Below are 72,089 nucleotides of genomic sequence, written 5' to 3'. Positions count from 1 at the left end.
GTCCAATTAATGTTGGTAACTCCGTGTGAACCTAACAGTATCTCTGTTACAATCATTGAAATCATGGGAAGCCGTGTGAATATGCATAAATCTCAAACTTCCTGAGAGGAGCAAGTGTGGAAATCCCAGACTTCCTGAGAGGTACTTGCTGGGAATTTCCTGACCACGGTCTCATGTTGGATACCTAAAAAAAATACAGAGGTTAGATTTGGCACAGGTTCATCATTCATTTCAATAGAGGGAAACAGCTGAGATCTCATTATAGGTAACCTTGTCAAGAGACAAGTAAAAAATAACAAAAAGTGCCCATCACCAAATGTCAACATCATGTGAATGAATTATTGAAAAAAACAATTCATAATAGGAGCTGAACTCATGATTTTCAGTCTTGTACCAATAAATATTAAACTATTATGTAAGTATATCTTAGTTGTTAAAAAATAAATCATGACCACAGATTTACTGAGCAACTAAACACCAGAGCTCTCCCGAGTAGAGAATGTAGAAGTTTTATTTCATTTTTTCCCCAAGCAATACAGCATGGAAACAAGCCCTTCGGCCCACCAAGTCTGTGCCGTCCAACAATCACCCGTACTTCTTTGCATCCCCATTCCTAACGGCTGATTCAAGATACCACAGCAATCAACAACTCTCCATCACACCAGTTAAATTTATGTCGTTGTATTTATGTTGTTTATGTTGTTTCATTGAGATCTTTATCTTGTTTCATTGAGATCTCCTCTCCTGAGCTCTGGAGAGTAGCATCCTAGCCTGCTTATCCTGTCCTCACCCAACAAACCTGACATCCCAGGAATTAATTCAAGCTATTGCAGCATTCCCTTTATTAAAATAATATACTTTCCTTGCCAGAGAAGCCACCACAGCTGTAACGATATTCGAGGTGCAGACTTACTAAGGCCTTACATAATTGGAGCAAGGCATCTCCACTATTGTACTCAAATCTTCTTACAATAAAGGCCCACGTTTGTCTGAACACAAACATCTTTCAGTCTCTCATCATTTAAAAGAATTCAAACCTTTTACTTTACCGTCCAAAATGACCTGACAATCTTCCATATTATATCCCAGCTGGCATGTGCTTATCCATTAATCTAGCTTTTCTATAATCTACTGATACTTCCCTTCATCCACAGTGCCACCTTGCTTTGTATCATCTGCAAACTTTGATATATTATAAAAGAACACAAAATGCTGCAGTATCTCTGTGGGTCAGGTAGTATCTCTGAAGAACATGAATAGGTGACATTTGGGTCGGGATTCTTCTTCAAACTGATGGTGGGGGGGAGGGGGGGAGGAAGGCAGGAGATAGGAGAGGCAAGACTAAGCGTGGCAGGTAATAGGTGGAAACAGGCGACGGGGTTTGTTGATGCAGATGATTGGAACAAAGGCCAGAGATAACAGGAGAACGTATGAGGCAGTGTTTAAGAAGGAACTGCAGATGCTGGAGAATCGAAGGTACACAAAAAAGCTGGAGAAACTCAGCGGGTGCAGCAGCATCTATGGAGCGAAGGAAATAGGCAACGTTTCGGGCCGAAACCCTTCTTCAGACTGATCGGGGGCGGGGGTGGGCGGGGACAAGAAAGGAAAAAGGAGGAGGAGCCCGAAGGCTGGGGGATGGGAGGAGACAGCAGGGGGACTCAGGAAGGGGAGGAGACAGCAAGGACTAACAAAATTGGGAGAATTCGATGTTCATGCCCCCAGGATGCAGACTCCCCAAACGGAATATGAGGTGCTGTTCCTCCAATTTCCGGTGCTGCTCACTGTGGCCATGGAGGAGACCCAGGACAGAGAGGTTGGAGACGGAGTGGGAGGGGGAGTTGAAGTGCTGAGCCACCGGGAGGTCAGCTTGGTTATTGCGGACCGAGCGGAGGTGTTCGGCGAAACGATCGCCCAACCTCCGCTTGGTCTCACCGATATAGATCTGCTGACACCTAGAGCAGCGGATGCAATAGATGAGTTTGGAAGAGATGCAGGTAAACCTCTGTCGCACCTGGAACGATTGCTTGGGTCCTTGAACGGAGTCGAGGGGGGAGGTAAAGGGACAAGTGTTGCATCTCTTGCGGTTGCAAGGGAAAGTGCCCGGGGAGGGGGTGGTACGAGAGGGAAGGGAAGAATTGACAAGGGAGTTATGGAGGGAGCGGTCTTTGTGGAAGGCAGATATGGGGGGAGATGGGAAGATGTGGCGAGTGGTGGGGTCACGTTGGAGGTGGCGAAACTGACGGAGGATTACTTTTTGTATGTGACGGCTGGTGGGGTGAAAGGTGAGGACTAGGGGGGACTCGGCCCTTGTTGCGAGTGGGGGGATGGGGAGAGAGAGCAGTGTGGCGGGGTATGGAAGAGACCCTGGTGCGAGCCTCATTTATGGTGGAGGAGGGGAACCCCCGTTCCCTGAATAATGAGGACATTTCAGATGTCCTGGTGTGGAACGCCTCATCCGTGGAGCAGATGTGGCGTAGATGGAGGAATTGGGAGTAGGGGATGGAGTCCTTACAGGAAGCAGGGTGGGAAGAAGTGTAGTCCAGATAGCAACGTATGAGGCAAACTGATTGAAGAGTTACAAATTGTGAAGCCAGGAGGAGGAATGATGGGGGAGGGGAGATATAGGTAGAAGTCTAGATGGGGTACAGAGGAGGTGGGAGAGAAAAGGGGGATGTGGGGGAGACACTTGGTCCCCTCATCTAAGTCACTGACATAGATTGTAACGGCTTTTGTAACAGATTGATCAGATTTCCAGCATTCACAGAGTTTAAAAAATATATTTTTTTTATCATATCCTCTAATTTTGTTTAACAATCTCTTATGTGACACTTTATTGAATGCCCTCTGAAAGACCAGGTATACCATTATCAATTGTTTTTCCCACCCATTCTGCTAGCTATGATCTCAAAGAATTTTAATAAATACTGAACCAAGTGGGACCTGTTGGGCCTGGTCCCCCAAGGCAATATTGCACCACTGCCCCTTAGCCCCCAACTGTGCAGGCGCGACTGACAGGTTCCCGTTGGGGGAACCAGAGATCCTCGTTGTGACGCGAGTAACAGCAACCCTCCCCCAACTGCGCAGGTGCGGCTGGCAAGTGGGGACGCGACTGCTGGGTAGATGGGACCGTCATTACAGCAGGGAGCGTGCGGGGAAGAGGGGTGAGTGAGGGAGAAAGAAACGGGACCAGGGCCTCCACTAAAACCCCCCCCCCCCCCCTGCGGCCTCTCCCCTTTCCCCCCGGCAGCCGCTGCCAGTGGTGGGGGAGATGGTAGGCAAGTAGTACTGTGAGGAGGGGAGAGAGGAGGTTGTGAGTGAGGCATGAAAGGCCGCGGTGCAGGAAGGGGCGTCGCCGTCCCGGCCATGGCGTTGATTGCACTGGGGGAATGTGTTGCGTTGGGGGAACGGTTGAGTGGTGGAATATTGCGTTGGGGGAGCAGACCCAACGGGTTTGCACTTAATCTAGTTTTTTTTTAATGCAACTCTAAATGAAAATTCTGTTTTTTCTTTAAAATAAGCTAAACACAATGTTAGTAGTTAATGAATCAAATGAATCCATTTGATTAAAATTGATATTTTTTAATAATAAAATCAATCGCAATGAAAATTGTGTTTTTTTAAATGAAATAAATCTTATCTTTAATGATTTGGCAGTTTATCCCCTCAATCAATCCGCAGCAGCGGCAGCTCGACGGGAAGGACTGGGGGACAACAAGCGCGCTTTAATCTGGAACAGCGACCAATCAGGCGTCGAGCTGTGCTCGCTCCATGTGGGACCCGGACCAATCGGGCGTCGAGCGTGAGGTCGGAACCAATCAATTGACCCCATATTGGGGGATGGCGTCGGGCGGGAGGTTGAAGCCAATGAAACGACCCCACGTGGGGGGAGGAGGTAGATCAAATCATATCAACCCCACGTTGGGAGGTGGCGTCGGCGCTCCCCCCGCTTGGAAACTGGACCAATCGGGTGTTGAGCGAGATGTCGGAGCCAGTCAATAAGCCCCATTTTGGGGGGGGGGGGGTGCAGCGTCAGCACTCAACTCTCCCGTATCCCCCCCCCCCCCCCACCTATGATGAAAATAGTTCTATTGTGTACTGCTTTGGCGTATTTTCGGGATCGCACTCATTACGCACACAGACAAACAAACAAACAAGATGAGAGTTTTAGTAATATACCAGACCAAGTGGGACCTGTTGGAACTCACTGCAACTAGCCCATCCCCCCGACACACTGGTCTGTGAGATGCCATTGTGACGTCATCCCTGCAACTGTCAGAAACCTCTCATAGCACAGTAACTTAGGCGATTTTTCAGTGGATTGCCGGCCACTGTCAAGTTGCCGGCAGTCGCCTGAAAAACCGGGAACTGGAACGGCGACTGTCAGAGTTGAACACACACACACACACACACGGGGGAGGAAGGAGCACGGCTCCGGGCCCTGTCTGTTTCCGTGTCTGTGTCCAGCGTGCTTTAATCGGGGACAGCAAGTTTTTCTATGTAAATGAGACACCATTGTGACTTGTCGGCGCTCACCTCCCCGACATCCCACCCCAACCCCCCCCCCCCCACCCCACCTACCCCCCTCCCCCCAATGAAAATCTCGATTTTTTTAAATAAATGAATGGGCAGTTTATGTAAATGATATGCCATTGCAATGCCAATGGCAAGTGGGGGAGCTGTTTTTTTTAAATAAATTATAAGTTTAAAACTACAATAACTTGTAAAATATAACATCACTCAAAGAAACGATACAAACCACCACATGACAATTAAGAGTAAGGTGGTCCAACAATTGTAGCTCTATCATGTACCGTTTTGCCGCAATTTTAGGCCATCACCGAATCAGAGATCACAAACACGCAGACAGGCACATACACATAGAAACAAACAAGGTGAGAGTCTTAATAATATACTAGACCAAGCACTGACCCATTGGCTCCGCCTCCCTCAACGCAATATTCCACCACAAAAATGGCGATCCCGGCCTGGCAACCCTCCCCCAACTGCGCAGGCGCGGCTGACGGCTGCATAATAACTGCCTGTATCTGCCAGCAACCTCAACAGCATATTGTTCTCAAAGTTTGGCTTTGTAAAGTTTTAAATGTCAATAACTTGTGAAATATAACATCAATTTGAACAGTGAGTAAGGCGGTGCAAAAACTTTAGCACTATCATGTACCGTTTTGGCATAGTTCCGGGGTCACTCGAACAGACACGCATGCACGCTCACACACACACACAAATAGAAACAAACAAGATTAGTGTTTTAGAGATAGATAGATAGATAGATAGATAGATAGATAGATAGATAGATAGATAGATAGATAGATAGATATCAAACAGGATTTCCTTTTTATAAATTCCCACTGAAACCTCCCCATTTTATTAATTTCTGATTGTTTGTTTCAAGCAGACTCATTTTTAGTTCATTGTTTTTTCTCTCCGTTTATTGGATACTGGTGTTGAATTTGTTACCTTCCAATTTGATGTGATTGCCTTTCAGTCCCACTAATTGTAGCAATTTTTTTTTATTGGTGCTAATTTCTCTGAGCGCTTCTAGACCTGTAGTTCTCCGTTTTTTTGGAAGGTTTATTATGTCCACAAAGAAACAAAATGTTTGCTTAGTTCCTTTGCAATTCCCTTATTTTGCGATGTATTGTCTCCCATCATAGCCAATCTTGCCAACATTTTAATCCTACTTTACCATTCTTTTTCAATACCTTGTTCTCCCTTTACTGAATTCTGATTTTTTTTCACATTTTTTAAACTCTTGCTTTTTTCTTTATCATTTATAATTTATCTTAATAGTCAAGTCTGACACATTTGTTCTCTTTGTTGTTTTGTGTGCATGGAACAGGATACATATTACTTATGGGCTACACATTGATCCTTTACACATTGCCCCAAGGCAGAAAATGGAGATGCAGGCAAGCAACAAGAAAACACACGTGGCTGTGGTAGCAATTCAAATTTGCTTTTCAAAGATCTGAAATTAATATTCTTATGGTTCCTTCCAATGAACTCTAACTGCTGGCAATTTACCAAATAACTTATGTGACTAATGTCCCTTTGTAAACTAAAATCAAAACCAAAAAAATGGAAGTGCAGGAAGTTTTCATCAGAGAAGACTGTATATGTGGAGGCAGAAATAGAGCTAATGTTTTAGGTCAATGATCTTTCCAGCTTTTCTTTAGTGTTACCTTTGTAATATCCAGCCCATCTATTCAAATGACTGAGTTTCCTAAATATATCATATGGACACTTAACAGAAATCCAATGATAACACAAATGTGACTGTACTTCATGAATATTGCATAACGGTCATTTTTCTTGTAATATCATTAGGTCATTGTTGCCTGACCTGATTTCAATAGCTGTAAAGCATTTTGGCTCATGACAAGTGGTATTTAAGTGTAATACCTTTCTTGCTCTTTAGGTTAGTTAAATTATTTAATAAATACATAATAAAGGAGAGGGAGGGGAGGGGGGGGGGGGGGGGGGGGGGGGGGGGGGGAGAGAGGATTGTTGTTTAATGCTATTTAAACGCAGAGGAAGAGGAGGGGAGTAGGGAAAGGAGAGGAGGGGAGCAGGGAGGGAGTGACTGAGGGTAGGGGAAAGGAGAGGTGAGGGAGGGATTGGGGGAGGATAGAAGGAGAGAGAAAAGAAGAGGGAGGAGGTGAGGAGGGAGAGGGAATAGAGGGAGAGGAGGGGGAATAGAAGGGGGGAGTAGAGGAGGTATGGGGAATAGAGGGAGAGGAGGGCAGTGGGGGAGGTGAGATGGGATAGTGGGGGGGATAGGGGAGGTGAGGAGTGGGGGATAGAGGGATAGGGGGGATAGGGAGGGGAGAGGAGTTATGGAGGGAGGGAGTGGCTGAGGGTAGGGGAAAGGAGAGGGAGAGAGAGGCGAGGGAGGGATTAGAGAGGAGAGGGGGAAAGAAGAGGGAGGGTGAAGAGGAGGGGGAGAGAGTGCAAGGGATGCCTGTGCAGTTGGAGGTTATGGGTGAGGGTGGAATATTGCACTGGGGGACCAAGCCTCCTGAGTGACAGGGACCCAATGGGTCCCACCTTGTCTAGTTTTTTTATATAGTTATGTGAAGCAGTGCTGGTGACTTAATAACTAGTTAATTAAGCACAAGGCATTGGCTGCATAACATATGGCACAGGAATGGATGAAGGCGGCATTCAAGTATAACAGTACAATCAGTATGAGGCCATTACAGTAAACATTAGCAATGAGAAAAGGAAGCACTTCTAAACACCAGCTGCAAAAGCTAACACCACCATTAACTTGAAATGGAAGGTGGCAAACATGGAATAATTGAAAAGTAAAAAAATTGCAGATGCTGAAAGCTGAAAGAAAAATATAAAGTGCTGGATACTCATGCAACATCCATGAGAGAAAAATATAGATAACATTTCAATTCAATGTTCTTTCATCAAATCTGGCTTTTGCGATCTACGATGTATTTTAGAACATAAACCTTTTGTTGAAACATCAAATGTGGTGGAGGGTAACGTGGAAATGCGAACCAGGAACACTTTGTGATGCAGTGAGCTGGTTTGTTTGGGCGGAGAGACCAAGAGCGTTGACAAATTGAATTAACCATGGATCTCAGGATGAACTCCGATTACACATGGATCCTGAATGCAGTGTTGAAAACTCAAGTGGTATCCACATGGAATAAATTGGACCTGTGTAGTGGCGCCTGCTGGTGCACATAGGTATTAAACCCGGCGTTCGGAAGCCGCGGTCACGTGACTCGGGAGGGGTAGCTAGTTTTTGCGCGGTTGTGGCCAGACGTGTTGTAAGAACCTGTGAGCTAAGAAGCTATTTTGAGAATAAAATAAGTTACAAAACTTAGTTGTCGTCCTTGCGACCGCCAAATTGGTGACCCCAACCTGTCTAGCCATCGTTAGACAAGCAAAAGATCATGCAGGAAGACTACGCTCCCGCAGAATCGGCCGGCACAAGGCAAGGCTCACCAGGCTTCAAACCTCCATCATTTCGGCCCGATCAACCTCAGGTGTGGTTCGTCCACGTTGAGTCACAGTTTCACCTGCACCGTATAATTGCGGATGACACCATGTATTTCCATATGGTTGGAGCTCTGCCACAGGACTGTGCCTCGAGGCAGTTACCTTGCATCAGGGACCCGCCAACGCTCGCCTAGTATGAAGGACTGAATGCCCTCCTGCTCCACACCTTTGGTCTCAGTCGCAGAAACAGGGCTGCAAAGATTCTACATATGGACAGAGTCGGCGGTCATCCACCATCATGGCAACGATGTTAGCCCTGATGGACGGGCACCGTTTTCGAACAGGCGTCCCTGGAGCAGATGCCCGACGAAGTTCGCCTGATGCTCGCCAGAGCTGATTTCAGCGTTCCCCAGCACCTCGCGGAGAGAGCTGACGAATTGTGGGCCCACAGACGGCGGGACGTTTGTGCCTTCACCCGCTCCCCTGTCACGACGCGGGTGCAACCGAGACGGCATCGGGAGGAAGAGGAAGTCCAGCCCAGCGCCGAAGAAGCATCGCCACTTCCAGTCGTCCACAGCCGACAACGTTCGTGCTACTACCATCAGCGCTACGGCACCGAAGCCCGAAGATGCTGAAGCCCCTGTTCATTTCAGGGAAATGCCTCGGCCGATCGTCCATAGAGGAGAACGTGATCGGCCCAAACGAACGCCTCTACGTCCATGATCGCCACTCTGGCCACCGTTTCCTGGTGGACTCCGGTGCCATAGCCAGCATCCTGCCGCTGAACGCCCAAGATACCCGCGTCGATAAGGTAGGACCCGTCCTCTCGGCCGTCAACGGGAGCGACATTCGCACTTACGGTACACGGACCCTGGACTTAAATTTCAACTCCCGCCCGTATAGGTGGGTTCACCGTTGCTGACATCGCCCAACCGATATTGGGGGCCGATTTCTTGCGCGCATTCTCCCTGTTAGTCGATGTGCGAGGTGGACGCATGGTTCCAGTGTCGGACCTGTGCCCCTGCCAAGCCGCGTAATCCATCCACGCCCCTACAGCAACTCGATGAGGTAGCTGAGATCCAGCAACCATTCGCAGCTCTGCTCGCCGAATTCCCCGGTTCGACAGGGCCGCGCCCCTTCATGGCGTGGTCCATCACATTCCCACCAGGGGCCCAAAGGCTCCCGCCCGCGCGCGGCGCCTCCCACCCGATAAACTGCGCATCGCACGAGACGAGTTACAGCTTATAGAGGACATGGCGATTGTCCGGCGGTCGGTTAGCCCTTGGGCTTCCCCGCTGCACATGGTATCCAAAGCGTCCGGGGGTTGGAGACCTTGCGGTGATTACAGGCGTCTTAACGCCGTAACCACGGCAGATCGGTACCCAGTTCCGAACATGCAGGATTTCTCGGCTCATCTGGAGGGCGCAACCTTTTTCTCGAAGGTCGACCTTATCTGCGGGTATAATCAAATTCAGGTCCATCCCGCCGACATCCCTAAGACGGCCACCATTACCCCTTTTGGCCTTTTCGAATGGCTAAGAATGCCTTTTGGCCTGAAGAACGCCGCTCAGGCGTTTCAAAGGCTAACGGATTAGGTCGGTTGGGGTTTGCTGTTCATATTCATCTACCTCGATGATATCCTGGTGGTCAGCAGCTCGCAGGCAGAGCACGTTAGGCACCTCCACCTGCTCTTCGAATGGCTACGCAAACACGGGTTGGTGATGAACCCTGCGAAGTGCCAGTTCGGATTGCGTTCCATTTCCATTTTGGGTCACAGCATTACCTGCCACGGCACACAGCCGCTGCCCGAGAAGGTCGACGCTATCCGTCACTTCCCGGGGCCTCTATCTGTCAAGGGCCTGCAAGAATTTATTTAAATAGTCCATTTCTACCAACGATTCGTCCCGTCAGCAGCCGCCATCATGCGGCCGTTGTTCCAGTGTCCAAGGAGTATGAGATGACTTTCGAGGGGGCTAAGACAGCGTTGGCCAACGCCACTATGCTGGTACACCCTAGGGCGTCGACCCTATCGGCCCTCACCGTGGACGGGTCTGACGTCGCGGTAAGTGCTGTCCTCGAACAACGAAGAGGTAGCCGCTGGGTGCTGCTGGAATTTTTCAGCAGGCAGCTGCGGGCCCCTGAGGTTACGTACAGCGCTGTCGATCGGGAGCTCCTCGCGCTTTACCTAGCGATCCGCCATTTCCGTTATTTCCTGGAGGGGCGCACGTTCACTGCATTCACGGACCATAAGCCACTCACCTTCACTTTAACCAAGGTGTCCGATCCCTGGTCCGCCAGGCAACAGAGACACCTCGCCTACTTATCCGAATTCACATCTGACATTCGACATGTGGCGGGGAAACTGAACGTTGTGGCTGACGCGCTGTCCCGTCCGGCAGCCCCCGAGGTTTCCGCTTTAAGCCTAGGTGTGGATTATGCGGAGCTGGCCACTGCCCAGCAGGCTGATGTCGGCATGGAGGTTTACCGCAATGCTGTCGGGCCTTAAATTGGCTGAGGTGCCCTGCGGCGCCGCCGGCGTGTGGGTCCTTTGCGATGTGTCGATGGGCAAAGCCCGCCCCATTGTCCCGATTACCTGGAGGCGTCGGATTTTCAACACCATCCACAGCCTAGCTCACCCGTCCATTCGCACCACCTCTGCCTTGGTCATGGCCAAGTTCGTCTGGCAAGGGTTACGGAAGCAGGTTGCAGCATGGGCCCGTTCTTGCATCCCGTCAGACTTCCAAGGTGCAGAGGCATGTGCGCCCGCCCGTGCAGGATTTCGCTGTTCCAGACGGCAAGTTCCTGCACATTCATGTCGACCTGGTAGGTCCCTTGCCGTGTTCGCGTAGAGCCACTCACTTACTCACTATCGTGGACAGGTTCACCAGGTGGGCGGAGGCAAAACCGTTAACTGATACCTCCGCTGAGGCTTTTGCGCGAGCTATTGTCTCACATTGGATCGCTCGTTTCGGGGTCCCTTCAGATATTACTACCGATCGAGGGGCCCAGTTGACGTCCTCCCTGTGGGGTGGTATGGCGCAGCTGTATGGTGCGAAGCTGCACCAGACCACCGCATATCATCCAGAGTCAAACGGTTTGGGTGAACGTTTCCACAGACACCTCAAGTCGGCATTGAAAGCTCAGCTCACCGGCCCTGATTGGGTTGACCAGTTGCCTTGGGTTCTCCTAGGCATCAGAACCACGCCTAAGGAAGACATAAACCCCTCCTCGGCCGAGCTGGTTTACGGCTTGGTTTTAGGGGTACCTGGGGATTTTTTGCCCCTCCCCCGGGATCAGGAGGTCCCGGCTTCGGTGGTGTTAGCTGACGTTCGCGAACGGGCGCGCGCTTTGGTCCCGGTTCCCACTTCCCGACACGGGTCGTCCGCGGTGCATGTGCCTACTATGTTACAGGATTGTGCTTATGTTTTCCTTCGCAGGGATGCTCACCGCTCGCCATTACAGCGGGTGTACGAAGGTCAGTCGTACAGGGTGCTGAGGACTGGTACCTCGACGTTTACGTTGGACATGGGTGGCAAGGAGTTTGTCTCTGTCAGCCGTCTTAAGCCAGCATACGTTGACGAGGATAGCCTGGTGGCAATGGGCACTCCGTGGCGTAGAGGACGTAAGCCGGCCGTTTTGCCACCCTCTGCACCTGTTACCCCATTATGTATCACCGGTCCCGTTACGCCCGTCCCTCATTCGCGTTTGTCGCCCCCCTCCGGTTGTTTTGCCGGCCCCTACTGTTATGCTCACCCCGCGTTTTCGTACCGCGGATTCTGGGGGGGGGGCATGTAGCGGCACTTGCTGGGGCACGCAGGTATCGAACCCGGCATTCGGAAGCCGCGGTCACGTGACTCCGGAGGGGCTGGTAGTTTTTGTGCGGTTTCGCTTTCACTCGGCAGTTGAGTGCTGACCACCGTTGTAGCCAGACGTGTTGTAAGAACCAGTGAGCTAAGAAGCTATTTTGAGAATAAAATAAGTTACAAGACTTAGTTGTCGTTCTTGCGACCGCCAAACCTGCACAAGTTATTCCACATGGTACAGCATGGAAACACCGACCTTTGATCACCAGTTCCATGTTATCCAACTTTCTCATCCATTGCCTATACATTAAGGGTTATTTTTTTTTATTTTTTTTAAACAGAAGCTAATTAACCTACAAACTGTACACTATATATCTTTGGGATGTGGGAGGAAACTGGAGCACCCGGCAGATCCCCACTTGGTCACAGGGAGAACGTGCAAACGCCACAAAGGCAGCGTCTCTGGCACAGTGAGGCAGCAGCTCCACCAGCTGCCCCAATGTTACATGTAAGAAAATTTGTTCAGGAATGTGAAGTGGTTTTGGCAGTGATCAACTGCTTGGCTAAAAAGGAAAAGCAACATATGTCATCTAATGTAAAATGCAAAAGGTGAGCAATGTAAAAGAGACAGAAACTCCATCGGAGAGAGAAGCAAAGCCTCATCAAAGTGGGTGCTCCTAAAAGAGTAATGTAGGTATGTTGCAAAGCCTACCTTCAGCGGCGCTGCAGATCTGTCGCTGCCCGTGTGCGCGATTTTCGCGCCTTTGAGAGGGGGGGCGGGTTTAAAACGCGATTTTCTCTTAGCTATTCAAATCGAGGTTGTTCAGCCTACTTAGTTGACGAAAAATTGCTGCGAGGTTCGTTCGCTGCAGCTATTTTTAAACTTAATTGCTTAATTTAATTGTTATAGTAGGTTAAAAATCATCCTCTAAACCCATGACCGCTGACAACGGTACGGATCTCATGCAGGGGACAATGGAAGGTAGGTTGTTTATTTTTACATCAAAAAGCGCTTCTTAAGATTCCTTTATACAAAATTTTATGTTACGAGTAGCTAATTTGGGGGCCCATTAAATCCCGCAGTATTTTTCTGGACATATGGGGTACAAATCCACCGCAATGGGAACGTTCCAAACCAGCGCGTTCCACAGAGTTCCACAGGATACCACTCGAAAGCCGATTTAAATGGCCATTAATTTACAGCAGTTGAACACTAAATTCCTTCCATTTGGCCCATAAATTAATGTAAATGAGATTTAAAAATCATGTTTTATTGTGAATTCCTTGTGAATGTTATTTGGACACTTAGGCTATTTAAAAATGTTAATCTTTTCTTAAGAAATGGATAGATGTTTAGATCTAGTAATTGAAGTTTGGAATTAGCTACAATTGGGTAACTAACTAATTATATGCTTTAATTTCAGGTCATCCAAGTAAGATTGTTTAATATTTGTTTCAGAATGCTTCAATCTATAATAACAAAATTTATTTTAGTTCTCTTAATTTTTAATAAAAATTATGGTCATTTCACTGTCCTCGATCACAGCGTTTGTGTTAAGTCAATGGAAAATCAATAGGGAACAAGATGCTAATTTCCGAGTATGAAAATGGCCATAACTTTTTTAATACTGAAGATATGAAGTAAATTAGGTGTCAAATTAAACTTATTTTTGTGGTTTATCTGATGGGATAAATTGCAGACTTGATTTTTTAAATCTCAAAATTTTGTAACATTGCTAAGAAATGGGAGAGCCAATTGAACCATAATTGCCAGATGCTAGAATGAAGCGATGAAAATACTAAGCGGGTCGCACAGGATCTGTGGAGAAGAAACCATTTCAAATCAAGGATCCTTCTTCTGAAAATGGAAATATCTACATCAATTAGCATACAGATTCTAAAAAAAAGTTACCTTCAGAACAGACTTAAAGTAGAAACAGCTATGACTTTCACCCAGACACGGCAAGACTTGCTGAACATTGAGGGGATGTTTAAAATAATTTAGCAGTGACGTTAAGCAGCATTTATGACATAACTAATCCCCCTCCCACTGATCACCTTGAGGTGAATAATAAAAACATGGCAATCTTCTCCAGAAAGGGGGTTCACAACTGCCTCGTTTCTAGTTTATTGTTGTCATAAGTTGTAGAAGTCACATTTACTCATACTGTGATTTTGTAATCCACATATACACAATCCTAATTGGGGAGCGGGGAGCGCAGAGACAGCCAGCCCGCCCTTCGCCGGCCTCGCCCAACGCCCGCCCCCACGGGGTCTCCCGCCTCACCATCGCTCCTGGAGTCTCGCCGGCCAACCTAACCTGCTAGCCCGCAGAGCCCGCCCCCTTCCCCCCTTCCCGTTGGCTTACCTTTGCGAGACCTCGGGTTGCCGCGGCCGCCGATTGACCGCCGCCGCTGTCAATCACCCGGCTTGCAGCCATCAAGTTAGCGTGTTAACCGCCGGCGCTGTGAATCGCCCGGCCTTTCGCCATTAAGTTAGCGTTAACCCTGCCGGCTCTCTTCGCGGCGCGGGGGGGGTCCTTTTTTTGTTGAAAATACATATCTTAAACGGTGAAATAAAACTCTTCCCACTCCCCCCCACCGGCGCTGACAGGGTGACGCAGCCCTCAGTGCTCGCTGGAACTATCGGAGCAGCCAGACCCCTCTGCCGGATTCCTGCGGTGAGTGAGTGCTGGAGACGCCGGGGGAGTGAGGGGAAGGCCGGGCATGGGCTGTAGGAAAGGCCGGGGATCCGAGTGGGCGGCCAGGCCCTTGCCGAAGGCCGGGGACGGGCCCGGGCTGCCATGTTAACCACAGGCCGGCCCCTCCGTCTGGCATTCGCCGCTGCTCCCTCAGGGGGGGAGGGGGTGCGCGGTTTTTTCGCGACATCCCGCCTCCAGTCGGTTTCTCCCTCTCCCTTCCTCGTCGTGTCTGCGAACTCGGGGTCTGGGTGGGTTGAGGGCAGGTTGTTCAGGCCTTTTGTTCCTGTCGGGGCATCGGGTTGGAACCGCTTGAGGAGCGGGTGGGGAGTTGAAAGTGAGAGGGTGGTCACCCCGGGTCTTTTTTCATCACTCCCACCCTCCACACTCCCCATCTCCGGGGTGGGGGTTGTGTCGGGCCCGGCGCTGGATCGATGTGAACAGCCAGAGCCGGCGATATCCCACGTTCTCCTCCCACCTCCCCGGGTCTCCATGTTTTGCGGCCTTGCTGCCGCTCCACGTGTTCGCCTCGGCCGCAGATGCTGTCTTTCGCCCGCCCAACTGATCCCTCGGCTGGAATCCACAACCCTCTGTTCCTCATGTGGCAGGGTGGATGGAGGGCGGGGGTGGGGAGGGCAGGCAACCACACCACAGATAAGCCTGTCCCACCTCGACCACTTTTCTGTGAATTAATTCCCGGTCAATGGTAAACATTTCAGCTCTTTTAGAGAAGGTACTTTTGGATTTGAACGTCCCTTTTAAAACGTAATTGGGAATGGATCCAGCACACCGTATCAGTTAAATTAGCAAGAGAGAACAATGCCTAGTCCTCTATATCATTTCGCAATTATGTACGAAATCGAAGGCCCCATTGTTTGACGTGCCGCCTTTGATAAAGTAGTCAAACAGTCCTTTTAATCTTCTCTTACTTCCGCCTCTTTGTAAATAAATTATTGGGTTGAAATGTTTTGGTTCTTGCAGTTCTATGTGTGACACGGTAAACAAAAAAAAATTGAAATGGGCTTTCGCAGTTTCTGCGCCGTTTGCTGAGTTACCCAGAATGAAACTCGAAAGACCTGCTCCAATCTGTCATGGTCATTTGGTGAGTGGGGAAACAAAAGGGAACCGGCATGCAATAGAACTGTTGGATTTGGCTAGTGAGCTTTAGATCTAAACATATTACTGCACAATTCCCGCTACTGAAAGACAACAGAAAAAGCACAACAGGTTTTTGATAATCTGGTTGAGTCGGTTTAATTGCTTCCATTTCACTTTCTTGTTTTTGAGTGATGGGTCTCGAAGGATGTTGTTCATATGTGATATGGATGGCTATTTTTTAAAAAGTATAAAGCATAAATAGTGCAAAGCATTTTTACTGAGCTATTCTAGTACAAGATTTTTAAACAAATAGACAGAATAACTTTACAAGAATGTCAGTGAAAACCAAAAGGTAACCTTAAACTAACTAATTTTAAGTACAGGTTTCATGAAAAGCATATTGTAGAGATAATTATATCACAAACAAAACAGGAATGGAAAAATTAGTGTGCCTTCAAATAAAAGCACTCTGGATATCTTATTGGCATTCCCTTTCCCAAAACTTGGAAAATTATGTGGGCACACAACTGAAAAAGGCCCCCCACCGAACACATCATGTGCCCATACCCTCCACAGATGCTGCCTGATCCACTCCGCTCTTCCAGTACTTTGTATTTTGCTCAAAATTATGTGGGCTGTAGCTCTGCTTTGTGCCCGAAAACTTCCAATCCTGTCTTCCACAGTTTGTCATGCTCAACACTGCATTAATCACTACATGGGTGTATTATGAGAATGTGATACCCATGGCAACTTTTGGAATTTGTAATATTGTCAAGCTTGTTGTTTTCAACTTCAACTTGCTTAAAAATTGATGCGGTGTTGGTAACTGGTGCATGTATGTGCCGAACGCAACTGATTTTACAGATCTTAATTCAAAAACAGTTGGGCAGATACATCTTTAACACAGACATGTCCTAGTAATGTACGTAAAACATACAAAGTGCTGGAGTAACTCAGTGGGTCACGCAGCATCTGTGAGGGACATGGATGGGCGACATTTTGTATCGAGACTCTTCAGAATTAAAATTTAACTGTTTATATAGAAATTGCAGTACAGAAACAGCAGTTTGAGCCACTGATTCAAGCAGTGTTTATGCTTGGGCTTCCATGGACCCTTTATGTGACCATAGAAGGAGCCATCCATTCTAGTATTTGCTTATCGAGCCTAGGACACCTGTGGTAATTGTGTCAGCTATTAAGTGTGATGCTCTCTGGATAACAAAGTTACTTCAGAATTCCCAGTTGGATTTATTTGTCTCTAACTTTTTGGTTTGGATTCACGAGCAAATGCTAAATAAATTAAACAGTAATGGGTACTACACGACTCAAGAGTGTTTAACTGGTAGACACAAAATGCTGGAGTAACTGAGTGGGTCAGGCAACATCTCTGTAGAGAAGGAATATGTGGCGTTTTGGGTTGAGACCTTCTTCAGCCTGAGAGTTGGGGGAGGGAAACTAGAGATATGGAAGAGTGCATTCTTGCAAGACTGGAATATGTACTGGGTCTGGAACAACAACAAATCTTTCTTGCTGCAGCTTTATAGTCCTGTGGGTGAAATTATTTTTTGCATGCATTTGATAATGTTTTGTTATAATTTTATATTAAAATCTTGTTTTTCCTGACATCACGATAAAATATGGAATTGGGTGTAGAGCTCCAATTAACTTCTCAGATGTTCCTTCACTGTTGAATCAATCTGTTTTTCATTCTTGGGTAAATATCACTCTAAGTTTCAAGTTATTGGTCAACATTGGTAGTGCCGAGGATAGACACAAAATGCTGAAGTAACTGCGGGACAGGCAACATCTCTGGAGAGAAGGAATGCGTGATGTTTTGGGTCGATACCCTTCTTCAGACTTCCTAAACATTGGTTAGTATTTGGCTTGAGATTTCCCTTGAGCTTTAATGCTCCCCCATCAGTATCCATGAACTCAAGTTGGAAGAAGTGAGCATGTAATGGTCACCAGCAAAATTGTGATTTTTTAAAAACTTGAAATGAGAGCTGCTCGAGCTGGAACATTTGGTGTGTTGGGCAGCACCAGTTTGGAATTTGCACACTTGCTCATGCATCTTTCTTGGAACTATGTTTTACATTTCCAATTTATTGGTGAAGTATGCTTTTGTCTCCAACCTCCAAATTTGGTTGGGCACTTTGGTATTTGTAATATATATTTTGTTATTATTTATTTTCTGGATTTTTGCAGAAACTTTCAGTTGACCAAAGAGATGGTGATGGAGAAGCCAAGTCCCCTGCTTGTCGGGCGGGAATTTGTGAGACAGTATTACACACTGCTGAACCAGGCCCCTGATTATTTACATAGGTAAGCTGGATTTCTTTGATTCAATCATGTGTTTTTAATGTGAATGAATTGAGTGTCTTTTCAATTGAGTTAAATGATGACAGAACTTTGACTCGGTCTAAATGAGAAACATTTCTTTAATCTGTTCTTGCAAGTTGCTTGTTATTTCTTGACACATCACCATGTGTCAGTTAGCTGGTTGATGGCTAATATTTAAAACATTCGTATGTTTATGTTTACCATGGCAACTGTATTCTGAAACTTAGACATGAACTGCAATATCTTTTTAGTGTCTGAACATTTAGTTAATACTGACGTTGCTCTTCATTTGCCACTTCTATTTTACTAGTTACTTGGGTTTTTGGTACAATAACTTAAAAGATTTAATGAGAATAATTACAGGTTTAAATTGCGATTAAGTTTATAAAGTTAAACATTTCAAAGGCCCTGGAATGTTTTACAATGTTTAATACATTTTGTTTGCCATTATGAATTGTATAATGTACTTTTTTTTTACAAGCGCCAGCGAAATGTCATGAGGTTTAACATCCTCCATGTTAAACCATTGCAGTATCTGTTCTTCCACTGCAGAAAAGTGAATCAAAATCTGTCTCTTGTAGCTAGTAGTTATTTCCTTGAAATGTTTTCGTGTTATTAATGCTGTTGCATGGAATATCTTTTAATTTTGTTGTAAAACACAAGACAAAATGTTAATTTAAAAGCAACACACATGCTTATAATTGTCAATTTCTCATTATTGTGCTATATATTAAATACTTCTGTGATATTTGCCAAACAGCATTCATCTGTTCACAATGACATGTATTTTCTCTTTTACCTACATTGGTGGCATATACTACTTAAAAATGTTTTGTGTTGTAGGTTTTATGGAAAGAATTCTTCATATGTTCACGGTGGTTTGACTTCAAATGGAGATCCAGCAGAAGCGGTGTATGGACAAGCGGTAATTAATCCTGGCTAGTGAATGTACAAATGTATAAAATTGCAAACAGAAGCATCTGTTTATTCCAAGCATATGAGATTTGCAGCTGTTTGCTGCAATTCTGGATTACAACCAGAATGCTTTCAGCATTGGTTGAAATTCAGAGGGCGACTGCAATTTAAGCTCTGGCACATGAAATAAGACTCTTGTTATTGTGACACTTAGGACTCAATGCTATAAAAACCCTTAGCAGACAGCAATCTCCCTACCCTATTACTGGGTAACTTAATGTCAATAGTTAATGCTTTCATATTCTGTTACCTAATAACCCAACTGCTAACATGAGCTAGTCTGAATTTTCTTAATCTTCCTTTAGTTAACAACTTTAACTATTCCTGTAATATAAATGCTGCTAGAGGTTTAAACAGTTACGTTTTCTTTCGTGAGGAGCCGCTGTAGTGGATTTTTATGTCCGTTTTTTATGTAGTTGTGTGTGATAGAATTGGAGGGGCAAGAGGTGGAGGTGTTGCATTGCTTGTCAGGTCTAAAAGAAGATATGAGGTTGCGTTGGCAAGTAAGGTGAAAGTAAATCCAAAGGGTTTCTACAGCTATATTAATAGCAAAAGGATAACGAGAGATTAAAATTGGTCCATTAGAGAGTCAGTGGACAGCTATCTGCAGAGCCAAAAGAGATGGGGGAGTTATTGAACAATTTTTTTTCTTCGGTATTCACCAAGGAGAAGGATATTGAATTATGTGAGGTAAGGGAAACAAGTAGAGTAGCTGTGGAAACTATGAGGATCACAGAAGAGGAAGTACTGACACTTTTGAAAAATATAAAAGTGGATAAGTCTCCAGGTCCTGACAGGATATTCCCAAGGAAATTGAGGGAAGTTAGTGTAGGAATAGCTGGGGCTATGACAGAAATATTTCAAATGTCATTAGAAATGGGAATGGTGCCGGAGGATTGGTGTACTGTGCATGTTGTTCCATTGTTTAAAAAGGATTCTAAGAGTAAACCTAACAATTATAGACCTGTTAGTTTGACGGCAGTGGTGGGCAAATTAATGGAAAGGATACTTTGAGAAAATATATATAATCATCTGGATAAACGGTCTGATTAGGAACAGTCAACATGGATTTGTGCCTGGAAGGTCATGTTTGACTAATCTTCTTGAATTTTTTGAAGAGGTTACTAGGGAAATTGATGAGGGTAAAATGGTAGATGTTGTCTATATGGACTTCAGTAAGGCCTTTGACAAGCTTTCACATGGAAGATTGGTTAAGAAGGTTCACTTGGGTATTAATAGTGGAGTAGCAAGATGGATTCAATGGGAGATACGAGAGATTAATGGTGGATAACTGTTTGTCAGGTTGGAGGCTGGTGACTAGTGGGGTGCCTCAGGGGTTTGTGTTGGGTCTGCTGTTGTTTGTCATATACATCAATGATCTGGATGATGGTGTGGTAAATTGGATTAGTAAGTATGCAGATGATACTAAGATAGGCGGTGTTGTGGATAATGAAGTAGATTGCCAAAGTCTACAGAGATTTAGGCCATTTGGAAGGGTTGGCCCAAAGATGGCAGATGGAGTTTAATGCTGATAAGTGTGAGGTGCTATATCTTGGCAGGACAAATCAAAACAGGACGTACATGGTAAATGGTAGCGAATTGAAGAATGCAGTTGAACGGAAGGATCTAGGAATAACTGCATAGTTCCCTGAAGGTGGAATCTCATGTAGAGAAGGGTGGTAAAGAAAGCTTTTGGTGTGCTGGCCTTTATAAATCAGAGCATTGAGTATAGAAGTTGGGATGTAATGTTAAAATTGTACAAGGCATTGGTGAGGCCAATTCTGGAGTAAGGTGTACAATTTTGGTCGCCAAATTATAGGAAAGATGTCAACAAAATAGAGAGAGTACAGAGGAGATTTACTAGAATGTTGCCTGGGTTACAGCACCTAAGTTACAGAGAAAGGTTGAACAAGTTAGGTCTTTATTCTTTGGAGCGCAGAAGGTTAAGGGGAGACTTGATAGAGGTCTTTAAAATTATGAGAAGGATAGACAGAGTTGACAAGGATAAGCTTTTTCCATTGAAAGTAGGGAAGATTCAAACAAGAGGACATGACTTGAGAATTAAGGGACAAAAGTTTAGGGGTAACACGAGGGGGAACTTCTTTACTCAGTGGTAGCTGTGTGGAATGAGCTTCCAGTGGAAGTGGTGCAGGCAGGTTCGATTTGATAATTTAAAAGTAAATTGGATAGGTATATGGACGGGGAAGGAATGGAGGGTTGTGGTCTGAGTGCAGGTAGAAGGGACTAGGTGAGAGTAAGTGTTTGGCACGGACTAGAAGGGCCGAGATGGCCTGTTTCTGTGTTGTAATTGTTATATGGTGTGTTGTTGCTTTTGACTATGGCAAACCAAATTCCTCATATGTTGCAAAACATACTTGGCTAATAAATTATGATTATGATTGTTTATTTAACCATTGGGTTAGATTACAAAATGACTAAGCCTACTCGTTTAGCTTCTTGAGAGACTGCTAAAGCCACAAATGGTTTCTAATTATTTTTCAGTAGTCTTGTGTTTAAATCTAGATTAAACTCATTTTAGTATAGCTGTAGCAACAGAGTTGGTATCACCTAGACTGACACAAAAGTTTAGTGACTACGCTTTATAAGTTTCATACTGACAGAAAGTGAGTCGAGCTGTGGGGACAAAATTGGATATTTTATGTTTGCCTCCATTGGAAAAATAACTTTTTGGTACTCGCTATTTCTGTTGCATGGTTCCTGGTGCACTCGCCAGGAAGATGCTACTGCTTCCTTCTATACCTTTTATGTCTTGTACACTAATGATGTAGATCTCTTTTGTTCCAAACAATTGAATATTCTGCCACGCAGGATTGCTTTTATAAGACTGGTTTGTCTATTAATTCAGTACCGAAGTACATTCACTGGATGGCTTCCTTCCTGAATTGTGCTTTCCTCATTACCATATGGTCATTCATCCATTTTTCCCCACTTCTCCTCTTATCTCCTCTCCTGGCTAGAGCACGAGCAGAGTTCGACCCCAGCTTCGATAACCAACTAATCTTTCTTTGTTATTTCTGCCACACAATCTCGCAACGAGACACATTCAAGTTTACTCCCTTTTCAGCATTTCGAAGAGATTTTTCTCTTTGTGACTTACTGGTTTGTTCTGTTCACACTGGATACTACTTGCCCTATGGCACTTTTACAGGCAACTATGGGAGAAATAACTTTATCCTTCCCATCGTCTAGAGACTCGAGCAGTCTTCCTGATGAAACAGCAATTTGTTTGCACTAAGAATGGTAGAAATTTGACATGTCAGGGTCTTGTTATTTGATAATTTAAGCTTGTTTATTTGTTTATTGTAGGAAATACACAAGAAAGTTATGTCTCTTCAGTTCCGAGATTGCCACACAAAAATTAAACATGTGGATGCTCATGCTACGCTAAATGATGGGGTGGTAGTACAGGTTATGGGTGAGCTGTCAAACAACAGACAGCCCATGAGGCGCTTCATGCAGACATTTGTCCTTGCACCTGAGGTAAGCAGAACAATTGTGTAATATTCTAGTACATTTTCTTTGCTTTCTTGCGGTTTATGAGACTTGTGATGCTGAAAGAGGCAGTATGGATTAAATAGGCCTTGTATGAATTGGATTTCTTTGTTTTCGTGTTACTTTTCTAATTTTAATTATATCTATATGTACGCATGATATTTTAAATAACTAAAACACATTGGGAGTTAAAGATGATGAACTTGGAGAATTTCATTGTATTTTTTCAGGCTGGCTGATTATTTTCCTGCAGTCGTATGTTCTAAATTGTTTGGCAGCATGTGATTCACTTAAAATATTTGCATCTTGTTTTCAGTTGCTATTGAAAGTGTACCTCGCGGTATAACGTGTTAGAAGCTTATGAGTCCAGTATGGACCTCTCTTAAAGTAGACTGTGGTTTGTAGTAATGTTTGCAAGTGAAAATTTGTCACTTGGGTGGAGTAATAGCAGTTTTAAACCTGGCGTCTCAAACTTTAAAATTACATAGAATTACATAGAATATTTACTGCTTAAATATGATTCCAACAAAGCTCACTGTATAACACTTCAGATTATGATCACCCTTGCATATACACCAGGGTGCACACGCCTATACAATGCCCTCCATAATGTTTGGGATGACCCATCATTTATTCATTTGCCGCTGTACTTCACAATTTGAGATTTGTAACAGAAAAATATCATATGTGGTTAAAGTGCACATTGTCAGATTTTAATAAAGGCAATTTGGTTTTACCGTGTAGAAATTACAGCAGTGTTTAACCATAGTCCCTCCATTTCAGGGAACCATAATGTTTGGAACACAGCAATGTCATGTAAATGAAAGTAGTTATGTTTAGTATTTTGTTGCATATCCTTTGCATGCAATGACTACTTGAAGTCTGCAATTCATGGACATTACCAGTTGCCGAGTGTCTTCTCTGGCAAGGCCTATATTGCAGCCATCTTTAGCTTATGCTTGTTTTGGGGGCTAGTCCCCTTCAGTTTTCTCTTCAACATACAAACAGCATGCTCAATTGGGTTCAGATCGGGTTGATTTGGCCACTCAAGAATTTACCATATTTTAGCTTTGGAAGAGCTCCTTTGTTTGTTTGGCAGTATGTTTGAAATCATTGATTTGCTGGAGAATGAACCGCCGGCCAGTTTTGAGGCATTTGTTTGAGCTTGAGCAGATAGGATGTGTCTATACACTTCCGAATTCATTATGCTACTACCATCAGCAGTTGTATCATCAATGAAGATAAGCAAGCCAGTACCTTCAGCAGCCATACATGCCCAAGCCATAACACCCCCATCACCGTGTTTCACAAATGAGGTGGTCTGCTTTGTATCTTGGGCAGTTCCTTCTCTCCTCCATACTTTGCTCTTGCCATCACTCTGATATAAGTTAATCGTCGTCTCATCTGTCCACAAGACCTTTTTCCAGAACTGTGGTTGCTCTTTTGAGCACTTCTTGGCAAACTGTAACCTGGCTATCCTATTTGCAGCTAACCAGTGGTTTTATCGTGTAGTGTAGACTCTATTTCTGTTATGAAATCTTCTGCGGACAGTGGTCATTGACACTGTCCACACCTGACTCCTGAAGAGGGTTTCTGATCTGTCGGACAGGTGTTTGGGGATTTTTTTTTAATTTAGCAATGTTACAAAATTTTGAGATTTTAAAAATCAAAGTCTTTAATTTATCCCATCAGATAAAGCATAAAAATAAGTTTAATTTGACACCTAATTCACTTTCATATCTTCAGTATTAAAGTTATGGCCATTTTCATACTCGGAAATCATGTTCCCTATTGCTTTTTCATTGACTTAACACAAAAGCTGTGATCGAGAACATTTAAAAGCCGATAACTTTCTTAAAATTTAAGAGGACTAAAATAAATTTTCAGTTATTATAGATTGAAGCATTCTGAAACAAATATGAAACAATCTTACTTAGATGACTTGAAATTAAAGCATATAATTAGTTAGTTACCTAATTGTAGCTAATTACAAAATTCAATTACTAGATCTAAACATCTATCCATTTTTTAAGAATGGATTAACATTTTTAAATACCTAAGTGTCCAAATAAGGTGCTTAGAAGACATGTCAATTGGTACAAAGTTATGCATTCTTGTACTCTTACATGGGTATGATCGCACTTTTTTTCAGCAAAATTGCACCGTGTAAAAATACTGATTTTATCAGCAAAATAATGATTTTCAGGTACTAGAATACTGAAATGCTCCGACAAAACTTGGCAGCTTTGCTCTAGCAGTTTTAGTCGTGTTTCACACTCATAATTGCTTCTTTGACTTTCATTGGCACAACTTTGGTCCTCATGTTGATAAACCAATAAAAGTTTCCAAAGGTGATGGAAAGACTGGAGGAAAGACTAGGTGCTGAGAGCTCTCTTATACCTGCATTAAGGAGGCATTTAAACACACCTGAGCAATTACAGGGCGGTGAAGAACGCAACGAGAAGGTACAGAGACAAGGTGGAGTTACAGATGGAGCAACAGGACACCAGAAGCCTATGGCTGGGGCTACGGATTGTAACCAACTACCGGAGCACCCCTCCCTCATCCGCAAGTGCCGGCACCTCCCTTTTACGCTCGTTTCGAGAAGGGCAACACCACTCCAAGTCTGCCGGCTATCGACAATACCACCAGCGGGCTGGCTACCGAAGCTGAAGGGAGGTATGTGCACACATCCTCGCTGTCCGAGCACAACGTGAGGAGGGCTCTGACACGGGTGAACACGAGAAAGCTGCAGAAAGATGGCATCTCGGGGCGAGTACTCAAGTCCTGTGCTACGCAGCAAGGTCCAGTGCTCACTACATTATTCAACCTCTCCCTGGACAAGTCCGTGGTCCCGGCCTGCTTCAAAAAATCCATCATTGTATCGGTACCAAAAAATGCCTCCCCAGCCTGTCTGAATGACTACCGTCCGGTAGTCAAATGCTTTGAGAGGCTGGTGAAGAAACACATCTGCGTCTTCCTCCCTCGGAACATGGGCCCGTTGCAGTTTGCATACCGTCCAAACAGATCCACTTGGTGAACAGGTCTCCCAGGTCTTGCACACCGCTCTCTCCCATCTGGACAGCCAGAAGGGGGGCTACATGAGGATGCTGTTCATAGACTACAGTTCAGTCCTCAACACGATAGTCCCCACCAGACTGGCCGGGAAGCTAATGGAATTGGGGCTCAACACCTCCCTGTGTGCCTGGGTCCTGGACTTTCTCACCGCCAGGCCCCAGGTAGTCAAGATGGGAGGGAATACATCGAAGTCCCTCACCCTGAGCACAGGATCGCCCCAGGGTTGCGTCCTCAGCCCCCTATTGTACTCCCTGTACACACATGACTGTGTGGCTAGGTTCAGCTCCAACTCAATAATTAAGTTTGTTGATGACACTGTGGTGGTGGGCCTGATCTCAGACAACGACGAGAAGGCCTACCGGGAGGAGGTGGCTGGTCTAGCACTCTGGTGCCACGATAACAGCCTCCTCTTGAACATCAAAAAAAACGAAGGAGCTGATCGTGGACTTTAGGAGGGCACATCATCCGAGGACGTACACTCCATTGAGGATAAATGGGGATCCTGTGGATAGGGTGAACTGTTTTAAATATCTGGGAGTCCACATCTCCGAGGATATAACATGGGCATCACACGCCTCAGCACTCGTGAGTAAGGCAAGGCAACGCCTTTACCACCTCAGGCAATTGAGGAAATTCAGAATGTCTCCGAGGATCCTCCAGTGCTTCTACTCAGCGGTGGTGGAAAGCATCTTGTCCGGGAACATTACCATCTGGTTTGGGAATTGCTCTGCCAAGGACAAGAAGGCTCTGCAAAGAGTAGTGCATTCGGCCGAACGCACTATGGTAACTTCACTTGCCCCCCTGCAGGAACTATACATGAGGAGGTGCAACTCCAGAGCCAACAATATCATGAGAGACCCCTTCCACCCCTGCAACGGACTGTTCCAGCTGCTACGGTCAGGCAAACTCCTCCGTTGCCATACGGTGAGAACGGAGAGGTTGAGAAGGAGTTTCTTCCCAGAGGCCATTCGGACTGTAAACGCCCATCTCACCAGCGACTAACTCTACTGAACGTTTTTCCTTTCATTATTATGTAAAAGAATATGTGTGTTATGATTGTGTTTATAGTTTGTTTGGTTGTTTGGCTTTTGCACAAAAGTCCGCGAGCATTGCCACTTTCATTTCACTGCACATCTCGTATGTGTATGTGACAAATAAACTTGACTTGACTTGACAAACACCTGTGAAGCTATGTCCCAAACATTATGGGGCCCTGAAATGGGGGGGACTATGTATAAACACAGCTGTAATTTCTAAATGGTGAAACCAAACTGTATAAAAAATACCCTTTAATAAAATCTGAAAATGTGCACATGTGATTTTATTTTTTCTATTACAGATCTCAAATTGTGTAGTACAGAGGCAAATAAATGATGGGTCTCTGTCCCAAACATTATGGAGGGCACTGCATATACAATAAGTACAATGATGACCTCACAAAGATGAGAAAATATTTTTTTACTGTTTCCTTTTTTGTCTTGACAGGGTTCAGTTGCAAACAAATTTTATGTTCACAATGATATTTTCCGCTATCAAGATGAAGTCTTTGGGGATTCGGATACTGAGCCTCCTGAAGGTGAGCAAACCTACTTTAATAATTTCTCTGGTCAGCGGTGACCAAATTCAGTCACACTTTCCTTGGCCAAGAAAATGAGTTTTGCCTTCACTGCACTTTTAATTTGTAGTTTGTTGGTCTACTGAAAGGCAGTTGAATATCTGTAAAATATCTGGATATTTGTACATTTACTTGTATTTTTGAATGTATTTACTGGAGTTGTGTCCAGTTAAAAATTGAGATCCTAATGTCGGAAAGCTTTGTGTTGCAGACTATGGTTAGTTTTAATAGGCCAGGTTTTGATTTTTTTAAATAATTTGGAATATTTTAATGTTGGATGATTGGTGGTTTTCCGTGCACTTCGACCAATGAAGTTTATCATTTGCATCCTCTCGTTTGGATCAGTTTGTTTAATGCTCTATGATGGTTCTGCAAAGCTGTCCGCACTGATCCATGTGATCAAGTTTTATATTTGGGCTTTTTCGTTCTTTCTGATCTCAAGCCTTTCTGTGACCACCTCCATCTCCCTTTAACCGTTTAATCCTCTTGATTTCCACTCCCTTCTGAATCACTTCCGTCGTCTGTCAAAGCTGCCACAGCCTGACATAAAAACAGTTTTTATCCACGAGTAGTTGCTCCACTCAACAGCCAAAAATCTGTAACCTCACTTTGATCTGGTATTTGGTTGGTTCACATGCTTGATCAATGGTGTTTTATCATTAATGTTTTATTATTATTAATGTTTAGTGTTTTCCGTGTCATTCGTAACTGTCACTATGTTATGTTGTTACTTGTGTGCGGAGCACCAAGGCAAATTCCTTGTATGAATACTTGGCCAATAAACTTACTTCTTTGCATTCAACAAATGTCTCGCCTTTCTGCGATGTGACATTAAAGATTTAATATTCAAGATTGTCCATAACCTGGCCTTGCTTTTTGTCCAAAAGGAAACCTTGCTGCTATCAAAACCATGTTTTACTGATAAACATTTCTAATATTCTGAAATTTAAAGGGTTTAAATAGATTTCAATGATTTGCATTCATTCATGTCAGAATTAAATTTGTTGAAGAAATAGCAAAACCCTGACCCTCTCCCCCCCCCCTCCCCCCATCCCCCCCCCCCCCCCCCCTGCCCTCGGGCTCCTCCTCCTCCCTTTTTCCCTTCCTTCTCCCCCCCCCCCCCCCCATCAGTCTGAAGAAGGGTTTCGGCCTGAAACGTCGCTTATTTCCTTCGCTCCATAGATGCTGCTGCACCCGCTGAGTTTCTCCAGCATTTTTGTGTACCTCCTGATAATCCACTGTTCATTTTGTTTGGATATCCCACTGCTTTGCATGTAAGTCACAAGATTTTCCCCGCAGTCCCTCTAAACGCACTAGGGTCCCGTCTCTCATACTGCCTTTAAATTCACTGGGACCATTGGAAAATGTATTATACTGTGGAAAAGCTTAAAGTGAATTTAAAGTATCCTAGTTATGTCCATGATAAGATCCAAACTTTTAGAAAGTCTACTAGTTTTGCATCACTAATGTCCTAAGGGCATCAGATTATGTTTTACTGTATACTCGGTTACTGCAAATAACTTCAATATAAAGAAATAAAAATATATGATAAACTTGGCTGTTGTTAATGAAGATTACCAAACCATTGAAAAGACTTAAATCGTAAGAATCAAATACAAGGTGCATCTGCTCCTTCAAATCTGTATGATGAGGAAAGAGCTGTGCGATGGGAAATCGCCCAATGACGAATCCAGTGGAGTGTTTTGATATGTCATCTGATCTCCAGCAAGTGGCTGATTAGAGCTTTGCAGTCCACATAAAAAAATAAGAACTAGAGGAGGTCATACAGTCCTTCAAATCTAGTTCACCATTCAATATGATTATGACTAAACCTCCCTCTCAAGACCATATTTCTGTGCTCTTCCCATAACGTTGTGTTTGGAAGTTTTTCTGTCGATCTCTTCAAATTTATTCAGCATCTTGGCCATCACAACTGTGGTAGGGAATTCCACATGTGCACCATCCCCTGACTGATGAAAGTTTTCCTCCTCAGCCCCAGATGTCATCCTCCATGTCCAGAGACTGATTGGTCCTTCATCCTAACATGTCCAGTCCCTGTCAGAATGTTGTATTTCTTTTATGATATTTCCTCATGTTAAAGATTACTGAATACAATAGTCAAATCAATTTTTGTTTATTAATATTTACGGAGGGTATGAGCTTCACAGACTGGCAATATTTGTTGCCCTTGAATGTTTTGGGCTGCTGCTGTTCTTGAGGTGGGGTGTATATCCATGATGCTCTCAGGGAGGGAGTTCCAGGATTTTGACCCAGTGTCTGAATGAACAGTGATATATTTCCACGGTGTGTGTGGCTTGGAGGGCAACGTTCAGCTGGTGGTGTTCCCCTGCTTTTGCAGCCTTTGTCTTTCTATCCGATAAAGATGTGGGTTAGGAAGTTCCTGTTTAGGTAGTCATGGTGAGTTGCTGCTGTGCATCCTGCAGGTACACAAACTGTTTCTACTGTGTGGAGTTATAGATGGGATGCTATGTCCTGTATGGTGTCGAGCTTCTTGAGTGAGGTAGCTGCATTCATCCAACTAAGTCCATTACAGTCTTAACTTGAGTTTTGTAAATTGTGCATATGCTAGAGGGAGTTAGGAGGCCTAAATGAACATTGCAATCCCTACTTCTAACCTTGCAATTAAAGGAAAGTAATTGATGAAACAATTGGTTCAAGGATGGTGTATGTCAAAGAGTACCCTGATGAGGTCCTGTGAAGATGGCTTGTGTCTGAGATGAGTGACCTTCATCCATCACAATCATCTTACTTTGGGCTAGGTATAATTCCAATCAGCGGAGGATTTTCCCAGGTTCCTATTGACTCAAGTTTAGCCAGAGCACCTTGATGCCATGCTCAATCAAATGCTGCTTTGATTTATCTTCGTACAGCAACCATTTGAGCCTTTACTACATTCCTTATGTGTAAAAATGTTGGCGTTCGATCAAAGGGACATTCAATAATCTTGGTATGTCCTCTACCAGACCTTGGTAATTGTAGCAAGATCCTTGTAACAAGATATCCTTGCTCCTCTATTCAAACCCCATTGCAATAAGATTAATATCACTTCAATATATAATTGATATATTCAATCGATATATCTCCTCAAGATATGTCACTTCATGCGCTTGCTTCATGTGCATGTTTTGCTTTCATTGATTGCTGTTTACATCAACATTTCCCATTCCATCACCATTTAAATAAGTCTGCCATTATTTCTGTACCAAAGTGGATAACTTCACATATATATCCCTGATGCTAAGCTTGTCAAATCACTTTTGCATCCTCATCAAAACATTCCCACCCAGTTTTTGTGTCATCAGCAATCTTGGACATAATTACTTTCAACCAATTAAGATATATTGTTAATAGCTGTGGCCCAAGCATCGGTCCCTGCAGAGCCCCACTAGTGATCAACTGCCTCGTTGTAAGTCCAATTTATTCTACACCTTGTATACTTTATCAACTATCAACCTATGCCATTATATTACCCACAATCTTGTGTGCTCTAATTTTGCACATAAACCTCTTAAGTGGGACTTTATCGAAGGCCTTCTAAAAATTCAAAAATACAATGTACTTTGACTGTCCTTTATGCAGCCAGTTATAACCTCAAAATAAAATTTCAAAAGCTTTGTCAAGCACATTCCCTTGTATAAAGCCCACATTGACTTTCTAACCCTGGTGATACTTTCAAAGTGTTTGCACCACATTTTTAAAATTCCTCCTTTAAAAATGTTGGGATTACGTTGGCCAATCAGGGGAGTTGTCCCAAGCCGATAATAGTTATTGTCTTAACTATGGTCCTAATACTACACTATATGGAAGATTTAGCCTGTATGAAGTATATGAACATCCTAAATTTCAACTAAATGCAGAGAAAGCTGCAAGCACTTGTCATATGTGTCAGTATCTATGGGTAAATAAAAGACAACTAATATAGAATATTAATAATTTATCAGGATTCCAGTTTAGTATATGTGTCATTTTCTCAGATATGCAGAGATGGGTATTTCGTCCTTGGGGGAGTTTCCTCTCCTCACAAGTAGCTATAGAAGCCAACAGGTGCAATTCCAACGTTCTAAACCTATTTGGACAGATGTATGGATAGGAAGGATTTAGAGGGAAATGGGCCAAATGTAGGTAAATGGGGCTACCCAAGAATGACGATTTAAACACAAGGAACCACAGCTGATGGAAGCTTGCATAGTGCTGGAGTAACTCAGCCGGCTAGGCAGCATCTCTGGAGGATATGGATGGGCAATGTTTCAGGTGAAGATCCTTCAGAAGAAGGCTGTCTGACCTGCTGAGTTAATCCAGCCTTTTATGTAGAATGTGAAACGCCACTTATCCATGTTTTCCAGAGGTGTTGCGTGACCCCCTCTGTTACTCCAGTGATTTTTTTGTTTGTTTTTGAATAGCCCTGTTCATTCTAGTTACCCCATTTCACTTAATATACTTAAAATCACTTTTGGATTCTCCTGAATCTTGATCTACCAGACTTATCTCATGTCCTCTTTTTACCTTCCTAATTTCTTCCTTCAGTTTGCTCCTCAATCCACCCTTAATCCTTCACGGATACATTCAATCCCATTTGCCTATACCTGACCCATGTCTCCTTTTTCTGACCAGAGCTTCAATTTCTATCATCTTCCAGGAGTCCTTACTTAAGTTCTAATTCCCTTGCACATCCCTCTAACAGATACATGCCCTCCACTCCTGCTGTCACACTTTTAAAAGCCTCCTACTTTCTGGGCTTATGTCTCCCTGCATGGAACATATGCAAACTTTTGCAATTTCCTGCCTATAATACCATCAAAGTTGGCCTTGCACCAGTTTAAAACTTGTGGAAAAATGGATGGATGAATTACAGAAGGAATGTGGAGGCTTTGGAGAAAGTACAAAGGAGGTTTATCAGGATTCTGCTGGATTAGAAGGTATTAGCTATAAGCAGAGGTTTGTTTTCTCAGGCTGAGGGAAGAACTGATAGAAATATATAAAATTATGAGAGGCATGTCGCCTTCTTGAGTATGGCGTGCACAGCCTAAAGTTGTAGATCAAGGGTAGACATCCAGGCCAGGACAGCATCAGATACTGAGTAGATGGCTTTGATGCCACCAGGGAAAAGCCTCAGTGAACGATGTGTGGAATGGCCTCGTCTGCAAGTCCGCAGTCGCAAGCAGGGCTGTCTGTCATCCCCCACTTATGCAGGTGATGGGCTGTTCTTGCATGGAGGGTGAGGATTCCGTTCTGGGTTAGCCATTACTTGCGATGGAGGTTAAATCCCAATGGTGTCACTGTGGGGACTGTGATGACCTTTCCTTTGTTGGTGTTGGCATCTTTCCAGGCTCTGCGCCACTCAGTCTTGGAGTCAAAGTCTTCCAGTGATTTGACTAAAGACCAGAAGGGTTTGTGGGACTACAGGTGCAAGTTGGGCAGATTGTTCAAGTCAGCATTGATGGGAAGGTCAGGGTTAGCCCCGATGGTGCTATGATAGACAGTCAGAACCATTTACCCAGGGTGGAACTTTCAAAGATGAAGGCCTAGCTTTAGGGTAAGAAGACCAAAGTTTAAAGGAGATGTGAGGGATAAGCTTAATTTTACACTGAGTGACATTTAAGAGGTTTTTGGATAGACACATGGATATGCAGGAAATAATGGGATATAGATCACCTGCAGGCAGATATTATTTTAACGGCATCATGTTTGGAGCGGACATCGTGTGCCAAAGGCCTTGTTCCTATGCTATGTTATAACTATTTTGAAGTTAATAGAATTGTGGTCACTTGTCCCAAAGTGCTTACCCACTGATACTTCAATCACTTGTCTTGCCAATTTCCTAAGAGTTGGTCAAGCTTTGTCCCCTCCCTCCCGTAGCCTGAGGAAACTGTCTTGAATAAATGACAAATTCCACTCCATCTTAGCCCTTGGCAATATGGCGGTCCCAGTCTATATTGGGGAAAGTTAAAATCTATAAGACATGGGGCAGAATTGGGACATTCGGCCTATCGAGTTTGCCTCACCATTTGCTCCTTTATTCCCCCTCAACCCCATTCTCCTGCCTTCTCCCTGTAACCTTTGTAATCATTATTAATCAAGAGCGTGTCAATCGCTGCTTTAAACATACCTTATGACTTGGCCTCCACTGTCGGTGGCAATGAATGACCCTAGTAGTCTTGTAGCAGTCTGCAGTCTCCCAGCATATCTATTCTTCTAATTCTCGTTTAGTGCAATCTTAACCAGGTGACCACCCACTTTTTATTTCTCAGCTGTATAGTTTCACTGGACAATCCTATAACGCCATCTGGAACTACTGCCATGATGTTCAGTAAATCAACTTGCCCCTCTTTTACCCCTTGCCTCTTTCTACTGTGGCACCTGCACCCTGAAACATTAAGCTGCTAGTCCTGTCCCTCCCTTAACCAGGTTTCTGTAGTGGATATAGCATCCCAGTTGCATGATCATACCTTCAGTTCGTCTGCTTTACCTGTCAGGCCTCTTTCATTGATATAATACAATTTAATCCAACTATTTTTCTTTGCTCCTAGCCATTCCCAATCAATCCTATCGACTGAAGTAGCTATCGTTGACTTCTATATCAACTTCTGTTTCCCACCTACCTCGATATTGCATTAGATTTGCAAAATGGCCGTCAGGATATTGGGGCCCCTCCAGTTCAGTCACAAACCCTCGTGTGCCAAAAGAGATCCTTGTCCAAAAATCTGAATGTCTGTCCCTTGTATGAACTCCTCAGCCACTCATTCATATGTCCTCTCTTCCCACCTCTACACTCATTTGCACATGGCATTAAGAGTAATCTGGAGATCACTACCTTTGCCCCTGCTTTTTAACCTTTCCCCCATCTCTAGTTTCATTCCATAGAACTCAATCACTTTTCCTCTGTCTTAGAAACATAGAAAATAGGTGCAGGAGTCGGCCATTCGGTCGTTCGAGCCTGCACCGCCATTCAATATGATCATGGCTGATCATCCAACTCCGTATCCTGTACCTGCCTTCTCTCCATACCCCCTGATCCCTTTAGCCACAAGGGCCACATCTAACTCCCTCTTAAATATAGCCAATGAACTGGCCTCAACTACTTTCTGTGGCAGAGAATTCCACAGATTCACCACTCTCTGAGTGAATTTTTTTTTTCTCATCTCAGTCCTAAAAGACTTCCCCCTTATCCATAAACTGTGACCCCTTGTTCTGGAGTACCCCAACATCGGGAACAATCTTCCTGCATCTAGCCTGTCCAACCCCTTAAGAATTTTGTAAGTTTCTATAAGGTCCCCCCTCAATCTTCTAAATTCTAGCGAGTACAAGCTGAGTCTATCCAGTCTTTCTTCGTATGAAAGTCCTGCCATCCCAGGAATCCGTCTGGTGAACCTTCTCTGTACTCCCTCTATGGCAAGAATGTCTTTCCTCAGATTAGTAGGAGACCAAAACTGTACACAATACTTCAGGTGTGGTCTCATCGTTGCATCTCCCCTTTTCCTAATCGGCCACCATTCAGATAATAGTCTACTTTCCTGTTCTTGCCACCGAAGTGGATAACCTAACATTTATCCACATTATACTGCATCTGCCATGCATTTGCCCATTCACCCAACCTATCCAAGTCACCTTGCAGCCTCCTAGCATCCTCCTCACAGCTGACACTGCTCCCCAGGTTCTTGTCATCCGCAAACTTGGAGATGTTGCATTCAATTCCCTCGTCCAAATCATTAATATATATTGTAAATAGCTGGGGTCCCAGCACTGAGCCTTGCGGTACTCCATTAGTCACTGCCTGCCATTCTGAAAAGGACCCGTTTCCTCCTACTCTTTACTTCCTGTCTGCCAGCCAGTTCTCTATCCACATCAATACTGAACCCCCAATACCGTGTGCTTTAAGTTTGCATACTAATCTCTTATGTGGGACCTTGTCGAAAGCCTTCTGAAAGTCCGGATATAACACATCCACTGGTTCTCCCTTATTCACTCTACTAGTTACATCCTCGAAAAATTCTGTAAGATTCGTCAGACATGATTTACCTTTCATAAATCCATGCTGACTTTGTCCAATGATTTCACCACTTTCCAAATGTGCTGCTATCCCATCTTTAATAGCTGACTAGCATTTTCCCCACTACTGATTTTAGACTAACTGGTCTGTAATTCCCTGTTTTCTCTCTCCCTCCCTTTTTAAAAAGCGGGGTTACATTAGCTACCCTCCAATCCTCAGGAACTACTCCGGAATCTAAAGGGTTTTGAAAAATTATCAGTAATGCATCCACTATTTCTGGGGCTACTTCCTGAAGCACTGGGATGCAGCCTATCTGGCCCTGGGGATTTATCGGTCTTTAATCCATTCAATTTACCTAACATCACTTCCCGACTAACCTGGATTTCACTCAGTTCCTCCATCTCATTTGACTCCCGGTCCCCTGCTATTTCTGGCAGATTATTTATGTCTTCCTATGTCTTCCACCTGTTTCTGACTGCAAAGGACCTACATTTGTTTTAACTAATCTTTTTCTCTTCATATATCTATAAAAGCTTTTGCAGTCAGTTTTCATGTTCCCTGCCAGTTTTCTTTCATACTCTATTTTCCCTTTCCTAATTAAGCCCTTTGTCCTCCTCTGCTGGACTGAATTTCTCCCAATCCTCTGGTAGGCTGCTTTTTCTGCCTAATTTGTATGTTTCATCTTTTGTTTTGATACTATCCCTTATTTCCCTTGTTATCCACGGATGCACTACCTTCCCTGATTTATTATTTTGCCAAACTGGGATGAATCATTGTTGTTGTTCATCCATACGGCCTTTAAATGCCTTCCATTGCATATCCACAGTCAACCCTGTAAGAATCAATTGCTAGTCTATCTTGGCCAATTCACATCTCATACCCTCAAAGTTACCTTTATTTAAGTTCAGAACCCTTGTTTCTGAATTAACAATGTCACTCTCCATCCTAATGAAGAACTCAACCATATTATGGTCACTTTTGCCCAAGGGGCCATGCACAACAAGACTGCTAACTAACCCTTCCTCATTACTCAATACCCAGTCTAGAATAGCCTGCTCTCTCGTTGGTTCCTCTACATCTTGGTTTCGAAAACTATCCAACATACATTCCAATAAATCCTCTTCCTCAGCACCCCTGCCAATTTGATTCAGCCAATCTATATGTAGATTGAAGTCACCCATTATAACTGTTTTACCTTTGTTGCACACATTTCTAATTTCCTGTTTGATGCCATCCCCAACTCCACTATTACTGTTAGATGGCCTGTACACAACTGCCACTAGCGTTTTCTGCCCCTTAGTTTTTCGCAGCTCTACCCATATCTATTCCACATCCTCCAAGCTAATGTCCTTCCTTTCTATTGCGTTAATCTCCTCTCTGACCAGCAACGGTACACCACCTCCTTTTCCCTTCTGTCTATCCCTCCTGAATATTGAATATCCCTGGATGTTCAGCTCCCAGCCTTGGTCACCCTGGAGCCATGTCTCCGTGATCCCAACTATATCATATTCATTAATAACTATCTGCACATTCAACTCATCCACCTTATTACGAATGCTCCTTGCATTTAGACACAAAGCCTTCAGGCTTGTTTTTACAACACTTGGCTTCACATTTTAATCATGGGTCTTGGTTTTGTTCCGATTTATTAAAAAGTTTCTCATTAATGTAATTTTTACCACCTAAGTTAGTGTTTTCATTGTGGCTCCATTTCAATTGTTGGTGTATATTGGTAGTCACTCATAGGAGACAACCCACTGCATGCACAAGAGCTCCCTGTGAACTGAAAATGAAATCATGGTGAAAATGTTCCAAAGATCAATGGTCCATGCATTACCATATTCCTTGCGTAAATAAGATTAGTTTTTCATCAGGTTTAAACATCATTAATTCGGCATCACCTTGGTTTTTATAATTTGGATTAAAGTTCTGATATTTAATTGAATCAAATGACTAGTTCAGGATGTAATCCAAGCTAGACATTGCATGAACAGAATTGAACACACGGTTGTTGGAGCACATGTTTTGGGGGCTTTGTATAATGCTGCTAGATGTTGCTGACTGGTTTGTTTATTGCAGAGTCTGAGGAAGAAGTAGAGGAACCGGAAGAACAGCAGCCATCACCAGAAGCTGTCCAAGATGATAGTGGAGTGTACTATGACCCAGCTGTGAGGTAAAGGAATATCCAATCCTCTTTTTAAAAAGAAATGCTGGTGGAACTCAACGGGCCAGGCAGGGTCTTGTGAAGAGAAATGGACAGTTGACAAATTGGATTTGCACGCGTCTTCAGACTGAGTCCTCCAGCACACTTTTGCTCAAGATTCCAGCGTCTTGTAGTCTCCGCTTTGCTTTTCTATGCTTTCAAGTTCTGGTTTGGCCTGTTTGGGATTCTCATTCTACCTTCCCCGTCATCAAATTGAATTGTGCAGCGAGGGCTACCTTGCTCACAGAATAAATCATTTTGATTTAGAAATATTTTTTGTTTTCTCTTATAATTGAAATTCACAAGTTTAATTATTAGTTTAGTTTGTTGGTACATGTACCAAGGTAGTGAAAAACCTTTTTGGTGTGAACTATCCAGTCAGCGGAAATACTATTGGCATACATGATCTTCTCTTGGAAGTTTATGTTCTGTTAATTTATGGCAGTTAATTGCATTTCTCTTTCCATATTGCCAAAATAATTTTGGAAAGATGTAGAACATTTTGGTAGTATAGTAGGAGAATTATGCCACTTTGCTTTATTTACTGTTTGCAATAATTTTTTATTGCAAAGGGGATGGAGTTTAATAGCGGGGCTTCGTTATAGTCTTGCTGTTGGTCAAGTTGCACCTAGAATGCTGTGCACTAATTCTGAGTAACTGTCTCTAACTATATCTCTATAATGCTGTAATGTCAAATTCTGCACTCATTCTCTCTACACTATCTGTTGTTTTTATGTGTGCCTTGATAGTACTTGTGCATATACCGTATTTCCTGGCAATGAAGATGCTATTTTCACCCAAAAATAAGGCACGAAAATTTACCTGTGTCTTGGAAGCCGAAGGTTAGGTTGTTAGCCAAGAAAGACAGACTTGGCTATCCCTCATTGCTGGCAGCTGATGGGAAGCGGCTGTAAAAGGACAGCGCCTTAAATTCTTAAATTTCTTTTAATTCCTTAAATTTCCAACTGCCGCCAGGAGCAGGACATGGCATCACTTGCTGCTCTGGGTGACACTGCATGGCATTCATGCCGTGTCTTTCAATGTAGACCGGAGCAAGGATCATAGAGCGGAGAGGGTCAGCGGGCGATGGATAACAGTACAGTGGGCAGTGGAGCTTACTCCTGTGTCGGGGCGATCAAAGGGCATACTCGCGCTGACACAGGAGTAAGCTCCACCGCCCGCTGTCCCGCTCCGCTCTGATCTTTGCTCTTGAGCTGGTCCCCTCACTGTCATTGAAAGACACGGACCAGTGAATGCCATGCAGTGTCACCCAGCACAGCAAATGAGGCCATGTCCTGCTCCAGGCGGCAGTCGGACTTTAAGGAACAGTGGCCGCTCGCAGCCATCCGAGCTACTTCCCTCCCCGGACACAATGCGGTGGCTCCACGCCCGGAGCGCAGCGGTGAGTGAGTTGCTGGCATGATCCCCGGTCCCCTCCTTCTCAATGCTCCTTCCCGTGCTGACCCGGGCCAGACTCCCCACATGCTGTGAAAGGAACTTTCCCCCCCCCCCAAGTGATTTCTTGAACTAGTATTGTCATTCAATAAGATCGCAACTGACTCAACTTGTCCCGGTGTGCTCTCTATTTTTCACACCATCTCCACGTGCCGTCGCCCTCCACCCCCCCACCCATTCGGTCATTCAGAATGGAGGAGATCTGGAAGCCTTGGGCAAATTGAATTGTCATTTTATTTATTTATTTTTAGCGTGGGAAATTCTATGTCCCACCACCCTTTTTGCAAAATTTAGCGACTCAAAATGGGGGGGTGTCTTCATTGCCGGGAAATATGGTAAAATGTTTTGACTAGAAAACATGCAGACAAAGTTTTTTTTCACTGTGTTGTACACATGATAAAAAAAACAAATATCAGTATTGGTCCTCATACTTAAACAAGGAATGGTAGCAAAAGAAGCAATCCAGAGGAAACTGACCAGGCTAATTCTGGAATTAATGCAATGTCCTGTCAGAGATTGGACCATTTGGGTCTATATTGGCCCCTTTTCTAAGGTTATAATAGGATATAATAATATGATATAAATCTTCTCTGGATGCGGGCAAAGGAATGGCAGATGGAATTCAACTTGGACAAGAGTAAAGTATTGCATTTTGGGAATTTAAACCAGAGCAAGGGGCACACAGTGAATGTAAGAACTTTGGAGACATGCTGTGGTACAAATTTATAGTTCCCTGAAATGCGAACATGCAGTAAGTAGATAGGATGGCGAGGAAAACGCAAGGCATGTTTACCTTCATTGGTCAAGGCATTGTTTGAGCAGGAATGTGATGTTACAGTTGTACAAAATGTTGGAATGCAACTGTGTGCATTTCTGGTTGTCTCACTATAGGAAGAATGTGATTAAGCTAGAAAGATTCACAACATGTTACCTGGACTGGATGTCTTGAGTTATAATGAGACTGTTGTTGTGCAGTTAATTAATTTTAAAAGTATCCAGATATGCTGTGTATTGACTCCTTGTACTGTCAATTACAGTAATGGTTTAGAGGAGCCCTTGGAAGAGCATATTGTTGTATCGGAGCCAGAACCGGAGCCAACTGTGGAGGAAGTAAAACCTGAGCCTATTTTGGAAGAGGAAGTTACTGAGGAGCCTGTGGTAAAATCTCCATCCCCTCCCCCTGCTGACCCGGCACCTGTTGTAACAGAAGATTCCAGGGTAGGAGCATTTTACTTGTAATGTATTTGTTATGGAATGTCTGTATCCAGTTGTATTATCCACTGATTTACTTGTTTTCATTCTATCTATTACATTTTATGTTTTAGAAGCATAGAAAATAGGCGCAGGAGGAGGCCATTCGGCCCTTCCAGCCAGCGCCACCATTCATTGTGATCATGGCTAATCATCCCCAATCAATAACCCGTGCCTGCCTTCTCCCCAATAGAAACGTAGAATTTATTCAACTTTTATTCAATTTTTGAGAATAAATTGTAAAATATAGTTTGTTTAGATTAAATTTTGGTGCCCATTAATCAGGAAGGTTTACTATGTATTTTTTAACTGATCCGATCTTGAATGATTTCTCATTGAATCTTATTTCTCCTTTACAGACTTTTTCCTGGGCTTCAGTGACAAGTAAAAATCTGCCCCCTAGTGGCATTGTTCCCACTACTGGAATTCCACCTCATGTTGTTAAAGCCCCTACACCGCAGGTAATTGTTACATGCTGAATAAAGTTAAAATATAAAGCAAATATGCACTTGTTATTGAATAGTAGCTTGCTTACTCCACTTGCAGTTCGATGTGAATTGCCTGTCCAGTTTTGACTTGAATTGATGTTCACTGTGTGGGGCTTTCTGGTAAACGAACAATAATTTTGTTGCACGTTTCCCCTCGACTTAATTAGTTATGTAGACTGATTGTATCTGCTGCGGCTCAATTACTTGAGTAATGGAGAGTCCAAACTATTCGGCTGCATGGCTATGAAGGAGGTTGACAGTCTTGAGGTCTCATAGCATTTATATACTTAATCTTCCCTGAATTGTTTGCATTGGAAAATTATTTATAAATTTGGCTCCTAAATAGAAAATCGGAATATTGCAGATTTTAAAAGTCTGAATTGCACAGAACATGCTGTAAATATTCACTGGGTTAGGCAGCATCAGTGGAGAGTTAGTGTTTTGGGTCGATTCTGTGAAAAATAGTACTATAATAAAGTTCTATAATAAATAGTCTTGTAACTTTTTGGAGTAAATTATATTGTTGCAGAATAGCCCTTGTGTAGATTTTGAATCGTGGTTTTGAGAAATTTTTAACTAGTAGAGAAGAACAGCTGGTTAATTCTTTATTTATTTACAGCCCCGGCCAGAGACAAAACCAGAAATACAGATTCCAGCCCCTAGGCCTCGTGATCAAAGGATTAGGGAACGGCAAGGTATGCCACCACGAGGCCCCAGGCCAGGTAAAATTCTGTTATACGTGATGTTTGTGTTGGTAATACCTGAGGGTCCTACTAGCCTGCACCACCAAGTCCTCACCAATCTATCTATGAGACTAGTCTATTTAAAACACTTAAGCAAGTGCAAGAACTGCATTGCCTTTGTGGAGGCATTTTCACAGTAACAATATGCTTTATTTTATGTGGTATTTTCTCTGCTACGCTTGGTAGATGAGAACGTGTCCACAACTGACAACTGAGCAGAGCCATGCAATTGGCCATATATTAAATTATCGGCTCATTTGCATAAACACTGCACGTGTTGGGTTAAGCTTGGGATATTTTGTGTTTCCAAAATGGAAGATGAATATTGCTCATTAAGTTTGCAGATGATGCATTGTAGACGGTGCAGATTGTTATCAAGAATGGCAGCAGGATCTTGATCAGCTGGGTGAATAGGCCGAGGAATGGCAAATTCAGATAAGAGTGAGCTGTTACATTTTGGGAATGTAAACCAGGGAAGTGTCTGGCCCTGTAGAGTGTTGTAGAGCAGTTCAATTCCCTGAAATTCAGTCTGAATCACTTCCCACAGCACTGTTTTTTTTTGTTGCAGGTAGATAGGTTGGTGAAAAGGCTTTTGGTACCGTGGCCTTCATCAGTCAAGGGAATTGAGAATAGAAGTGGAAATGTTATGGTTACAGTTGGTAGGCCACATTTGGAGTATTTTGTGCAGCTTTTGGACATAGGAAAGATGCCAAAGCTGGAAAAAAAAGTACAGAGATGTACAAGGATTTTGCCATGGCCTGAGCTATAGGGAAAAGTTGGCATGAGACTGATCTTATAACGGTGACATGATCTTATAAAGGTGTATAAAATCATGAGGAGTAAAAAATAGGGTGAATGCACATAGTCATTATCTAGGGGAATCGAGAGTTAGAGGTCATAGATTTAAGGTGAGAGGAAAAAGATCAGAAGGGCAACTTTTCCCAGGGTGGTGGGTATATGGAACGAGCCTCCAGATGCAGTTGGTGAGTCACATACTGTAACAACATTTAAAAGCTATTTGGACTCCAGGACTAATTGTTCAAGTAATGTATTCAGTATTTTGTAGAGGGTCCAGGACTAATTGTTCCAGTAATGTATTCAGTATTTTGTAGAGGGTCCAGGACTGTCCTAGTAATTTTCGTACTTTAACAGGTCCTCAGCGAGATGATTGTAGGTCTTGAAAGATAGTTTTCTTATTTTAGGTCGCAGTGAAAATGAGACGGGTGAAACAGAACCACGGCGCACAATCCGATACCCGGACAGCCATCAGTTATTTGTTGGGAACCTACCCCATGATATTGATGAGACTGAGCTAAAAGAATTCTTCACAGGTTTGTGGAAGTTTGAGTTATAATTCATTATAGTGTGCTATGAAATGAATTTATTTAAAATATCCTTATTGGGTTGGTTCTTTCCTTGTCGCCTGCAGCTTCACATTCTACACAGAAAATAAAGGTAGCTTGCAGTCTTAAATCGCAGCGTTTATTGTATTTGTTCAAACTTATTACTCCCTTAAAGGCGCTGACTGATGCTAGAGCGTATGTACAGAAAATTGCCCAAGTCTTGCACTGAAAGTGATTTTTGTACCACTGGCGCCAATTCCATCTGCCTTCCCTAGATGTGTTAAATTTCTCTTGTTTACTCCCTTGGTTAGCAAAAACTGATCCCTCCATATTATCCATCATCATTACTATTTTTAGTAATGTGAGCTTGGTACTTTTGGATTTTCTATTGCAGTTATTGATTGGTTTAATATTTTACCCATGTGTTCTAGTGTCATTCTTACGTAGATTTAATAGAATGCTTTGTTTCCAAATTAATCCTAAAATTTTGGAAAGGCCCTACGGCCCCCACAATCAGAATGTGGATTATAGAAATGACGGAGACCTTAAACGTGGAAAGAATTAGACTTGCCCTGTTGGACAAACAGGAATTATTCGTTGGAACATGGTCTCCTTTTATTGAGTACTTAAAGGGTCAGAATAGTTCAGCACAGGAACCTGACTAGCACCCGGACTAAAGATTGGATGAAATACTACACTTTGAAATATACGAACATATCTCGAATGATGTCTTTAAACTTAAACAAACTTTTCCATTCTTCCTTAATTACCTTTTTCACCCCTCTCTCCTTTTTTATTTTTTTTTTTATTTTTTATTTTTTTATTTTCCCCCTCTCTTTCCCTCTTCTTTCCCTCTATTTCACCTATCCTTTTAGTTCTATCTAGTTATATAAAAAAAACGAAGAAAAATGTAAAAAATATTGGAGACAATGTAATAATAACTGTCAATGTTATCATTTTAAAAATGTAAGACAGTAATGATGTAATAGACTATGTACTTATCTCCAATAATAATAAAAATATAAATAAAAAAAAATAAAAAAAGAATGCTTTGTTTCCTAAGACAGTTGAGAAAAATTCCACATCAATATGACGAATGTCTTTAATTGCAAACATAAGAGCATAAGAAAGCAGGAGTAGGCCATTTGAACCCGTTTGCTTGTTCTACCATTCAGTGAAATTTTGGCTGACCTATAATTTAACGCTGTGTTGCTAAATTATCAATCTCATTGTTGAATATATGATGGCTGAGTATTCGTAGAATTTTGGGTAAAATGTCACCACCATATCTACCTACCATCCAAGGGATCAATATGGTGAATATTTGTTACATTCCCTGTCTCAACCATAGTCTTCGGAACTGAAAACGTTATTCTAGATAATGGCAGCTTCAGACACTGCACAGTAATGGTACTTGCATTAAATTGGGTTTGTTTATTAATTGGGACAAATTTACTTGAGACTAAACTTATTGAATGCTGTTGCCTTGCATCTGAAATATTTGCCTATCCTGCATACCGTAACAATAGCATGTGCCATCTGAAATGCACAGAGCAGCAAAAATAGACTTATTTAAAGGTGTAGGTTGTGTTCTTAAGATTTTTAAAGTTGACCACAGAGAACCAGATATGTACGGTTTGGTGTTGGCAGTTAATCATTCCAGAGAGTACAGAGAATTAATTACCTGAATTGAATAGTGCCTTTGGAACTTATGACATGCATAATGAAATCAAAACTATATTGCATGTAACAATCTGTCAATCTATTTCCTTGCAGGTTATGGCAATGTGGTGGAGCTCCGCATTAACACTAAGAGTAGTGGTGGAAAGTTGCCCAACTTTGGTTTTGTTGTATTTGATGATCCTGAGCCTGTTCAGAAGATCCTGAGCAGCAAGGTAATGTATAATAATAATAATAATAACACCCTTCCAGCATTGCCAGAACTTGCTTGCTTCACTGTTATTTTTGAGTACTAATTTTGTTTCTTTAATCCCAAAATAAAGCTACGGTTTTATCATAGGCTATAAAATAGGGAATTATAGGAAGCCTAATCCATTTGTGCTTAATTTCACAATTTGATACTGTAGAATGCAGATTTAAAAAAAAATTTAATGCAGCAAATAGTGCTTCGTAACTTTAGTTAAAAAAAGAAAAAAAAAGTGCAGAGCCAGGCTGAAACCTAAATGTTACACTCCTTTGCAATATGGGTTGGTGTTGAGTATTTCATACTTGTTTCAAAATTTGTGGCTGTGTTTTGCTCATCAAAATGGCCTGCTAAGTAACTGGCATTGGTTGCACGAATTAAACAAAAACATTTTCACAATTGGCTGCTTTTCATTCCTCCCTTGCAGCCCATTAAATTCAGAGGGGAGCTGAGACTAAATGTGGAGGAGAAGAAAACACGACCTATTCGTGAAGGTGAACGTAGAGGTGACGATCGACGGGAAAATAGACCAAGAGGACCTGGTGGACCCCGTGGTGGACTTGGCGGTGGAATGATGCGGGATCGTGAGGGTCGGGGTGGCCTATCCAGAGGTGGCCTAACGCAGAAACCAGGACCAGGAACTGGAAGAGGTGGTGGACAAGGAGAGTCCCGTTTCGCTGGCCCACGTCACTGAGAGTACCTTCACTGGCTATTGGTGTGAGCTGATGGTACTAATGTTCTCTCTCATGCTCTTGTGATGCAGCTTTGTTTTTGGAATGTGATTTCGACCTGTACAGATTTATTTTTTTCAGTACAGAAAATGGCCTTTGTTTTTTTTGTTCTCGACATGTGTAGTAGTCATCGTCCCACAAAACACCCAAATTTTTATTTGTTTTTAAAAAGGATTTTAAAATCAGAATCTCCTGCTTGAAGACCGATTCTGACTGCAGTGGATTGGGGTGACTAACAACTATGAACTGGATTTTAGTACCTGCTGCCTCCCAGCTGCTCCGGGAACGTGTTGGCCCTTAATGACTGAAATTTGGTGCAGAATTTTTAAATTGGAAACCTGGTTGCATTTTTTTTTTTTTCTTCTACACAGACATCCATCTTCAGAAAAAACTTGTTATGTAGCACTCAGCAATTTTAAAAACATTATCTACGTGGCACAATATTCTCCTATTTGTTTGTGGAGGGTATAGTGCATTTGGACCGGAACCAATGTGATTACTAGATGGTTGGTAATAAGCTACAATGCTGTAAACTGGAGAAAGCTGCCAGTTCCTATTCAGAACTGCTGTGCTATTAAGATCAGACGTGGACTAATACAATAGATGTGAGTCATCAACATTTTTCTCTACAATCTTTTAGTTTTCATCATTGGAGGATCTCTTTCACAGTGGGACTTTTAAAACATTTAACTCTGACATACTTGACATCAAGACACGTTTCCTCTGGAATTGTGAATTTTTTTTAAAACTGTAAATTGCAGAAAAACTTTTCTGGTTTAGTTTGTATTGTAAAGCGTATGGTTGTGCCTTCTATTTATCTCTCATTCCAATCTTGGCAAAGTTGTACAAATAAATGTAGATTGCTTTATTCAATATGTATGGCTTTGTGGTGTTTGTTCAGAGAAGGTGCCTTTTTAAAATATTTAATTGGCTGACTGAGTAAAACATGTAATAGAATATTAGAAATTGGTTATTCTAGGTAATTTACCACATGATGTAGACCCAAGTTTCTATTGAAACTTACCAATGAGAGAGGTAAAACAATGGTTCAAAACACTCCTGTTTTAGGCACAGAAATGGCAGTTACAGCTTATGATCATGGAGCCATGGTCATAAATAGTATTTTGTTCTTGGCTGCACCCATTATCATTTGATTACCATCAATAGTAGGCAATTGACAGGTAAGAGGGAAACTTGTTTTTGATCTTGCTTTCTTTAGTAGAAACGTGCTCTATACATACTTTAGGCATTCTTTCAGATTTGGTTCAACATTCACTCAGTTTGATTACAATTTATTTTAGACCTGGAGCTGCAATTGTATTTGCTATTAGAATGTGTAAAACAAATTTATATTATTTGGGTGCTTTTGTTTTACACAGCAGTTTATAATTTGTTAGGCAAGAATTAATCCGTGCTTGCTTTGAACTTGTTAGACAGGGTTTTTTTTTAATGTACTATGGTGAAATCACGGATGTTGGTGATTTTATTTTCTTGTATTTGTCCCTTTGTTTCCCAATTGACAGGACAAACTCAAAGCAAAGTTGGACAAAAGTTAACATAAAGTGAATATCAGCTTTATTTCGTAACTTTGCATTGCAATAAATGGTTTAGAAATGCATTTTAAACTGACAGTAGTTGCAAATTTGGCATTCAATTTAGGTACAGAGTTACTGTTAATAATCTGAAAGGGGAGGAAGAGGGAAATGTTTTCGAATTCAAAATTAATAGCTTTTGTTAAATTGATTAACTTGGATATGTGGAGTTAAACTGACTAACGATTCGGAGAAGGAAATGCTTAAGAAGCTGACAAAAGATAAAATAATTTGAATGCGGAATAGGAACAGTATGTCAAAACATCTTTCAAAGAGTGAACATCGGCAATGCATGTCAGATGGCATGTAAAGTTGTAGGATTCCACGTTGATGGGCTAAAATATAACCTAGTTACACAAAAAATATTGATTTGGAATACTGAAGGCTTATTGAATCTCTTTGCTATTGGATGATACTTGAGCACAAAGCGCAAAAATGATTGCATGTAGCTTTTTGCCTAGTCAATGGAGAATTAAACCAAGGTTGGATCAGCGGAAGGAAAAAAAAAAGATCAAAAGGCTGACAAATTTTATATATTTTCAAACTCCAAAAGTGGCCATTAATAGCATAGTCGCCCTTTTCTCTTGCTGGTGGCTTTTCATGGATTGTGTATTTGGGATATGATTTCTGAGTTGCAGGTTTATTTCCTTAATAGCTGTCATTGACATGCATCTGAGTCTACACCAGAGTTAGCAAATATCACTTGAAATCACAGCTAAGGAAGAAAATAGATGGTTTACAATAAATTAAAATACGTTTAACATTGATTAAATACTAGTTCCATTCCCCAGTTAGTTAGTTGAATATGGTACCTGTACCTGCATATCTTTTATAGTTACTATAGAGCACGTGCTCCACTTGAAAGGCCACGCTCAATTTTTGTAACAGTGTTCTGATCTTGTGTTTTAAAATGTGGATTTTCCAGATAAAAGTTCTTTAAGTGACCAGGAGCCAATGAGTATCTGAAATCTACAATGACCAGTTTGGAGATTACCAACTTGTACGGATGTGCGAAGCTTAATGTTACGACTTCATGGAATAAGGGGTTAGTGTGAGAATGTGTCAATGAGATGGGTAGTGCATTAATATATCAAATGTAATACTGGCAAATGCAAGGTGACACATTTTTGGAAGTCAAGTAGGGGTGACACATGTATAGTAAATGGTAGGGTGCTAAAGAATGTTGATGAACACGTGAACTTGGTGTTCATGTCTATAGTTCCTTGAAAGTGGTGATGCTTGTGAATACGGGTATATGTTATGCTTTTGTAAAGCTAGGACATACAATATAAAAGATGCAATGTTATGTTGTAATTTAAAACACTGGTCAGGCGTGGAAGGATATAGTCAAGTCAAGAGTGTTTTATTGTCATATGTCCCAGATAGGACAATGAAATTCTTGCTTGCTGCAGCACAACAGAATACGTAAACATAGTACATAACGGGAGGAAACAAAAAGTTCAGTGTGTGTGTGTATATACACATGCACACATACTCGATAAATAAACAAATGTAGTGCAGACCTATCATTGGCAAATGGAGTTGATATCGATGGGTAGAAATGTCTGTATGAAAGTGGCAGAACAAAGGGCACGTTTCTATGTTGTCCGATTCAGATTCAATTTAATTGTCATTGTCAGTGTACAGTACAGAGACAACGAAATGCATTTAGTATCTCCCTTGAAGAGCGACATAGCAAACGAGGGAGACACAGGGCGTCGCGGTGTGCCCGCGCCGTTGTACAACTATGTTGTACAGCTCTGAGATAAAAAATAACCCGTGATCTTAATGGCTGAGCAAGCACAAGGGGACGAATGGCCTACTGCAGTTTAATTCTGCAGGAATTCCATTTAACCCTGAAAACAGACATTTTTGCCATTGTATCTTCCATGTACAAGAAAGAATGAATGTTTTTTCTTGTGTGGCAATGGTGATGCTGGCCAGGCTAATTATAACCATTAATTACAATTGGTGAGAACTTAAAGACCTCCAGTAAAGTGGATACGTTTTTTTAATTTTTCAGTGAAATAGGGATTCATCTTACAATTAACATAGAACATAAAGTGCTATATTCTAATAAAACATATAAGCAGGATGGAAGCTTTAAGTAATTAAGACAATTCAGGCAGCAACAAATGCGAATGTAATGTCATCTACTTTTAGACCTTAAATAAAAAGCTAGTAGCTTTAAGGTTTCACAAAGTAGGGTTGTATTCCCAAATTTGAGGAGTTTGTAACGAAAGTTGGTTACATCCAGTGAAAATGACTAAGATTGATTTTATGTTATTGGATGAAACTCCAAATCTTGGTGCATTTTCTGGAGAAATTAAACTCGCCTTTTCTGGGAGTTGTTGCTTCTGTTTTGGCATGTGTTCCATTTTCCTTTTAAATGGATATTCATCAGTAAATGTTGTAATTTAGATTTACACAACTTTAGAAGAATGAGGTAATCTCAAGGGTTTGTTGTCACTGATGTTGTCAGAATATTTACTCTCTTTGGGAAGTCTATAAAAAGGGGTCAGAAAAAGGAAGTCCAGAAAAAGGTGGTAATCTTCGTTGTAGTTTACATACTTGGCCAATAAATTAATTGCAATACAATAAGAGATCAGTAATGGAAGTATAAAAAATGTAGAGAGGCCTAGGTGGGGTACACAGAACCTTTTACTACGATGGAAATACATAAGACTAGAGGGCAGAACCTTAAGCTAAGGGGACAAAATTGAAAGGAGCTGTGCGGGGCAACTTTTTTTCCCCCATAATATGTACCTGGAATGCAATGCCTGAGGAGCGGGTTGTCGAGGCATATACGATAATGGTATTTCAGGTTTTTAGACGGGTACATGGATCTGGCTGGCAGAGGAGATTAGTTTTACTTGGCATCATATTTGGCACGGACATTGTGGGCCAAAGAGCCCGTTCCTGTGCTGTTCCCTTCTAATTTAAAATGTTCTTACTGTGCATACGTACTCTCGAATATATTTAAGACTGAGATTGGTCTTTGGATAGGCAAATCTGGGATTGCGGAGATTGGACATGGAGGCGAGGCCAATCCTCAGAAATGCTACTGTTTTTTTTTATGTCAGCTGGTTCAAGAAGACCATATGGCTCAATCCTCCTGATCTGATGTTACTACAAGCCCATTCAGATGCCTTCACTTGCCTTCAGCTCATTGACTAATGCAGTCAATAATGGATGCTCATATTTCAAGCCATTAAGGGGAGCTAATTGGGTAGATAGAAACTACTTTCAAATGAGCATAAACTTGTAATAAATAATGGATCCAGGTCTTTCAGAAGGCAGAGAAGATTCCAGATTAGTTTCAAGAAGATGGCTACACCAAAGACCATCATGGGAAGCAGACAGCGGGAGTGTCCATAGGCTACCTCACTATTAGACAAGTATATCATTTTATCTTCTGTTGAATGGTATGGCCTCTGGGAACAACAGCAGAATAAATCAGAACTGTGGCAGTACATCTGGCTCTGACCAGCAGTGTAGGATTAAATCCAGACTAACAATAGTGAGAGGGATCTCTGTAAAGTCTGGGATACAAGCAGGAAATTCTGTAGCTGCAAGCGAGTGCTATTTGGGAGGGTTTCAACGGGCAAAGGGTTGTGGACAAAAGTAGCAGGTCAGCAAGTGGAGGAATTGATGAAAAGGTAGAGCTTATGACAAGCAAGAGTGAGGAAAAGCAAAGCCAAAACACAGAGGAACAGACTAAGGAAGATAGTAAGACTAATGGCTTGAAATGTGTTTATTTCAATACAATTCAATTTTGTGGGTAAAGCAGGTGAATTTAGAGCATGGATCAGTGCTTGGATCTTTGATGTTATGGCCATTACAGAAACTTGGTTGTGGGAGGAACAGGAGTGCCAGTTCAACATTCCAGGCTATCAAAGTTTCTGACGTGATATCAAGGGAGGTAAAAGAGAAATGGACTGGTGTTTCAGTGGGAGAACATTTGGGGGTATAGTCATCACCTCCAATTTTTAAATAGACGTTGTATATGCTGGAGAAACTCAGCGGGTGAGGCAGCATCTATGGAGAAAAGGAGTAGGCGGCATTTCGGGTCAAGACCCTTCTTCAGACTGATGTCGGGAGGGGGAGGGGGAAGAAAGGAAGAGGCGGAGACAGTAGGCTATGTGGGAGAGCTGAGAAGGGGGAGGGGAATGAGGCAGAAAGCAAGGACTACCTGAAATTAGAGAAGTCAATATTCATACAGTTGGGGTGTAAACTACTCAAGCGAAATGAGGTGTTCCTCCAATTTATGCTGGGCCTCACTCTGGCAATGGAGGAGGCCCAGGATAGAAAGGTCAGATTCGGAATGGGAGGGGGAGTTGAAGTACTGGGCAACCGGTAGATCAGGTTGGTTAGTACGGACTGAGCGGAGGTGTTGGGCAAAGTGGTTGGCGAGTCTACGCTTGGTCTCGCCGATGTAGATAAGGTAACACTTACAACAGTGGATGCAGTAGATGAGGTTGGAGGAGGTGCAGGTGAACCTCTGCCTCACCTGGAAAGACTGGGTCGTTGGATGGAGTCGAGGCGGGAGGTAAAGCAAAAGGTGTAGCATTTCCTGCAGTTGAAAGGGAAAGTACCAGGGGTGGGGGTGGTCTGGATGGGTAGGGACAAATTAACCAGTGAGTTACGGAGGGAACGGTCTCTACACAAAGCAGAAAGGGGAGGATTATATTTTGTATGCGACGGCTGATGGGGTGGAAGGTCGACTCCTTGTTACGAGTAGGGGGATGGGGAGGTAGAGCGGAGCTGCGGGATATAGAGGAAACCTTGGTGAGAGCCTCTCTCCAATTTTTAAAGATAGTTGTGAATAGGGATGAGTCTTGACCTTTGGGGAAAGTTGGAGGGCAAAGTACAGCATGGTTAGGCAGGGGCTAGAGAGTAATTTAGGAGCAGCTACTGGGTAAGTCCATATTTAACATGGTAGTGGTTTATATGCCTGCAGGTCAGAATTCAAGGCAGCATGTTTCAGTAAGGAGTAGAGAAAGGTGTGGCAAGGCAAGGGAACCTTGGATGACGAGAGAGGTTCTACAGGAGCATGGGTAAGGTTTAGGCAGACAGGAATATAAAGAAAGCCGGGGAAAAACACGAGCAGGGAAATGAAGAGCCAAAAGGGGGCATAAAATGTCATTGGCAATTCGGAAAGGGGGGAGAATCGTATTGTATGTTATAGTCATTGAAAACGAGAGGATTACTAGGGCAAGAGTGGGAATACGCACGGATAAAGGTTTGTAAATGTGATTTAAGTTCATATGACTTAAAGTTCATGTGAAGTTTTTTTGGATTCTGGGGGCAGAGGAATATAAAATAGATTTCTGCTTGGAACAAATGTGGGTATTTTGGAAATTTACAAAAAAAAACAATTTTCATCAATCAGTTTGTATGATTATGTAATGTCCTCTGAGTAATTAGTGGCAATGTTTAGGTAATTTTGAAGTATAATTATGGGAAAGTTTAAATTTGCTAAGCAAAAAACCATCTTGCATAATCAGCACTGAAGTGGTCACTACAGGCTAATTAAGGATAAATGATTAATGAGAGAATTTGTGGCACATGGTGGAATTATAAAGCCATTTTGTTTAAAATTGTATTTCTAATTTTTTACAATTTGTTTTTTCCCCATTCCACCAACTGCAAAATCGGAGTGAGAAACCTAACTGGAGTCTACACCCCCGGGGCATGAACATCGAATTCTCCCAATTCTGTTAGTCCTTGCTGTCTCCTCCCCTTCCTCAGCTCCCCTGCTGTCTCCTCCCACCCTCCAGCCTTCTGGCTACTCCTCCTTTTCCCTTTCGTGTCCCCACCCACCCCCACCCCCGATCAGTCTGAAGAAGGGTTTCGGCCCGAAACGTTGCCTATTTCCTTCGCTCCATAGATGCTGCTGCACCCGCTGAGTTTCTCCAGCTTTTCTGTGTAACCTTCGATTCTCCAGCATCTGCAGTTCCCTCTTAAACACTGCTTAATGTTCCTCCTGGCTGTACTTGATGTACTCCAATGTAATGTGCTCCAGCACCTGTTCAGTGTATAAATACTGCTGGTTAAATGCTGGCACTGCAAGATTATAATTAAAACAAGCCATTGTTGGGATTTTTGCCAGATACGTGGAGTACCAGTTCAGGGAAGTGAGATCGCTGTACTGACTTGTGTGTATGTACGACATATTTAAGGCTCTGAAATAGAAGATCCTTTGTTAGACCGTGAGAGCAAGGCAAATGAAGCTATGTTAAACCTTTAATGAAGGGAGCATGATTAAAACGGAAATTAATCAAATCTGGAAGATAAAATCAAGGCAGTGAGGTTATCTAGCAAACTTAACTTTTATGTACAAAAATCTAAAAGTTTTCAATTTCCTAGAATAATAATCTGCATTTAATCTAATTAAAGCCATAATTTAAGATGGGAGGAAGACACATAAGACTGGGTTGCAGTGGGAGGGTGTTATTTTACTCTAGCTGGAGACCTGTAACCAGTGGGATTCCACAGAGATTTCTGCTGGGATGTCTTGTTTGTGTTTATTTAAAAGACTTGGATGTAAATGAAGATGTGTTGGTTAGTAAGTTTGCAAATTACGCCAACGAGGGAGTTGCAGACAGTGAGGAGGCTGTTAAAGTATACTGCAGGATGTAGATTAACTACAGAAATGACAAATGGGATTTAATCTGAGCAAGTGTGATGTGTGGCACTTTGGGAGGTTGCATTTAAGGGGTAAGTATAGAGTTAATGGCAAGACCCTTCACAACATTGAGGTCCAGAGGGATCTTGGATCCAACCTCATTGCTTGAAAGTGCTATGGAAGTATGTATGGTAAAGAATGCGTATGGTATCTTTGGGGCATTGAGAATGTGTGTCAGGAAGTCGTGTTGCAGCTTTACAGAACTTTGGGTGGGCTCCATTTGGAGTATTGTGTGCAATTCTGGTTGCCTTATTACAGGCAGGATGTGGAGTGTTTGGCAAAGATACAGAAAAGGCTTACTAGAAAGCTGCCTGGTGTGGAGAGTATTAGCTATAAGTAAAAGTTGGACAAAGTTGGATTGTTTTCTCTGGGGCATTGGCAGCTGAGCGACGACCTGACAGAAGTATATAACATTATGAGAGATATAAATAGGGTAGACAGATGGACCTTTTTCTCAGGATGGAAGGCATAGCTTAAATGTGAGAGGCGTAAAGTTTTAAAAAGGATGTGTGGGCAATTTTGGAATTGCCCACACATCCATTTGGAATGTGCTGCTGGGCTGGTAGTGTAGGCAGATTGTGGCATTAAGTGACATCACTTAATTCAGGGAGCAGATTCATTAGTGGCATCTAAGAATCTTTTAAATAGGCACAATCTGCAGGGATTGGAGGGATATGGATCACATGCAGGCTGAGGAGATTATTTTAACTTGGCATAATGTTCACCATCGACATTGTGGGTGGAAGGTTGATGCGCTGTTCTATGGAAAGAACGAATGATGTAAACTTCGGTACAGCGCACAATTATTTGATGGGGTGCATGTGGATGGAGATATTGCACTCCTCTCCTTCCCCACCAACTGAACATTAAACCGATGGAGTGTGCTGAGATAAGCCTGTGATCAGAATACACACTTTACTTTCTCCTGGGAAACATTATAATAACCCTTCACCAGAACCTCTTCTCCAACTCAAAATGGGCAGGCCGATGAAGGTTTAGGAAAGAACTGCAGATGCTGGAACCATCTTCTGAAGAAGGGTCTCGACCTGAAACGTCACCTATTCCTTCGCTCCATAGATGCTGCCTCACCCGCTGAGTTTCTCCAGCATTTTTGTCTAGGCTGAAGAAGGTGGTGATCCGCTGGGGAAAGTGGTGATTGTATGAGGTAAAATTCCAAATAAAACCATTGAATTGCCAATGTGGTACAATTTCCTCTGCTCTACATTGTTACTGAAAATAAAATTGACCACATCCAGACTGAGAAAGAATGCAAGTAGTCTAATGGGTGCCGACTTAATACTAATGGATGGTTAGTTTTTCCTACAAGTAGTAGATAGCCTTGTGTGCTATGTATCTTACATTAGTTTATTGTTGGTGGTGCTGGCTCGAAGGGCCGAATGGCACCTATTGTCTTGTTGACAACTATACTGAGATACAGTGAAAATCTTTCAGGCAAATCATACCATACATGAGAACCTCCTCTAAAAGACAAAAACAACTGCAGAATTAATTTTATAGGTGTAGAATGTACAGTTAAAAAGGTGCAAGGACTGATGAGAATTTGGTAATGAATTCCTAGTTTATGAAAAGTCTGATCAAGAATCTGATAAATGGGGGAAGAGCCATTCTTAAAACTGGTGGTATGTACTTAAGTTTTTGCATGTTTAGTTTAGAGATGCAGCGTGGAAACAGGCCCTTAGGCACACTGAGTCCATGCCGGCCAATGATCCCCACATTATCCTACGCACTGGACAATTTTTACATTTACCAAGCCAAGTAATCAACATACTTCAGCACCTCTGATACAGACTGGGGTATGCATTCCACCCTGCTTCTAAAGTCAATGACCAGCTCATTTGTTTGACTGACATTGATGTAGTTGTCTTGACACCATGCTATGAAGCTCTCCAGATTCTTCCTGGACTCCTTCTCATCATTGAGATCTGATCCATTCTAGTGTTACCTGCAAACTTGTAAGCATAGTTAGAGCAGAATTTGGCTGCACGATTGAATGTAGATGGAGTGTCATTGGGCTGAGAGCAGCGCATCCTTGTGGAACATTAGTGTGCTCCAGAGAATTATTGTGGAGGATGTTTTGTCACCTATCCTCACTGATTTTGGTCTGTGGATCAGGATGTTGTGAAATCTAAATTTACTGGGACTGCCATTTACCATGGTGCAACCTTCATCTTGTCAAAGAGATAAACCTTTCATCATGTAGCTAATTTTTATTTATAAACTCATCCCAGGCATCTCAAATTACACGAGCTGGAATAAATGCATTTCCCTGAAACATTTTTCCTATTACCACTGATATTCAACTAAATCCCATGCATATTCCATCAGGACAGAACCAGCACTGGTGGTGGTTCAGTCAACTGGCAGTAGCTCACTCTAAACTGGTCCTCCAACTTGGGGGCCACCGAGAGGAATGCAAAGAGGGTTAGTGGCCGGACAAACTAAATCTTTGCTGCCACCTTCTGTTCTTGTTGGCACTGCAGAAAATAGCCTGGAATTTAAGGCAGATTCCACATGCAAGTAATCCTGGTTCTTATAGATCATGTAGCTCAGCCGCAACCTTCCTGTTTATGGATGTACCCGAAACATGGGATTGAATTACAACGCTAACTTACTGCCAGACAGCTGGTTTGTCATTTGACACTGAACCACACAATACAAAATATAAAACCAATACCACTTCATGTTGATAAATGAAAATGACTCGCAAATAAGATTTACACGTTTAAAATGAAAGCATTAGCGTTGGTGCAATACGTAACATCTGACCAAAGATGGAGAGAGTTACAGAATTGTAAGTGAGTTACAGCTTGCTGGTATCTAACACAAATAGTGCATCAGCTACAGGATTACAAATAACTAATTCTGCCAGAAAAATTATACTAAGTAACATCTTTAATAATCGCAGGAATATAATATGCACTTTAATGTGTTGAATATTAGATCCCACAAGAGAGAGAAGAGTGTATGTATATTTTTTTGTGTATATTTATATTTGTCTACGTCTGATGTATGTGCATTCGTATGTACGTGTATTCCTGGGTCATACCCAACCATGTGCATGGCATTTGCAGTATCGTCACAGACCAGTGGTATTGCTCATGGGTGGTCTTGGATCTACAGAAGAGTTTGTTAAAGTATTTTAGAGGAGGAGGCATTATCCCTGTGAGAGGTTCATGCCACTTTCATCTTGCCCAGCAGTGGCTTGTCTGCAGATCCCAAGGAATAAAGAACATTGGAACATATGTACACAGTAAGGTCTGTCAAGGCTCTCTGGACAAAAAATAAGAACAATAGTGGACTGCAACCGCTCCATCGCATTTGTATGTACGTGTAGATACCCAACCACTGCATGGCTGAGTTTACTTACCTTTGACTGGTCTCAGTTTTTCACCTGATTTAGAGTTTTCCCTGTTTCATACTTTATTTGGCATGCAGATCAAGGAATAAAGAACAAATATGTAACTTGAAAGGCTCTTGGAACAATCTCTTCCAAATTTGATGTAGATAATGGCTGATTTACTTACCTTTGACTGGTATCATTTCACCTGATGTTTTCTTTTATATTTTTCATCATCAAATAAACTTGAATTTGGTCTCGAAATTTGGAAATGACACGGTATTAACAGTCTTCCAGATGAGAGTTCAAAGTTGTCATTGACATTCGTGTGACGTATGCTGAGAGAATGGAGCGGCTGGGCTTGTATATTCTGGTGTTTAGAAGGATGAGCGGGTATCTTATTGAAACATATAAAATTATTAACGGTTTGGACACGCTAGAGGCAGGAAACGTGTTCCCGATGTTGGGGAAGTCCAGAACCTGGGGCCACAGTTTAAGAATAAGGGTTAAGCCATTTTAGAACGGAGACGAGGAAACACTTTTTCTTCACAGAGTTGTGAGTCTGTGGAATTCTCTGCCTTAGAGGCCGGTTCTCTGGATATTTTCAAGAGTGAGCTGGATAGGGCTCTTAAAGATAGCGTAGTCGGGGGATATGGGGAGAAGGCAGGAACGGGGTACTGATTGGATATGATCACATTGAATGGTGGTGCTGACTCCAAGGGCCGAATGGCCTACTCCTGCACCTATTGTCTATTGTCCACCAATCTTCCTTTTTTTTCATTCCACAGTTTGAATGGATTTTTATGTGTTTGTGGTAGAATCATAATTTCAGACGAGGTGCCGTTTGGCCCATCACATTCATTGCGGTTAATTGACAGCAATCCAATGGGTCCCCTTTTTCCTCCATGGCCTTGCAAATTATTTTCCCTCAAGCATACTTCCAATTCCTGAAAATCCTGATTAGATTCTGTTCCCAGTGGGATCCGAATCATGACAATTCCAGCACATTAATTTTATGCAAGTCAACTCCAAACTATCCATTCATTGGACCGTGTTCTATCTGTGTGTATCACAATCCCAACATGTATGTTTTTTTTAATCTTTCCTCAACTTTCTTTACCTCAAGGAAATCAACCAATTCTAACCTTGTGGATGAAATCCCTCATCCTTGGAACCTATTCTTGTTTGTTTCTTTAGGTTAGATTAATTTAGTTTAGAGATACAGTGTGGAAACAGGCCCTTAGCTCCACACCAACCAGCAATCATCAGAGCACTCGTTCTATCCTGTGCATTAGTTCTATTCTACACACTAGGGGCAATTAACTGAGGCCAATTAACTGAAAAGCCTGTATGTCCTTGGAATGTTGGAGGAAACCGGATCACCCGGATAAAACCCATGTGGTCGCGGGGAGAACGCCTATCTCCAAGCTCCATGACAGCACCTGTAGTCAGGATCGAACCCGGGGCTCTGGCGCTGTAAAACAGCAACTATACTGTTACGCCATTCTGCTGCCCCTGATGCTGTGATGTCAACCAAAAAGGGCAAACTGCCTTGGACTGCCACTGAGTTCCTTCAGATATAGTGTGGAAAGAGTCCATAGAGAACCTGGTTACATTTGTTTTGTGTTATCCTACTTTATCATCCATTGGGCAATCTGCAGAGGCCAATTAGACTACAACCCACCCCCCGTCTTTGGTATATGAGAGGAAACCAGAGCATCGCGAGGAAACCTATGTGGTCACGGGTAAAACATGCAAACTTCACACAGACAGGACCTGAAGGTAGAATTGAGTGCGGGTCTCTGGCACTAAAGCAGCATCTCCACAAGTTGCACCACTGTGCTGGCATTTCTGAAACTTCCCTGAGAGTTTTGCATCCCTGTTATAATGCGATGACCAGATTTAGATGCGATATTCCAGATGTACATGACAAGATGGCCACAGCACAGATTAATTGAGGATAATTCAGCTGGGTTTTGGGGTGGAAATCAGTCTTGTTTAGTTTATCCAGCCTAGTGTGGCTTGTTTAGTAACTATAACTGTAAGAGGTTCAGCAAAACACTCAGTTGTATTAAGCTGCGACAAATGAGAACTTTGCGAAAGTGCCTAAATCACACTGATGTGCAGAGTTAGTATGATTTTTGTTATCGGATCATTAATCATTAACTTGCTGGAAATTAGATTACAAATGATCAAAGTTATAGTCTGAGACCTTTTTTTGGGTATTGATGCTTATAATCCGGTAGCAGCTTGATAGATCAAGAAAGCCACATACTTATATGGGGGAGAGGCCAAGAACAAAATAAATTGTGTGGTTTTTTTTTAAACGAGTGATTTCATCTTAAAAGGTTTTCATGCTCTCCAGCGTGAAGCTCTCAGAAATTGGCCTGAATTGGAGTGCCCAAGGTCAGTCCCATTCTTTGCAAAGATAAGAGAGCACAGTGGAATGCAGACAAATGGTAGAAACCTTGTTTCTTGTCTGTCCATGCAGACAGAGACAAGAAAGGCAACATCTAAGGACCCGAAAGATAGTGAACTATGCCTGAGCAGAGCGAAGCCGGAGGAAATTCTGGTGGAGGCCCCACACAGCGGTACTGACATGCAAATCGGTCGTCTGACCTGGGTTTTGTTGCGAAAGACTAATCAAACCATTTAGTAGCTGGTTTCTATAAGGTCATATGTGATAGGAGCAGTGTTAGTCCATTTGGCCCATCAAGTCTACTCTGCCATTCAATCATGTCTGATCTATCTTTCCCTCCTAACCCCCATCTCCTGCCTTCTCCCCGTAACCCCCGACACCTGTACTAATCAAGAATATATCTCTGCCTTAAAAATCCTCCGAGGTTTCCCTCAGGATAGCTGACACTCGTTCAGCAATAAGGGTGGCACAATGCTAGAGTTGCTGCCTTATAGCGCCAGAGACCCAGGTTCAATCCTGATTACGGGTGCTGTCTGTATGGAGTTGTATGTTCTCCCTGTGACTGCATGGGTTTTCTCCGGAGCACTGGTTTCTTCCCGCATTCAAAATACATGCAGGTTTGGAGGTAAATTGTCCCTAATATGTAGGATAGTGCTGGTGTAGATGGGGTGATTGCCGGTTCGGGTGGACTTTGGCCGAAGGGCCTGTTTCCATGCTATATCTCTAAAACTAAAAACTGAGCTAATTAGATTGAGTTCTTCAAACAAAACGGTGTGAGGCAACCTGAGCAGGTAGACATGATCATTACCTTACTGTGAGGCCTGTTCCCTGGTGAACTAATTAGAATTGTAATAGGCAGAGCAATTACCAACCCTTACATTGGAGGGTGTGTTGGTTGGTGAATGAATGGGTGAACAAGGCAGTAAACAATTTGAGGCGAATACTATGGCCCGTCTCGTTGATGATACATTTCCCCCTACAGATTCCTGATGACTGGTTACTTGGAGACCACGGTAAAAACTGACAATTGGATTTCCATTCAATTTTGGGATATACCCAGTAGCCATTGACTGATATACCATCGCAACAGCCTATAATCTGATATGCAGAGCAGTAGTGTGCAGTACTACCATGAGATCAATGCTCTTAAGACAGTGGAATTGATTGTAGACTTTAGGAGAGCTCCCCCTCACCCTACTCACCTTCAACAACAACACCACCACAGTCACACCTGTGGAGTATTTTAAGTTCCTGGAAACCATAATCTCCAAGGACCTTAAATGGGGGACTACCTTCGGCTCCACATTCAAAAAGGCACAACAGAGGATGTACTTCCTGCAGCAGCTGAGGAAGCACAATCTACCACAGGCAATGATGGTCCAATTCTATACGGCCATCGTAGAGTCTGTCCTCACCTTCTCCATCATGGTCTGGTTTGGCCCAGCCACCAAGCACAACACCCAGAGGCTGCAGCGAATCATCCGATCAGCTGAGAAGGTTATTGGCTCCATTGACGAACTGCACACTGCAAGGGCCAGGAAGCGAGTGGGTAAGATCATCTCTGACCCCTCTCACCCTGGCCACAATCTCTTTGAATCGCTTTCCTCTGGAAGGCGACTCCGGACTGTTAAAGCTGCCGCAGCCCGACATAGAAATACCTTTTTTCCACGAGTAGTAGCTCTACTCAATAACCAAAAATCTGTAGCCTCCTTTTTCGCTCTGGTATTTCATTTAATTCACATGCTTAATCAATAATGTTTTATTATTAATGTTTAATGTTTTATGTATCATTCTTAACTGTCACTGTATGTCATGTCACTTGTGGGCGGAGCACCAAGGCAAATTCCTTGTGTGTGAATACTTGGCCAAAAAACGTATTCATTCATTCAGATGTAATTGGTAGCCCCTACACACACACACACACACACACACACACACACACACACACACACACACACACACACACACACACACACACACACACACACACACACACACACACACACACACACACACACACACACACACACACACACACACACACACACACACACACACACACACGCACGCCCTTGCCAATTGATTGCACAGAAGCAACCTTTAAATTTGGAACGAATTTGACTCTTTACTTCAGGCCTGACAAGAACTTAGATGTGAAGGGAGAAAAAATGGGGAATAGAAACAAAACACCGGAGAATCATTCATCCCCTTGTGATTGCTCCACCATTGAATAAGAACCTTGCCAATAATTTTTACCTCATTGCCACATCCCTACACATCCTTCTATCCCATAGATCCCTTAAAATCCAAACTCCTATTAATTTCTGTCTTAAATACTCTCCTTGAATACACTGCATTTGAATCTCCACGGCCCTCTTGGGCAGTGAATTTCAAAGGTTCACTGCCATCCAGTTGAGGGCATTTCATTTCTTCTCGGTTTTGCACTTTGTCGAAACAAGGAACTGCTGGTCTACACATAAGGTCACAAAGTGCTGGTGTAATTCAGTGGGTTAGGTGGCCTCTCATGGACAGGCCTACCGGGAGGAGGTGGCTGATCTAGCACTCTGGTGCCAGGATAACAGCCTCCTCTTGAACATCAAAAAAATGAAGGAGCTGATCATGGACTTTAGGAGGGCACATCATCCGAGGACGTACACTCCATTGAGGATAAATGGGGATCCTGTGGATAGGGTGAACTGTTTTAAATATCTGGGAGTCCACATCTCTGAGGATATGACATGGGCATCACACGCCTCAGCACTCGTGAGTAGGGCAAGGCAGCGCCTTTACCACCTCAGGCAATTGAGGAAATTCAGAGTGTCTCCGAGGATCCTTCAGTGCTTCTACGCAGCGGCGGTGGAAAGCATCTTGTCCAGGAACATTACCATCTGGTTTGGGAATTGCTCTGCCAAGGACAAGAAGGCTCTGCAGAGAGTAGTGCGTTCGGCCGAACGCACTATGGGAACTTCACTCGCCCCCCCTGCAGGAACTATACAACAGGAAGTGCAACTCCAGAGCAAATACAATTATGGGAGACCCCTTCCACCCCTGCAACGGACTGTTCCAGCTGCTACGGTCAGGCAAACGCCTCTCCGTTGCCATGCGGTGAGAACGGAGAGGTTGAGAAGGAGTTTCTTCCCAGAGGCAATTCGGACTGTAAACGCCTATCTCACCAGGGAGTAACTCTACAGAACGTTTTTCCTTCAATTATTTATTATGTAAATATGTGTGTTATGATTGTGTTTATAATTTGTTTGGTTGTTTTGTTGTTTGTCTTTTGCACAAAAGTCCGCGAGCATTGCCACTTTCATTTTACTGCACATCTCGTATGTGTATGTGACAAATAAACTTGACTTGACTTGAGGTACCGTTTCAGGTCTGGACCCTTCTTCAGATCAACACTTTATTTTCCAACTGTGACCTACTTCTGGACACCCCAGTCAAGGGAAACATTCCCATATTAATTCGAGCAACCCTGTAAAAAATTGTATGTTTCAATGAAAAAATTCAATGAGATCTGTTGTCCTTTTAAACTGGGGAAGTACCAAGTACATCTGCTTAATCTCTCCTCATTGGATTAAACACATCTAAACCCAACCCTCTCTGATCAGGAGTCCAGCACTGTACATAATGTAGAAACAAGGAACTGCAGATGCTGGTTTGCAAAAGAAGACAAAATGCTGGAGAAACTCAGTGGATCAGGCAGCATCGCTGGAGAACATGGACAGGTGACATTTCCAGTCGGGACCCTTCAGACTGATTGTCAGGGGGTAAACTGGAAGAGAGGAGGGGCAAGACAAAACCAGAGTGAGACCACATGCAAACTGGAGGAACGACATCTTGTATTCTGCTTGAGTAGCTTACAACCCAATTATACGACCATTGAATTCTCCAATTTTAGGTAACTACCTAAGGAACAGGCCTTTCACCCCACAAAGTCCAAGGCGAATTTAAATTAATCCCCTCTGCACGTAATCCACATCCATTCCATGCACGTGATGTGCCTATCCAAAAGCCTCTTAAGTGTCACTTGCACTTATCTTTTCAATTGTGCTCCTTTAAAGATATGCCCTGTAGTCTTTGACATATCCACTCTGGAAAAATAGTGGCATGTTGGTGCAGTGGTAGAGATGATGTGGGATCCCCCTGGCAGCATCTGCAGCTGGCAGGGTTTGTATCCACTACCCATTTGGATACAGTGAGTATATATACGGAATATACCCAACAAAATCATTTAATAACCTCTTGCGCTGAATTTCATCAAACGTTTGTCAAATATGAACATTTATATGTGCCACATACACGGCTTTCTATTTATTTTGCTAGTTACAGCCTCAAAACATTTGAACATGTTTGTCAAACCTAATTTATATTTCAGATATCCTTGTTGCCTCTGCCTGATTGTTGTTTTTAACTGACCTGTTTCCACATCCTTAAAAATAGATTCAAGCATTTTTCCTTCTACTTCCACCAGACTAATTGGTCTGTGGAGATGTTGGAACACCTGCAAGAAGGACACTGGCTGATTCTTCACATTACTTTAATGTGATCTGAAGCGTGTGATACTTGTTCCATTAGCACACACAAACCACAGCATTTTGTTCGTTCTCACAATGTGCAATAGAAATGCATGCCTGTCTTGTTCTCCTTGGTGTGACACTGCCCCCTACAGGATACCTGATGACTGGCTACTTGGAGACCACTGTAAAAACTGACAATTGAATTTCCATTACATTTTGGGAGGTACCGAGTAACCATTAACTAGTGAAGGACCATTTATTTTCTGTAATCTGCAGATCAACATCATTACTTCAGGGGACAGGCAAGATGGATGTACATTAACTGCCACAACAAATGCTGGCAACTGACAGGAAAGTTGAGTGGAAATTAATGGGAAGCTGTACACGACGCACACGTAACACCAACGTCATCCTAAAATGACTTCATTGTTTTCAGCGCTGATGGTAAAATGTATCTCGGAAGCAGATGCAAGTTTAGATTTCATCCTCTCAACCAAGCACTGAAGGCCAAGTACCCAACTGGAGGATTGATCGCCAGGGAAGATACGTTGACAGTGCAGTATGGTTTCGACTGATGCCTTGACTTTGTGGTCCTTAAGTGTTCCTTCCTCCACAACATCCAGTAATAACCAGACAGTACACAGTACACAAACCTTTGGATGTGGCAGGACAAATTAAGGTTGTCAGAAGCACACATTTAGGGTGGCACAGTGATGCAGCCATATAGTTGTTGTCTTACACCGATGTAAGACAGGTTCGATCCTGACGACAGGTGCTGTCTGTACAGAGTTTGTACATTATCCATGAAACCGTGTGGGTTTTCTCTGGGTGTTCCGGTTTCCTCCCACACTCCAAAGACGTACAGGTTTGTAGGTTAATTGGCTTGGGTAATGAACTCAATATCTGTCTTAATGAGCATTAGTGGAATTTGTTTTCTAAGCTAAACAGGACAAAAAGTGGGAAAATAAATATCATCTTTTACACAGTATCTGTCAAGACCTGAGGAAGTCCCAGATCACTTTATAAACACTGAACTACCTATGCAGTGGGCATTGGAGTAATGCTGGAGAAAAAATACAGCTAATTTGCACGCACTAAAACAGGAACCTGGAAATCTGTTTTAGATCAGATTTTACCTGGGACAGTATTACCTCAATGGGTCAAATGGCCTCCTCCCTACCTGTAACCGTTTATGATTCTGCAATTCCCTTTTGGAATTAAACAGCTCCTTGGTTATGTCACGCTTTGGAGTGGAACCTTTGAATATAAATGGGATGGGAATATAGGGGTGCAATGATCCCAGTGTAATCCTTCCTCATAATTGCTGGTTGTGCCTTCATCCTCCTGGTTCTCAAGCACTGGGACTCTCTCCCCCAACCTCCCCATCTTTTGTCTCCTTAAAAACCACTTCAATCGCTAACTCACTGATAACGCTTATGGTTACCTGTCACAACTTTTCCATTGGACCAAGTTTTTTTTTACCCTCATGAAGGAAAAAAAAAACATGTGGCCAGGTACATGGATAGGACAGGATTAGAGTAATATGTGCCAAAATGCAGACAGGTGGGACCTGTGCAAATGGGGCATGTTGGTCAGCATAGGCAGGTTGGGCCAAAGGGCCTGTTTCCATGTTGCATGACTATAACTTTACGGATCTAAGTGTCTTGGGACATTTTCACCGTTAAATGTATTTCTATATATGCAGGATTTCCTAGGGCAGATCAATTATCGTATGAAAATGAGAAACTTTAACGACTCTCCTAATTTAGCACAGGGCATGAGCGTTATTGATGAGAATCCTAACATTGATTCACGCCACAGGAAAATAACATTGCCGGATAAAAGTAGTCAGGAGCACGACAAGTTTTCCAAAACCAGTCGCTGAATGAATTTATCAAGTATTTTTATGAGACTGATCGCAATGTTGCTATTGATTCCACAGTAATCAAATCCAGTGTAGAACAAGCTGGGAGGCAGACTGTGTTATGAGGGTTTAATGATTCTAATAACTATAATAGGTTAGGGGACTGACTGTTTTTTTCCCCTGCTGGCAGTGAGAAAGCTCATGGCAGTGAATGATGGGATTAATAACACACTTAAATGAATAATTTAACACTGACCACTTGAAGCTGTCTGCAATTAAACGAAAGAGATCCAAGGGATTACCTGCTCCCTCACCATAAACCCAATCTCATAACTGTCCATCCTAATCAGCATTAGTGGAATATGTATTTTAAGCTAAACAAGAGAAAAAGTGGGAAAATAAATAACTTATTTTTTCCACAGTATCGTTCAAGAGGTCAGGAAGTCCCAGGTCACTTTCTCACCAATGAACTACCATTGGAGTAATGCTGGAAGAAAACACATGTAGGAAGGAACTGCAGATGCTGTTTTGCACCAAAGATAGACACAAAATGCTGGAGTAACTCAGCGGGACAAGCAGGATCCCTGGAGAGAAGGAATGGTTGGTGTTTCGGGTCGAGACGCTTCTTTACGATCTTTAAGATCACCAGTTCCTTCTCTCTGGAAGAAAAACAGCTAAATTCTACAGACCAATCAGCAACCCGACAATGGCCAGATAATCTGTTTTAGATTTTGAGAGAATATTAATAACCAAGATATTAGTATACTGCCACAAAATATAATTTCAAGGTTTCAATGTTTGTTTATTTTCACATGTACCAATTAAGGTACAGGAAAATTGGGATTTGCAAAGAGAAATGGGGCCTCAGATTAATATTTGTTCCGAAAGGCAATGCTTCTAATGATGCAGCATCCCCTCCCAGTTCCCTGGACTCTCAGTCTTGTCATGAGATCTTCCTCGATGATCTTGATCTTAGAGGTGAGTTTGCCATCACTGCACCCCACCAGACACTTAAAGCATGACATGCTGCTTTCCATTTCACAGTTCGCAATAGGCTTGAGGTAATAGGAAGGCATGGTGGTGTAGCGGTAGAGCCACTGCCTTTAAACGCCGGAGACTCGGGTTCAATCCTGACTACGGGTGCTTGTCTGTACGGAGTTTGTACGTTCTCCCCTTGACCTGCGTGGGTTTTCTTCAAGATCTTTGGTTTCCTCCCACACTCCAAAGCCATAGAGGTTTGGGATAATATGCCTTGGTAAAATTGTGAATTTTCCCTAGTGTGTGTAGGGTAGTGTTAATATACGAGTGATCGTTGGTCAGCATAGTGGGCCATAGGGCCTGTTTCCGCGCTATATCTCGAAACTAAACTAAACTAAAAATAGTTATGAGGTGGGAAAAGTTTAGAGGGAGACGGGGCAAATGCAGACAAATGGGACTAGCTCAGGAATGCACCTTGGCCAGCATGGACAAATTGGGATGAAAGGCCTGTTTCCATGCTATCTGAACATGACTATATCTGTCTTGGGAGAAATTACAGGCTATTATTAATGGCGTTATAACTGGGCACTTAGAGAAGAAATGGTTGTCAGCGTGCAGTCAACATGGTTTTATGAAAGGTTTTATGAATGTTTCACCAGTTTATTTGAGTTATTTGAAGAAGTAATGCATGTTGTGATGTGTGGGAGCCAGCGGATGTGCTAAATTAGATTTCCAGAAGGCATTTGATAACATGCTGGATCAAGGTCTTGCAGAAAATAAAGGTTCATGGTGTAAGGGATAACATCTTGGCATGAATAGAAGACTGCCTGGCCAATTTTAAATTAACTAAATTAATCTTCAGAAACAGCAATGGATATCAATGGATTTATTTTCTAGTTGGCAAGACATAATAAGTGAAATGCAACAGGGATAGGGGCTGCACCTCAACTCTTAACACTTATATAAATGACCTGCATGAAACCAGTGGATATGATCGCCTAATATGCTGTGGACAGGAAGATAGTAAAGTCATAGAGTTACAGTGCATTCAGAAAGTATTCAGACCCCTTCTTTTTTTCCACATTTTGTTACGTTACGGCCTTATTTTTAAATTGATTAAATTATTTTTTTTTTATCATAAATCTACACACAATACCCCAGAATGAAGAAGCAAAAACAGGTGTTTAGAAATGTTTGCAAAGTAATTAAAAAGAAATATAACTTTGCAAAAGTATTCAGGCCTTTTGCTGTGACACTCAAAATTGAGCTTGGGTTCTTCCTGTTTCCATTGATTATCCTTGAGATGTTTCTACTTTAACATCGCGGAGCGTGGCGATCCCTTACTGGGATTGCCAGAAGAAGTGCTCCGACCACCGGCCTGCGGTCTATAACATCGTGAAGCCGCGGCGGTCTGCGGAGCTTCTAACAACGTGCGCGCCGTGGACTTTCCATCACGGAGTGGGGCGATTCCTTGCTGGGGATCGCCAGAAGAAGTGTTCCGACTGCCGGCCTGCGGTCTATAACATCGTGAAGCCGTGGTCTCCGGTAAGAAAATGGCCGATTCGGGAACTCCAAGCCGCGGAGTGTGTGTTCCAATCCATCCTGACGTCGGAGTTTCGATCATCCCGACGAGAGGGCTTGTACATTGGGCCATCTGTAGCGGCGACTACGGAGGGTTCATGGCCCCGACCACGGGTGAACAAAGGAGGAAGATGACTGAACCTTATTGCCTTCCATCACAGTGAAGAATGTTGATACCACTGTGGTGGATGTTTATGTTAAATTCTATTGTGTATTGTATTCATTTTGGTTGTATGGCTGCATGGTAACTCATTTCACTGTACCTTAATTGGTGCATGTGACAAATAAACTTGAACCTTGAACCTTGATTGGAGTCCACCAGCGCTAAATTACATTGATTGGACATGACTTGGATAGGCACACACCTATCTATATAAGGTCCCACAGTTGACAGTGCATGTCAGAGCAAAAACCAAGCCATGAAGGCAAAGGAATTGTCCGTAAACCTCCGAGACAGGATTGTGTCGAGACACAGATCCGGGGAAGGGTAGAAAACAATTTCTGCAGCATTGCAGGTCCCGAAGAGCACAGTGGCCTGATGGGGTGGAAGGTGAGGACAAAGGGGGCTCTTTCCTTGTTACGAATGGGGGGAGGTGGAGCAAGAGCAGAGCTGCGGGATATCGAGGAGACCCTGGTGAGAGCCTCATCTATAATGGAAAGGAGAAGAGTTATGTTGTGTGCTAACCAGTCAGTGGAAAGACTATACATGGTTACAATCAAACCATCCACAGTGTGCAGGTGCACCAAAAAGGGAATAGCGTTTAGTTCAAGATAAAGCCAGTATAGTCCAATTAAAGATATTCTGAGGTTCTCCAGTGAGGTAGATACTAGCTCTTGACTGCTCTCTACTTGTTGATAGGATGATTCAATAGCCTGATAACATCTGAGAAGAGTCTGTCCCTGAATCTGAAGGAGTGTGTTTTCACACTTCTGCACATCTTGCCTGATGGGGGAGGAGAGTAAAAGGAGTGAGACTCAATGTTGATTATGCTGGTGGCCTTGTCGAGGTAGCGTGAAGTGTAAATTGTGTCAATGGAAGGAAGGAAGGCTGGTTTGTGAGATGTTCTGGGCTCCAGCCAAATCTGGGCTGGGAATTGGATATGCTGTATAGGGCAAGTCCACATGTGGAGTACTTTACGGGACTGATCTCCTTATTTGAGGAAGAATGTGGGAAGCAGATCAGAGGAGATTTTCAATACTAATGCTGGAAAAAGTGGATAGAGTTATGATGAAAGGCTTGACAGACCAGGCGAGGCTTGGAATAGTGAGAGGCGACTTGATCTAATCATACAACATGCTGAGGAAGCTTTATGGGATTACTGTGAAGATGGTGCATCCTCTTGTGGGAGATTCTGGAACTGGAGGGTCATTGTTTTTAATTGCTGAATGAAGACAGAGATGAAACATTTTTTTTCTCTCAGATGTTTCATGGCTTTTTGGAATTTTCTTTCTCAAGGGCTTGTGGAAGCAGAATAATATTAAGGCAAGGCGGATGGATACTCGATAAGAAGGTGATGAAAGGGTACTGTGGTGGTTGGGAATGTGGACCTGAGGTTACAATCAGATCGGCCATTCTAATGCTCCTGATTGATGTTTTCATCTAGATGCAAGGGTTTGCAAATGCTGGAAACTTGAGCAAAAAACTGCCGGAGGAACTCAACGGGTCAGGCAGCATCTGCGGAGAAAATGGACAAGTGATGTTTTGGGTCGGGACCATTCTTCACACTGAATGATAGGGGTGGGGTAGGAGTGTGAAAGCTGGAAAAGAGATGGGGGTGGTCCAAAACCTGGTACGTGATAGGTGGAAAGGATGGGCAGATGGGTGGAGTAAGTGACAAAGATTGTAAATTAAAAGGAGACAAGGGGATGACAGATAAGAAGAGGAGTGAAAAGTAATGACTGGGGGAGGGATATAGGTGCAAGATGATAGGGGGAGGACAAAGGGGAGCCGGATAGTGTGGGAAATGGGTGCGCACTGGTTGGGGAGATACAGGCAAAATAAAGGGAGAAGGGGAAGGCGATTGTTACTTAAAATTGTAGAATTCAGTGTGCATACTGTTGGGTGGAAAGTTACCCGAGTGGAATATGAAATGCTGTTTCTTCAGTTTGGGAATGACCTCACTCGGTTAATGGAGGATGCCCAGGACAGAAAAGTCAATATGGCAATGGGAAAAGGATTTAAAATGGTTAGCAACCAGAAGGTCCAGCATGAGTCCCAAGTCACCCAGTTTGGCTTCCCTTACTGCTCTGCCCTTGGACCCGGCTACTCTCTTGCATGGTCCATTTTCAAAGTGAGAGACTATAGAGGGTATCGCTTTAAGTTGAGAGGGGCAACATTTAAAGAAGATGTGTGGGACAAGTTTTTTTTAAACAGAGAATGATGAGTGCGTGCATAGTACTGCCAGGAATGGAGATAGATACAATAGGGACATTAGATAGGCACATGGACATGCAGGGAATGGAGGGATGGGGATCATGTGCAGGCAGAGGAGAGGACATGAACTCAACTTGGCATTGTGTTCAGCGCGGACTGCTCTATGGAGGATGATCCCTTCATATTCTTGTTCTCTGCATCAAGAGGGAACACATTTTGCAGACATAGCACGTAAGACCATTTAAAGATTTTACGATGATCAACTTATATCTCTGAAGGTGTAGGGAACAAAAACCTAGTTCATGCAACCTGTTCCCACAATATAACCCACAAGCAGTGTGTGACATTGGGCCAATGACTAAAGCAGGACATGGAAATAGAGTTTGTCTATATACAGGAAAATCAAATTAAACAGTGCGTCAGTGAAACAAAGACAGCGTTCTTTAAAATCCCTTTCATCACCTCAGGCCCATTGAAGTGTGGGCACTGTTGCAATGCTGAAAATACTGCAATGGGTTCGCACACAATGATGTCTGACAAACTGCAATACATTCACGATGAGGTGAGCATTTTTGGAAAGACTGTTTGGCCAAGATTTTGGGAAGAATTTATGCGTTCTTCAAAATAACAGTGTGGACTCTTAAACACCCATTGTGGTGCCTTGATTTAAGTTTCATTCACAAAACAGCATAGTACAGCGATTACTGGTCTAGATTTTTGTGTTTGTGCCTTCTGGAGAGGATCAGAATCCACAATGTTTCGTACGATGCTCTCAAAAAGAGCCATAGCTAAACTGAATATGGTGAATTCAGTTTCAAATGATTAGCTCCAAGTGCTGCATTGACAATATAGTTACAGGTACAATGTCTCCTGTTTCAATACACTGCTTACAGTTTACTTAAATATTTTCCGTTCTATGTACTCAAGAGTCATTGTATATCAGTAGAGCTCAGTATAAACACAATTCACAGCAAAATACATAGTTACCAATGGATAGGCAGCAGCACCGTGTCACATAGACAGAGCACATGTGAGCGACCTTCCAGCAAATGAGTAATTTGAGATTCCAGCTTCTTCGTCTTGCATATGGCGAGCACAGCCTAAAGTTGAAGGACAACTTGTTCTATTTGATTGTGCACGCTGGGTTGATTGCATTCGTCGAAACAGGTGAAGGTTGCAATCTCCCACCCCTGATTCCAGCTCAATATTCTACAATGTTTTGTGGCTTAGGGGAAAAAAAAAAAACAAAAATAAACACTTCTTCCATTTACAGGGGAAGAAGTTCATCTTTGGTTTGTAGCATCAATGTACGCGAGCATCTCTTCCCTGATGCTGCTGCACCCGCTGAGTTTCTGTGTACCTTCTTCCCTGATATACAGGTCTGGGGTTAACGGAAATGAAGGTAGGGTAGGGTTGTAACTTGGCCAATGGTTTAATGTATGCAACCAACATCAATTTTCTCGCCTATTGTC

The 72,089-nt window shown here is 42.8% G+C and overlaps 1 protein-coding gene across 2 annotated transcripts; it reads left to right on the top strand.

Moving 5' to 3' along the window:
• The first annotated feature begins 14,318 nt into the window (after positions 1–14,318).
• g3bp1 (GTPase activating protein (SH3 domain) binding protein 1) lies at positions 14,319–46,116 on the top strand. 2 transcript variants are annotated; one of them, XM_055642659.1, is made up of 12 exons: positions 14,319–14,460; positions 17,782–17,898; positions 18,760–18,841; positions 22,219–22,392; positions 26,968–27,058; positions 37,185–37,278; positions 39,801–39,981; positions 40,374–40,475; positions 41,122–41,197; positions 42,448–42,576; positions 44,365–44,483; positions 44,940–46,116. In XM_055642659.1, the coding sequence occupies exons 2-12, from the start codon at positions 17,804–17,806 to the stop codon at positions 45,204–45,206; spliced, it is 1,410 nt and encodes a 469-aa protein (XP_055498634.1). In that variant the 5' UTR covers positions 14,319–14,460; positions 17,782–17,803; the 3' UTR covers positions 45,207–46,116. The 2 variants fall into 2 exon arrangements, with proteins under 2 accessions (XP_055498634.1, XP_055498633.1); XM_055642658.1 differs by having other exon boundaries at positions 41,122–41,224.
• The last annotated feature ends 25,973 nt before the right edge of the window (positions 46,117–72,089 follow it).

Source organism: Leucoraja erinacea, chromosome 11 (genome assembly GCF_028641065.1).
Source record: "Leucoraja erinacea ecotype New England chromosome 11, Leri_hhj_1, whole genome shotgun sequence".
NCBI lineage: Eukaryota > Metazoa > Chordata > Chondrichthyes > Rajiformes > Rajidae > Leucoraja > Leucoraja erinaceus.
Note: the sequence above shows the minus strand (reverse complement) of the source record. Positions and strands in the feature narration are given on the sequence as shown.

Bases quoted from the DNA above. Each gene is read 5' to 3' on its own strand.
- g3bp1 (XM_055642658.1), top strand. From the start codon at position 17,804: ATGGTGATGGAGAAGCCAAGTCCCCTGCTTGTCGGGCGGGAATTTGTG. The intron at 22,393-26,967 runs GTAAGCAGAACA...TTGTCTTGACAG, and splicing joins CATTTGTCCTTGCACCTGAG to GGTTCAGTTGCAAACAAATT. The intron at 37,279-39,800 runs GTAAAGGAATAT...TGTCAATTACAG, and splicing joins TACTATGACCCAGCTGTGAG to TAATGGTTTAGAGGAGCCCT.